The sequence below is a fragment of the Cnephaeus nilssonii genome (assembly GCF_951640355.1).
Source record: "Cnephaeus nilssonii genome assembly, chromosome: 5".
Taxonomy (NCBI): Eukaryota; Metazoa; Chordata; class Mammalia; order Chiroptera; family Vespertilionidae; genus Cnephaeus; species Cnephaeus nilssonii.
This window is the reverse complement of record NC_137076.1, coordinates 21,102,897-21,174,985: the sequence shown is the minus strand read 5'-3', so window position 1 is coordinate 21,174,985 and position 72,089 is coordinate 21,102,897. Positions and strand designations below refer to the sequence as shown.

General features: G+C 43.2%; 5 protein-coding genes and 1 pseudogene across 6 annotated transcripts; 2 read left to right on the top strand and 4 right to left on the bottom strand.

Moving 5' to 3' along the window:
• Positions 1 to 1,486: 1,486 nt before the first annotated feature.
• LOC307100009 (olfactory receptor 7A10-like) lies at positions 1,487 to 2,440 on the bottom strand (the record flags this gene model as incomplete). Its single annotated transcript, XM_079772274.1, has 1 exon — positions 1,487 to 2,440. One exon carries the CDS (start codon positions 2,438 to 2,440, stop codon positions 1,487 to 1,489), a length of 954 nt encoding a protein of 317 aa, XP_079628400.1.
• A 26,867-nt stretch (positions 2,441 to 29,307) lies between these two features.
• Positions 29,308 to 30,267, bottom strand: LOC307100517 (olfactory receptor 7A10-like; the record flags this gene model as incomplete). The annotated part of the gene is made up of 1 exon (XM_079772984.1): positions 29,308 to 30,267. Exon 1 carries the CDS (start codon positions 30,175 to 30,177, stop codon positions 29,308 to 29,310), a length of 870 nt encoding a protein of 289 aa, XP_079629110.1. The 5' UTR covers positions 30,178 to 30,267.
• A 3,226-nt stretch (positions 30,268 to 33,493) lies between these two features.
• On the top strand, positions 33,494 to 33,649 carry LOC307100010 (large ribosomal subunit protein eL39-like; the record flags this gene model as incomplete). Its single annotated transcript, XM_079772275.1, has 1 exon — positions 33,494 to 33,649. One exon carries the CDS (start codon positions 33,494 to 33,496, stop codon positions 33,647 to 33,649), a length of 156 nt encoding a protein of 51 aa, XP_079628401.1.
• A 5,608-nt stretch (positions 33,650 to 39,257) lies between these two features.
• On the bottom strand, positions 39,258 to 40,226 carry LOC307100008 (olfactory receptor 7A17-like; the record flags this gene model as incomplete). Its single annotated transcript, XM_079772273.1, has 1 exon — positions 39,258 to 40,226. The coding sequence occupies one exon, from the start codon at positions 40,224 to 40,226 to the stop codon at positions 39,258 to 39,260; it is 969 nt and encodes a 322-aa protein (XP_079628399.1).
• A 15,772-nt stretch (positions 40,227 to 55,998) lies between these two features.
• LOC307100515 (olfactory receptor 7A10-like) lies at positions 55,999 to 57,595 on the top strand (the record flags this gene model as incomplete). Its single annotated transcript, XM_079772981.1, has 2 exons — positions 55,999 to 56,571; positions 57,203 to 57,595. The coding sequence occupies 2 exons, from the start codon at positions 55,999 to 56,001 to the stop codon at positions 57,593 to 57,595; spliced, it is 966 nt and encodes a 321-aa protein (XP_079629107.1).
• Positions 57,596 to 65,185: 7,590 nt separating this feature from the next.
• On the bottom strand, positions 65,186 to 66,467 carry LOC307100514 (olfactory receptor 7A10-like; annotated as a pseudogene). The gene is made up of 2 exons: positions 66,443 to 66,467; positions 65,186 to 66,098 (listed from the first exon to the last, which is right to left on the bottom strand). The product of its transcript is annotated as an olfactory receptor 7A10-like (transcript).
• Positions 66,468 to 72,089: the final 5,622 nt, after the last annotated feature.

Here is a 72,089-nt window from a genome sequence, read left to right as displayed (position 1 = left end):
TCATTCACTTCCTCTATTATTCTTGTTGTTTCCCAGTCTGGGCGGTATTTCAGTTCAGCTTCGTTCCTCTGCTCCTCAGTGTTGTAGGCCAGTCCTGCTTTTTGAGCAGGCCGTGTCTTAATTTCTGGTATTTATTTTTGATTACACCAGAGACAATTAGCGTTTCAGCCCCTGGGTGGCAGTGTTTCTGAATTGACTTCCGGGCCTCTCTAGCTTTTTTTTTTTTTTTTCCCCTCTATGGCACTCACTACCGGTTTGTGGAGGTGTGTGCCTCACAGCTGCCTCTCCGATGGTCACACCCAGCTCTGTTCCCAGGTTCCGAAAAAACAACTTCCCCTGCAGTCTTTCAGGGTTTTTCCACCTGGGTTTTCCTATGCATTGGGCTTAGTAATCAGAGCCGGAAAGAGCCCAAGTGCGCGGACAGTGGGTCTGTGCGCCAGACTAAGAAGCCTGCACTCCTTTGAAAATTCTTAGTCTGATCCTCCTCGTCAGATTAAAATGAGTTGCTTTTAAGAGGTCACTTCAGTTAGCAGCTCAGAGGACCCCCTTCCACATTCACGGCTCACGGCAGCTCCTACTGCCGCCGATTTTTCTAGGCACAGACCTCCCGGTTCCCGCTGGTCCCGCGGCTCGCGCGCTTCCCTCCCACCGCGGGGATTAGAAACCACACCTTATTTCAGGCGAAATCTGACCTTTCCGTGGTTCAGTGAAGGGTTCCTTTGAATCCGAACGTTTGCGCCGATAGGGGACTGGTGTTCTGGTGCTCGCAGCTGTTCAGTGTTTTGGGGATAGGCTCTTTGACTCACGGAAATCTGCCAGGAAGTCTGGATTCTTGTTGTTTGTTGGTCAGAAGCTGTGATAGCAGTTCTCTGTCCCCAGTGGCTGCAGGGTCCTGGTTTGTGTCAGAAGCCAGGATCCGGGTCTCAGGCAGCTCTGTTTCCCAAGATGGCGTGGTCTCCGCGTCCACACCAGCCGCCGAGAAGTGTCCGCTTTGTGCGCGGGGATCCGCCGTCTAGGACTGCCCGGTTAGGCAGCCCCTTGGAAGACCTGCAGAATCTAACTGACCCTAGCTCATACACACACACACACCACACACGTCTACACTCTCCTCTATCAGATCAGTTAAGATATTGATGTACAAAGAATGAGGGAAACATGGTGAACACAGAACAAATTACATACAACGATATAAGTTATTTGAGAAGAAATTATTGTTAAGACATCAATGTTGCCAGTGAATTAAATGAAAACTTCCAAATATTTCTGATCAAGGTTGGAAAAAACGTTGTGAAGGTCAAAAAAGACAAAGGGGACTACTGTCCATATAACAGACAAAGCAGAAAGCTTACTAAAATGGTTACTTAAATTGCATAGAAGAATTGAAACAAAGAAAGGACATTCAAGGACAGAATATAAGGAACAAGTCTGAAAACTACAATCTGATGAAAGAATCTCAATTTCTGGTTTGGGGTCTTGGAGCACTTTTCTACCTCAGGATGATTGTCCCTTTTGTACCTGCCATCCCATAGAATCTTTTCAGGGCCCTCTTTATGTCTTTGTTTCTCAGACTGTAGATGAAGGGGTTCAGCATGGGTGTGACCGCAGCATACATCACTGAGGCTGCTGCACTTGAGTGTGAGCTGTGGGTAGCAGCAGAGCTGAGATACACTCCTAGGACTGTACCATAAAATAAGGAGACAACTGAGAGGTGAGACGCACAGGTAGAAAATGCTTTATACTTCCCCTGAGCTGATGGGATTCCACAAATGGAGGAAATTATTTTAGAGTAAGAGTAAATGATACCAGTGAGGGGACCAGCACCTAGTAGCATAGCTGCAAAATAAATCACCATGTTATTAAGAAAGGTGTCGGAAAAGGCAAGTTGGAAGACCTGTTGGATTTCACAGAAATAGTGGGCGATCTCAAAGTGTGTACAGAAGGACAGCTGCAATACCATTACGCTTTGTAAGAGGGAATTCAGGGCACTCATGATCCAGGACACCAGAACCAGCAGTCCACAGAGCCAGGGGTTCATGATGACCATGAAGTGCAGGGGGTGGCAGATGGCTACAAAGTGGTCATAGGCCATCACAGTCAAGAGGATGTCATCCAACCCTGCAAATAGTATGCAAAAATACATCTGGGTGATGCAGCCTGCATAGGTTATGACTCTGCTCTGTGTCAGGATGTTCCACAGCATCTTAGGGATGGTGGTGGAGGTGACACAGATGTCTACCAAGGACAGGTTGGAGAGGAAGAAGTAAATGGGCGTGTGGAGGTGGGAGTATGAGCTGAAGGCCAGGATGATGAGCAGGTTTCCCAACATAGTGATCAGGTACATGGAGAGGAAGAGCCCAAATATGAGGGCCTGCAGTGCTGGTTCCTCTGAAAATCCCAGGAGAATAAATTCTGAAATTGGGGTATCATTTCCTCGTCCCATGTGGTGTAGGTGACTTGTAGGAAAGAAAAAATAGCATGATCATTTTTTAAACAATTGGCTATTACTAACACAATTGAAATGCTGCAATTATATTTTGTAGCAAAGCAATCAATATCTATTTTTCCAACATATCCCCTTTAAAACACCCCACCCCAACCCATGACATCTCTCATTAGGAATTTCTGTTCGCCTCTGACCTTTTCCCCAAGGTGGCCATGGACTACACAGTTTTTTTTTGTTGTTGTTCATTTGTTTGCTTTAAAATCTTTATTATTAAGAGTATTACAGATGTCCTCCTTTTTCAACTCCATTACCCCCTTTACCTAGTTCCCATCCCACTGCAGGCCTTCACCATCCTATTGTCTGTGTCCATAGGTAATGAATATATGTGTATAATTATGTTCTTTGGTTAATCTCTTCCCTATTTGTCCCCTTCCCTCTGAGATTCGTCAGTCTGTTCCATGTTTCTATGCCTCTGGTTCTATTTCATTCATCAGTTTATTTTGTTCATTAGATTCCTTTTTCACTTACCTTGATTTTTAGTTTCAATTACTGAGATAAGTTTTTATTGCCATTCTATTCTTCATATTTTCTACCTTTTTTTTCTCCTTTTCTTCCTCCACCTCCTATTTCTCCCCTCCCTCCCCCTCATACTCATTCTTCTTTTCCTTCCTCCTCTTTTTATTCTTCTTTAGAATACCCTTCAACATTTCCTGTAATACTGTTTTGGTGGTGATGAACTGCTTTAGCTTTTTCTTGTATGTGAAGCTCTTTATTTGACCTTCAATTCTGAATGATTGCTTTCCTGGGTAGAGTAATCTTGGTTGTAGGTTCTTGCTATTCATCACTTTGAATATTTCTTGCCACTCCCTTCTGGCCTGCATAGTTTCTGTTGAGAAATCAGCTGACAATTGTATGGGTACTCCCTTGTAGGTAACTAACTCTTTTCTCTTGCAGCTTTTAATATTCTGTCTTTGTCTTTTGCACTTGGCATTTTAATTATGATGTGTCTTGGTGTGGTCCGCTTTGGATTCCTTTTGTTTGGGGTTCTCTGCGCTTGTTGGACTTGTAAGTCTATTTCTTTCACCAGGTGGGGGAAGTTTTCATTCATTATTTCTTCAAATCAGTTTTCAATATCTTGCTCTCTCTATTCTTCTGGCACCCCCATAATTCTGATGTTGGTATGCTTGACATTGTCCCAGAGGCTCCTTGTACTATCTTCATATTTTTGGATTCTTTTTTCTTTTCCGGTTGGGTGTTTTTTGCTTCTTTGTATTTCAAATCTTTGACTTGATTCTTGGGATCCTCTAATCTGCCGTTGGATCTCTGTATATTATTCTTTATTTCAGTCAGTGTACACTTAATTTCTAGTTGATTCTTTTTCATATCCTCGAGGGTCTCACTAAATTTATTTAGTTTAGGCGGTTTCTAGAAGATTCTTAAAAAACCTTGTAACTGTGGTTTTGAACTCTATATCCAGTAGTTTGCTTTCCTCCATTTCTGTCATTTGTGACCTGTTTCTTTTTCTCCGCATTTTGGCTGGTTCCCTGTGTTGCTAGAGTGGCTTTGTGTGCTAAGTGTCCTATAGCGCCCAGTGGCTCAGCTTCCCCAGTTACCTGAGGTGGACACCCTTGGTGCACCTCTTTGTGGGCTGTGTGCACAGTCTTGTTGTAGTTAAGCCTTGATTATTGTTGGTATCTTTGGGAGGAATTGACCTCCAGGCCATTTGGCTGTGAGGATCAGCTGTGTCTACGATGGGAGAATTTCTATGCTGGAGACACCTTTATGGGAGAAGACTTGCTTCAGTGGGGCTTTGGTGCTCACTGAGTCTGCCCCTTGAGTGTGTCCCTTATGGATCTGAGGAGTTGTAATCTGGATGGTCCCACTCTGACCACTGGGTACACTGGCTTTTGGATCTCCAAGGAGGTGCAAATTTAGCCTCTGCCTGAGGCCACCCAGCAGGAGCTACAGAGAGATCTGCAGATTCCTCTTCTTTGTTTGGGCTTTGAAGGTGCCCAGATGAGGCCCAGCTGTGAAGCAATGCAAGCTGCTATGGGGCCTTAGGCCTTCTTTTGGAAGTTCTGGAGCTCTCTGACCCAGCTGCAGTTTGTTAGGTAATTTTAGATTGCAAAGGGCCAGGCCATTCATTTGCAAAAGCCTCCTTGCACAGCTTGGGTGGGGTGGGGTCTCAGGGAATCAACAGGGGGCAGCAAACAGCTATGACTGATCCTCAGCCCTGCTCTAAGAGGCCCCCGGGTCTCTGTGTTCCTCGGTAATCCCTGAAAGCACCTCTAAGATAAAGCCTCCCTCGAGTTCCGCCCGAAGCCAGACAGTTCAGTTTCTCCTCGTATGAGTCTGGGTCCCCAGAGTCTCGCCCGGAACTGGAGTTCAGAGCAGTCAGGAGCTTGTGTCTCCCTCCCGATTGAAAAAGACAACCACGTCCTCAGTTGCCAGCCCCTTTCCACGCGCGCGACTCTCTACCTCCGCACTTTATTTCCGCACCTCCTCTGAGTCTCAGTGTCCTTTTCTCTTTCCTTCTATTTGTAGAATTTCTACTCAGCCAGCCTTCCTGTGGTTCTGGATGATGTCCGTTTTGTCTTTTAGTTGTAGTTTTGAAATGGTTGTGCGAGGCAGCAATTTCAGGTGTTTACCTATGCCGCCATCTTGGTTTCTCCTAAATGTGTGCTTTTATATGGAAAAAAGTTAAGGTATGGAATATTCATAATATAAAAATGGCAAGGAAAATAAACATGGTTAAATATTGTGTATTCAAATAATGGCATTAGTAAAATTGAATAAAATCATAAAACTAATTTCAAAAGAAAAGCAAAAAACAACAACAACAACCCAATAAAACTTTAATTACATCAGTATGGGTCTCCAATCCCAGATATATGGGCAAGGATGTGGAAAAAATATACTTTTAAAAGGCAGTGAAGAAAGCAGTATCTACAGTTATAATTTCTACCTATATAAACATAAATAGGTTATGCTTAGAAAATGTATAGAACAGATCATTAATTGAATGCAAAAGAAATGTTTTTGCCAAGGTAAAAAATGTAGAACTGTTTATGTTTAAAAATAATGGGTGAAGACAATATGACAGACTGATAGAATTGACCATACAAAATTAATACATTTTCATCCATTCCCCTAAATCCATCTATACATATATAAAGGAATTCTATGCCAAACAGCAATGTTCTTAGGAGAAAACTAATATAGCATAAATAATGTATTAACTATTTATTCGCCTACCTAGCAAGCAGATATGGCAGTCTCTCAGCTCTGAGCTGGCCTGGTTAGGCTCTCAGGCTACCTCAGGGAGAAATTCTGGGATGCATTCCTTGAAGCTTCCCACAGCATCTGCTGCACTCTCAGACTCACCTGGATGGGTTTCTGAAAGGAAGGGCTCCTTGTAGAAGTCTGAATTGCTCCCTGGATGGTTAATGTGGGAGACTGAAGCTCTGTTCTCAGACAAAAGAGCAGGAAGGAGTCAAGCACTAGTCTCAGAGTCAGACTTGAGACTCCAAAAGAAACAAATATGTTCTGTTCCAGCCTAACCTTGCACATGTTGTGAATCTGCTGCAGAGGAGATATTACTCATCCTTTAACAGCTGGTTAGATGCTGTTGGCATTGTTGCTCCCACCTCTGAGCACCCAGTTTCCCTGTGGGACATACTGGTCAGAACAGAATGGAAAATATTCCTGCCGATTCTTTGTTCCCAAAGTACCAGGTTAGAAGTTAGGTGAATCCTGTTTTTTTTTTTTTTTAAATTTCTTTATTGATTAAGGTGTCACATATTTGTCCTCATCCCCCCATTCCTATCCCACACCCCTCCCCACGGATGCCCCAACCCCCTGTTGAACTTAACCATTGGTTAGGCTCATATGCATGCACACACGTCCTTTGGTTGATCTCTCCCCCCTCCCCCCACCCTCCCCTATCCTCCCTCTGAGGCCTGATAGTCCGATCGATGCCTCCTTGTTTCTGGTTCTGTTCTTTTTCATCAGTGTATGTTGTTCATCATTTCCCCTAGATGAGCGAGATCATGTGTCACTAGAGATATAATTATATGAACTGAATGTGAGATGAGCAATAATAGTTATGCTGACAGGCAAATGAATCAGTCTGTAGTGAGTTTCTTTCTGGACCAACAGTTCTTTTGAGACCCAATATCAATGTCCACCAGTTCCTTATGTATACATGTCGGCACTGACCCCTCAGCTCTGGATGGTGGACAAATGGTGGTAATGCAGGTCCGACTCCCTCTGGTTTGGTCTCGGCCAGACCCAGGGGCATGGCTTCACCTGAATCCAGGGGCCCACAGCCTCACCCGGACCCGGGACCCAGCCTCACCCGGACCCAGGGGCATGGCCTCATCCGGACCCAGGGGGTGCGTGGCCTCACCTGGACCCAGGTGCACGCGGCTTCCCCCGGACCCGGGACCCAGCCTCACCCGGATCCAGGGGCACACGGCCTCACCCAGACCCAGGATCCAGCCTCACCCGGATCCAGGGGCACATGGCCTCACCTGGACCCGGGATCCAGCTTCACCCGGACCCAGGGGTGCGTGGCCTCACTTGGGATCGGGACCCAGCCTCACCCGGATCCAGGGGCACATGGTCTCACCTGGAGCTGGGATCCAGCTTTACCCGGACCCAGGGGTGCATGGCCTCTCCCAGACCCAGGGGCGCGTGGCCTAACCCGGATCCAGGGGCACATGGCCTTGCCCGGACCCGAGATCTAGCTTCACCCGGACCCAGGGGCGCGTGGCCTCACCCGGACCCAAGGGCGCATGGCCTCACCCAGACCTAGGTGTGTTCGGCCTCACCCGGACCCGGGACCCAGCCTCACCCGGATCCAGGGGCACACGGCCTCGCCCAGACCCAGGATTCAGCTTCACCCGGACCCAGGGGCGCATGGACTCACCCTGACCCAGGGGCGCGTGGCCTCTCCCGGGCCCGGGACCCAGCCTCACCCGGATCCAGGGGCACACGGCCTCGCCCGGACCCAGGGGCGTGTGGCCTCACCCGGACCCTAGTGCGCGAGGCCTCACCCGGACCCGGGACCCAGCCTCTCCCGGATCCAGGGGCATACGGCCTCACCCGGACCCGGGATACAGCTTCACCCAGACCCAGGGGCAGATGGCCTCACCCAGACCCAGTGGCGCGTGGCCTCTCCTGGGCCCGGGACCCAGCCTCACCTGGATCCTGGGGCACACGGCCTCGCCCGGACCCAGGATTTAGCTTCCCCCAGACCCAGGGGCGCGTGGCCTCACCCGGACCCAGGGTCGTGTGGCCTCACCCGGATCCAGGGGCCCACGGCCTCACCCGGACCCGGGACCCAGCCTCACCTGGATACAGGGGCACACGGGCTCACCCGGACCCGGGGTCCAGCTTCACCCGGACCCAGGGGCGCGTGGCCTCACCCGGGCCCGGGACCCAGCCTCACCCGGATCCAGGGGGATACGGCCTCACCCGGACCCGGGATCTAACTTCCCCTGGACCCAGGGGCGCGTGGCCTCACCCGGACCCAGGGGCACGTGGCCACTCCCAGACCCAGGGTCACGTGGCCTCACCCAGATCCAGGGGCCCACGGCCTCACCCGGACCCGGGACCCAGCCTCACCCGGATCCAGGGGCACACAGCCTCACCCAGACCCAGGATTCAGCTTCACCCGGACCCAGGGGCGCATGGTCTCATCCGGACCCAGGGGCGTGTGGCCTCTCCCGGGCCCGGGACCCAGCCTCACCCAGATCCAGGGGCACACGGCCTCGCCCGTACCCAGGGGCGTGTGGCCTCACCTGGACCCAGAGGCGCGTGGCCTCTCCCAGACCCTGGGGTGCGTGGCCTCACCCGGACCCTAGTGCGCGAGGCCTCACCTGGACCCGGGACCCAGCCTCTCCTGGATCCAGGGGCATACGGCCTCACCCGGACCCGGGATACAGTTTCACCTGGACCCTGGGGCGCGTGGCCTTACCCGGACCCAGGGGTGCGTGGCCTCTCCCAGACCCAGGGTCGCGTGGCCTCACCCGGACCCAGGTACCAGCCTCACCCGGACCTAGGGCCGCATAGCCTCACCCGGACCCTGGGGGGCGGCCCCACCCAGACCTGGGACCCAGCCTCACCCGGACCCAGGGGCGTGTGGCCTTATCCAGATCCAGGGGCATGTGGCCTCACCCGGACCCAGGACCCAGCCTCACCCTGACCCAGTTCCCAGCCTCACCCGGGCCCAGGGGCGCGTGGCTTCACCCGGATCCGGGACCCAGCGGGGTTTCGTCTTCTTGATCCCAATTCCTGTTGGTCAATTCCATCTCTGCAATTCCTTCAGCCATTTTCTCAGAGCTCCAGGGCAGCCGCCGCAGAACTCGTTGGGTGGCGGAGTCGGCGAAGCTCTGGTGTGCCTGGTGCGCGGCAGCGGGCTGGTCCGGGGTGGCTGCGTCGGCCCTTGGGTCTGCAGCGGTGGCCGGTCGCCGAGCGTGCGCACCTGGCCGCTTCCGGGGCGTTGAGATTCTTGAAGGATTCGGAGGTCAGCAAGCGCGTAGTCTCCTACCCCATGTCTCCCAGGGGCTCGTCTGTCTGTGCTCGGCAGCGAGTGGAGCCGTCCCCTCAGCCGGAGACCGCCGGGGGTACTGCGCCGAGCACGTTCCAGGCCGCCATTGTGTCGCCTGAGCCGTAGTTCTTAAAGTGTGATCTTTGGGTCACCGGCATCACCATCATCCCACGTACCCCTCTCTTTTATTCTAGTTGTAGAGCATCTGCTCAGCCAGTCCTCTGGTGGTTCTGGATGGTGTCTGCTCTGCTCTCCCGTCGTAGACTCAAAATTGTTGTGGTAGGCAACAATCAGGCTTCCGCCCTATGCCTCCATCTTGGTCCTCCTTTATATAGTTAAGTCTTGATTGTTGTTGGTGTCGCTGGGAGAAATTGTCCTCCAGGCCAATTGGCCGTGCAGACCCTCTGTGTCTATAAAGGAAGAGTTGCTGTGCAGGAGACACGTTTATGGGCCGGGTCTTGGTGCAGCAAGGCTTTGGCGCTCACTGTGTCTGCCTCCTGAATGTGTCCCTTATGGTAGTGGTTGAAATCTGGTGTCATCTCACACCGACCACTAGATGCCCTCGTTTCCGGGTCTCCAATGGAGTGTAGGTCAGCTACTGCCTGAGGCCACCCAGCAGGAATTACAGCAAAAACTGCAGTTTCCTCCTCCTATCTGAGCTGCCCTGGAGCAGTCCGACTAGAACCACAGTTTATCTGATCAAGCTGCCACAGGACAGGCCACCCACATGCAAAAGCCGTTGTTTGGAGCCCAGGTGGGCCTGCAAAACGTGCGGGGCGGGTCTGCAAATCGTGCGGGGCGGGTCCCAGGGCGGGGCGGGTCTCAGGGCGGGGCAGGGCCTCAGGGCGCCACCAGGCCAAGGCGTGGCGAACCGCAATGGGTTCAAGTCTGCTTTTTCTGCTTTCCACGTTTCCAAGCCCCCTTGTTCCGCACTCCAGCGCAGCAAACACTGATTGCTGGGCACACCTCCACAAGGAAGTTACTCCCACTCTCCGACACGAAGGCCGAGAGTCCAGCCTCTCCCTGCAGGCGTCTGGGGAGCTAATCTCCCCTAGGGTTGGAACAAAAGCCGCACGACCCTTCCCCCGCCATCAGCCCGACCCACGCGCCTCCGCACCTCAACCCCTCTGAGTTCGCTCTTTCCTCTTCCCTCTTAGCTGTAAATCCACCATTCAGCCAGCTCTCCTGTGGTTCTGGGTGGCAGACGCTCTGTCCTCCAGTTGTATCCCCGAAATTGCTGTGTGTGGTGAAGTTCCTTTGTCCAACTTTGCTGCCTTCTTGGTTCTCCTCTCTCAAAATGGCTAAAGGACTTGAATGTAAGACGGGAAGTCCTAAAAATCCTCGAAGTCGGTGTTGGCGGTCTCCGGGGCCCCGAGGGTCTCACTGGGTAGTTCGGCCAGGTCGGTGACGCGGATGGGCCCATCCTGCAGAAAGATGGTCTCTTCCTTCACCGAGAGCCGCTGCGCCGAGTCCGCGGCCGCTGCCACAGCAGCTGCCGCGGCCGCCCAGGAGCTCATGGCCCAGCTGCGGTGCTGACTGAGAGGAGCAGCTGCCCGGCCTGGGGAGACGCCAGCAGGAGTCGCCGCGCTGACCAGTCCATCTTTTAGTTGTATTTCCGAAACTGCCATGCGAGGCAACAGATCACCTCCGCCGCCATCTTGGCTCCGCCTTGAATCCTGTTTTTGTTACTCCTTTTCCATGACCCTCTTGTGGTCTCATCTCCAAGCACCTTACCCAACTTTGAATTAAATTTTCTCTAAAGTCCAAGATTGATGAGACTGGCTTGACTAGGAACCTTGGATTTTCAAAGTACTGACCTGTCGTGGGGCACAACCCATGATACATTCAGAAAATAGTTATTTCTCTCTTCAACAAGGGAGAGAACTGTGTGACTTTGATGTAAAGCTTGGGCACCACCCTCCTTGGCTTCATGACACATTTTCCAAATCAATGAGAAATTTCATACTTATATCAGAAGATAAGAGCTTCTATTTAATCCTACATTATAAGACCTTTGTTATTATGAGACATAATTATATAATTTAATGCTATATAATCTGAGTTTAGTACCTTATATGCATTGTTTGATTTAAATTTTATAAAAGTCCTTTTCTGATGTGATAAAATTATGACCTTCATTCTCCATTGCAGAAGTGGGGCTTGAAGAAGTTTAGTGACCAACCTAAAATTATAATCAGAGTAAGGAATAGATGTTGATTAGATGTCATGATGCTTTCAGTTCTCAAACTGTGCAGTGGTTCCCAATGAGAGAATAACTGAAGGTAGGCTGCTAAATACTTGCAATACCCAACACACATAATTATGTCACATTTAGAAGGTAAAAATTCCTAGTCTAGATGAGCCCTTCTCCAACTTCAGAGTGCATATTATTGACTTAAAAATATTATTGACTAGTTGTTTCAAAACCAAGAGGATTTATTCAGGAAAAAAGAAAGTATTGCAACTCATGAGAAGCCACATGCACACTTTAGCCTGTGTGCCAAGATGGAGGGGTACTTATGGAGGGCAAGGAAGAGGGAAGGGGAAGTTAAAATCATGGCGTTTTTATCAACATAGAGTTCTTCATGTAGGGCTTTCACGATTACATATAGTGCGAGAAATTCCATTAGTGCTAGCGCCTCCCATAGCCCCTCCTGACTGGTTATGTTTCCTTAAATTGCTGTTAGTCTTTATCAATATGAATCACCCACAATTCTAGTTCAAGTACAGATGCTGATTCAGCAGGTTCTGGTGGGCCCAGGGCATCTGCATTTCTCATATGTTCTAGGAAAATGCTGATTTTGCATGTCCTGGTCTGGGGACCACTCTTTGAGTAGCAAGTTTTGGTCCTGTTGTAGAGTAAGGGGCAAGTAGTTGTAGGCCATCTTCACCAAAAATTGTGTTTGCTTAACATTTTGAGTGAAAGATGTAGTCATGCATTGCTTAACAAACAGGGATATGTTCTGAGAAAAGCATCCATAGGTGATTTTGTCATAGAGTGTAAATCAGAAAGTACACTTGTGCAAACCTAGATGGTATAGCCTCCTATTCCCCTAGTCCAATGGTCGGCAAACTCATTAGTCAACAGAGCTAAATATCAACAGCACGATTAAAATTTCTTTTGAGAGCAAATTTTTTAAACTTAAACTTCTTCTAATGCCACTTCTTCAAAATAGACTCGCCCAGGCTGTGGTATTTTGTGGAAGAGCCACACTCAAGGGGCCAAAGAGCCGCATGTGGCTCGCGAGCCGCAGTTTGCCGACCATGGCCCTAGGCTATATGGTACAGCCTGTTGTTCTGTAGGGGAGGAAAAATAATTTAACCTATACCCTCTGGGTTCTTGGCTTACATGTCCTATACAATAAAAGTGTAATATGTAAATCGAACTAACAATAGAAGGACTGGTCGCTATGATGCACACTGACCAACAGGGGGCAGATGCTCAATGAAGGAGCTGCCTCCAGGTGTCAGCGCTCCCACAGGGGGAGCACTGCTCAGTCAAAAGCAAGGCTCATGGCTGGCTAGCACAGCAGTGGTTGCAGAAGCCTCTCCAGCCTCCATGGCAGCGCTAAGGATGTCTGACTGGGACACATCCCCGCCCACCCTCCCCCACCCCCCCCACACACACGAGGGCTCCAGGAATGTGAGAAGGTGCAGGCCGGGCTGAGGGACCCCCCCTTCCCGACTGCACGAATCTTGTGCACTGGGCCTCTAGTCTTTGTAATAAAAGACAGATTGACAGGACAAAAAACAACAAAAGTTTAATAACATGTATACCTCCTATATATGTGGGAGAGAACTAGGAAAACTAAGTAACTCCTGAAAATACCACCTTAATCACCATCATTAGCTGAAGACAGAAAAAGGTGTTGAGGGAGGGGAGTCAGATATGGGAGGTTACCAGGAAAAGCACAGTAAACAGGTAAGGTTGTTAAGCAGGTTAAAGTAATTGTCTTTTGCGTTGATATGAGTTTCTAGAAATAAGGTCACCGCCTCCTCATTCCTCGTACAGGCTCAGACAACACACTCCTTTGTGGACTGTGAGCTCAGATAGGATGGCAAGGGGGCCTGGAGCTTGGGGCTTGTGCAGTCCCCTAAGCTGATGCAGATTGGAGAGGAGTGCTTGTCCCAGGAAAGATGGCACTGGTCCCGATGTGGCTTCTTCTACAAATATTTGGTTGTAAGACTTCTGATCAGCTGTTTTCAGTTGGTTATTCAGGTTGATGATTGTATAATTTAGTTGTTATTCCAGTTCATGGCTGGGAAGAGGAGAGAGCAACTTCCACCAGCTCTGCCGCCATCTTCCTCAACTGCCCCGACCCGCGGGTTAAGTCAAAGTGGACCCTAGAGGGGGAGTGGGAATGAAAGGACAAGAGGCACAAGAGACGGAGACAAGACAGGCTTTCTGATCAAGTCTCGTTTATTGCAAGGTATATGGGGATAGATATAGTCAGGGAGAATGAGGGAGTTCCTCTAATGATGTCAGTGGGAGGGTAGCTAGGCTGTAAATATCAAGAATAGGTGATCTCAACAGAGAGGTCCTGTTGTGCCCCAGCCGCCAGGATGTCTAAGTAATAACTGTCAAGAGCATCCTGTTGTGCAAACAATGTTATCTTTGGTCATCCAGATGCAGTTCTGGGAGCACAGTTTCCCACAGGTCCCCCTTTTTTATATTATATTGGCTAGGGAACGCTCCTTGAGGGGGCTGTGCCTGTCTTAGGTCAGGAGATCACATATACCCGGCCTACACACCTTACCCGTCATGGGCTGACTGGGCAGCTTTTGGCCCAGTGCCTGTCTTAGGTGGTGTGGAGGTCCCATTTCAAATTTTGGGTATACTCTCCAGTTGCCCGTCTTTGGCTATCCAGCCCAGCTCACCAAGGGTAGGAAAGAGGAACATTTACCTTCAGACAGCGTCTGAGTAAGCTTTCCTATACGCGTTCCCGTCGGCCATTTCAAGTTTGTGGTAATGGACCTGTATGGGTTTCATTTGGATGGCTTCCATTTGTTGCTTAAGAAATGTCATGAGTTTGTTGAATAAGAAAGGACCTAGCGATAGTAGGATCAACAGGCCGAGCAGGGGTCCTAATAAGGGAAGGAAGTAGGGGAGGAATCCATTCAGCCCACTCCAAAGAGGGTTTTCGAACAGCTCCTTTCGCCTTTTCACCAGGTCTTCTTGCAATTTCTTTATCTTGTCTCGGACGATTCCGGATTTGTTGGCGTAGAAGCAACAGCGTTCCTGTAGGGCTAAGCATATTCCTCCCTGTTCTGCTGTGAGTAAGTCTAACCCCCTTCTGTTTTGTAGGACAACCTCAGCCAGTGAATCAATCTGGTCCTGGAGATCATTAATGGTACCAGAGAGAGCTTGGACATCGTCGATCAATTGGTTAGATAATTTTGTATAGGAATGTATTGCTACCCCTAGACCTGCTGTGCCAGAAGCCATAGCTCCAGAGACCCCTAGACCTACAAGTAAGGGGATGAGCTGGATAGCTCGCTTACTGCATCCAGCAATGTAGTCAAGGCTGGGTAGGGGAATAGGCTCGTTCCCCGGAATAATATCAATATCGGGGAGAACAATGGCCTGTACGCATAGTCCCGTCCAGTTTGTAGGTAGGGCCGTGAAGGCCATGTTTCCTCCACACACAAACACTTGCCCGGGAGCGGGACAGAGAGATGAGGTATAGTTGACAATAGAGGAGCAATTTGTAAAGGTAGTGAATCCTACGTCTAAATCATAGTTATCATTTTGGGGGTGGCTTTGTAAGCACAGGGATGTATTAAATCCTATAGGTTGGATCCTAAAAGGCAAGCCAACACTACAGTTCCCCTTAGGTTGTACATTGGTAGTATTTGCTGGGATGGCAAGGGGCATGGGTGTACCAAGGGTCATACACAACCAGCAGTCCTCCGCAAGGGTTGGGTTGGTAACATTCAGAGCTCTGAGTGTAGCCTCCAAGATGTTGGAGGTTTGGGTGTCAAGATCTATGCCCCGAGATTTGGGCAGAGCCAAAGGGTGGTACTGTAGGGGCGGATACATGTGCTTAATAATTTCTTCAATCTGTTTCTGAACCATGGCTTCCCTTACCCTGTCTGTTGGCCCACCTCCATCAGACACGTGGATCGGTGCTTGCGGTGGCCAGCAAATATCCTTGCCGACCGTGCCGCGGCAAGAGGCTTGGGCATATTTAGAGTGCCCCAGAGGGTGGCTATAATCATACTCGCCTCCAAAGGAACCACTATAAGTTCTTTGTAAGACGGCCGTTAGGTATATTTTGCCATCTGTGTGAGAACACTGCTGGACACTGTTATAACAGGTAGAGTGTAGCTCTAGGGCCTTTTGACAACCGCTGGGGCAGGGCCCTGGTTCGCCATTAACCATAGGTATGATTTTGGGCTTCCCAACACATTTCCAGCTTTGTTCGTATCCTCCCCCTATTTGGCTCTTATAAATTAAATAAGCTGTACTGCTGCCACAATCGGCTATCCGGGAGTAAGAAGTGGGAATCACCCCACTGTTACCTCCTCTGCAGTCGCAAGGGTTTCCAAACAGCTTCAAAAGTAACTCTTGCTTGCTTACTGGGGGTCCCAGTCCGCCGTTAGTCATAGGTATCAGGATCAACATTATTCCTTGTAGTAGGATCTGGGTAATTGTCTCCATGACCTGTAAATAAAGAAAAGCTTGTCTCAGGGAGAGTCTTCTTCCCTGGAGTCTGTTAACTCATTATCGTTCTCAATGCTCTTATCCACTTGTTTTACTAGGCATTCAGGGAGCCATCTGGCTGATTTCATTTCTTTGGAGTAAATGCATACTGACCCTCAGCCCCAGATGAGCACAGGGTCTGGCCCGTGCCATGAGTTGTTCAGGGGATCCTTCCATATTACTGAGGCGAATTGTTTCTTTGTTTCCGTTTGCCAAAAGCGAGTAGCCGTTGATGACCCATTGGCATCCAAGTTTAAAAAATTAAGAATAAAGAGTGCATGTGATATTAGATTTCTGGGGGACCCCTTGATGGGGTACCATTCCCCCTTTTTTATTTTATCTATAGTAATTTTGAGGGAAAGGTTAGCTCTTTCTACAATACCTTGGCCTTGAGGGTTATATGGGATGCCTGTTATGTGGGTAATATTCATTTGTTTGCAAAATTTAGAGAAGCCGGAGCTGGTGTAACCAGGACCATTATCAGTTTTAATTTGTTGAGGGCAGCCGAGAACTGAAAAGGTAGTCAAAAGGTGAGCTATTACATTTTTTGTAGCTTCTCCGGTTTGTAGAGTTGCAAATATAAATCCACTATAAGTGTCAATGCTGACATGTATATATTTGAGATTTACAAACTCAGGGAAGTGTGTGACGTCCATTTGCCATAGAGCATTAGGAATTAAGCCTCGTGGGTTTACCCCTAGATGAGGGGTAGGGAGATGTAGAGTGCAAATAGAGCAAGTTTTAACAATTTGTCTAGCTTGTTCTCTGGTTATTTTAAACATAAGCCGTAGGGTGCTAGCGTTAAGATGATGTAACTGATGGGCTTCTTGTGCTCAGGTTATTTGGGAGGGACTATCAACAATTAGTGAGTAGGCTGATGTGGAGGGACGAGTGGCCAGGTCTGCTAGCTGGTTACCTGTTGTCAGTGGCCCAGGTAGGTCAGAATGGGCATGGAGGTGTCCGATAAAGAAAGGGTCAGACCTTTTTCTGATCAAATCCTGTAATTGGCTAAATAATTTGCCAGTCTGAGAGCTATGTTTTATCTGTCCACATGTCTCTAATTGAGGTACAGCCTGGGCGATATAAGCACTGTCTGTGTATAGATTAAAGGCTTTCGTGGGGAAGGCTGAAAAAACTGCTATGACAGCATGTAGCTCGGTTATTTGGGCGGAGGAGCTGTTAGTCTGAAATTGGATAGTGCTGGAGTCCCAAACGTAGGCAGCCATGCCTGTGGAAGAACCGTCCGTGAAAACGGACAATGCTTTAGGAAGAGGTTTAGTGGAAGTGATCTTTGGAAAGATAAACTCATGTCTGTTGGCAAAATCAATAAGTTTGTTTGGAGGGTAGTGATTGTCTATAGAGCCCGTATAAGAGGCAAGAGCGACTGGCCAAAATTTGGTGGCTTGCATTAGCCAGTCAACTTGCTCTTTAGGGTAAGGTTGAATGATAATATCAGGTTCTTTTCCAAAGTAACGCTTGCCATGATCTCTACCTATCATGATTAAGTCAGAGACTGCTCTATAGTAAGGGTTTAAGACTCGTTTGGGAGATGCTGGGAGATGAACCCACATAAGAGGTGCTGTCTGCCAGAAAACTGCAGTGGGGGAGAGGGTGGTCCTACATATGATGTATTGTAACGGAGAATCGTAATCCATAAAGGTGATGGTTTGATTTTGGATAGCTTGCTCTACTATGGCAATGGCTTTGCGTCCCTCAGCAGTAAGTTCCCTCGGTGAGGTGGGACAGCTATCTCCTTGGAGGATGTCATAAAGAGGCTTAAGCTCATGTTTGGTGAGTCTTAAGTAAGGCATTAGCCAATTTATATCTCCCAATAGTTTTTGGAAGTCATTCAGAGTTTTTAAACTATCTAGTCTGAGGGTTAGTTTTTGAGAGGAGATAGTGGACCCTCTCATTTGGAATCCAAGGGTCTTTTAGCTGGACTTTATCAGGAGCAATTTGTAGGCCATGAGATTTTAATGCCTGCTGGAGATCAGTATAGCAGCTTAGAACTTCCTCTCCAATTTTGCCTGCTACCAAGATGTCATCCATATAATGAATGATATATAGATCAGGCCATCGGTCTCGAATAGATTGAATAGCCGAGGCTACAAAAGACTGACAGAGCGTAGGACTATTTGCCATGCCTTGAGGGAGAACTTGCCATTGGAATCTCTGCATAGGGGCACGGAAATTAATTGAGGGGAGGCTAAATGCAAACGTTTTTGGTTGTTAGGATGTAAAGGGATGGTGAAAAAACAATCTTTCAGGTCTATGATAATTTTGTAATATCCAAGAGGTATGGCCACAGGGGAGGGAAGGCCTGGCTGTAAAGTTCCCATTAAAACCATAGTTTTGTTAACTGCTCTAAGGTCTTGGAGAAGCCTCCATTTTCCTGATTTCTTTTTAATGACAAAAATAGGGGTATTCCACGGGGTATTGCTGGGGATAATATGGCCAGCTTGAAGCTGTTCCTGCACCAGCTGCTGGGCTGCTAATAATTTTTCATGGGATAGGGGCCATTGATCAACCCATACTGGATCATCTGAGAGCCAGGTGATCTTATCAGCATGGCCTGCAGGAGTGTCAATGACCCCTATGGAAAATGGCCAAGTCCTGCCTGAGGGGGTCGAGGAACTGGCTCAATGGGGTGAGTAATACCTGTGGAATTTTTCCCTAATCCCCTCCCGGGTATATATCCTTGTTTAAACATTTGAAGAGTGACAATTTCATTAGGGCTACAGATGATCATTCCTAGCTGAGCTAATAAATCCCTTCCCCATAAATTAATGGGGAGCCCAGTGATAATATAGGGCTGGATAGTACCTTGGTTGCCTTCCTGGTCCCTCCAAGTTAGTACTTTAGAACTTCTTTTTGGATTTCTACTTTGTCCTATACCTTTAAGATGCGTGAGGGTATCTTCTACTGGCCATGTTTGGGGCCAATCTTCCTCTTTTATAATGGTTACATCAGCGCCAGTGTCTACTAAACCAGAAAACTCCTTCCCGTCTACCCATAAAGTCATTAGAGGTTTTTGGGCTGAAAGTACTTCAGACCAGTAGACATCAGATGAACCAAATCCTTGAGCACCTCGGGCACCAATGAGTGCTTTGTTAGTGGTAGAGATAAGAGGAAGGAGTAATAACTGAGCGAATCTCTGACCCGAGGGGACAGTATTAATATTTTTTTGGGGAAGAGACCATCACTTTGATTTCTCCAGTATAGTCATTATCAATCACTCTGGGGTACACTAGAAGCCTGACCATAGTGTTACTACTTCTACCAACTATAAGCCCGAAAGTTTCTTTAGGTAAAGGCCCAAACACTCCCTTAGGAAGCGCCTGTACTCCCATCTCTGGAGTTAAGACTGCGTGGGTGGTGGAACTGAGGTCCAATCCGGCACTTCCTGCTGTTGCCCTGAGGAGGCTTGAAAGGGATTGTGTGTTGCTGGAACAAAGCTGACTGCCCCGTAAATTTGTTTGTGTTTGGGGGCCTGGGGCTGGCCCCCATTCCCGTTTCCCGGGCTCTGACTTTGTGGCAGAGGGAGGGGCTGGCCCTGGGCATCCCTTTTTGATTTGCATTCATTAGCCCAGTGTTTTCCCCTCCTACATCTAGGGCAGAGCCCTGGAGCGGGTGACTTGGAGGTAGTTGCTGTTTTACCTGCTTTGCAATCCTTTGCAAAGTGACCAGTTTCTCCACAACTAAAACACTTATTTTTATTTTGGTGAGACAAAAACTGCCTGACGGTGTAACCCTGCATAGCAGCAGCCATAGCAAGACCTTGCTGATAGGCGGCCCCTATATCTGAGCAAAGGCGAATGTAGCCAGATAAATCAGTTTTCTTTTTATAAGGGCGAATGGCTGCTTGACAAGCTGCGTTAGCATTCTCAAAAGCAAGTTGTTTAACGAAATCAGTCCCTGCCTCAGCGCTACCGAAAATTCTACCTGCAGCTGTAATGAGGCGGTGGACAAAGTCAGCAAATGGCTCATCGGGCCCTTGCTTGATACCAGTGAGTGAGGCGCTCACGTCCCCTTTGGAGGGGATATTTCTCCAGGCTTTAGTGGCTGCCGCCTGGATCTGAGCAAAAAGACCTGCATCAAACTGCATTTGTTGGTCGCTGGTAGTATAATTACCCTCTCCAGCTAACATGTCATATGTCCAGTTATTGCCAGCTTGCGCATTGCGTCTAGCAGTGTCACGGCAGTTTTCAACATGCTCTGATTTCCATAATAAGTAATCTCCGCCCGATAGGGTGGCGCGAGCCAAGGACCGCCAGTCTCCAGGGGTAAGCCAATTTTCTGCTACTGATTCTACAATAGCCATAGTATAGGGTGCAGTAGCACCATACTGGGCTACCGCTGTCTTAATTTCTTTTATAACTTTAAAGTCAAAACCATTATGGTGCCCCCAAACCTGTCCTTGAGCATCAGTGGTCTCTGTAATGGGGAAAGCCTCTAGATCCCCATGCTCTATGGAAGCTTCAGGTTTAGGTTGGATCTTAGGGGTTGCCCTCTAACGGGGGGGGGGGGGGGGGGGGTTTGGTTTAGGCTTGGGCTCTATATTATTACTCTCCTCAGTTTTACCTGTCTTTAATTCTTCGAGTTGCTGGATTAGTTCTTGATGTTCCTTTTCTAATTTTATTTGTTCCTTTAAAAATTGAATTTTATCTCGGAGTTGTTTTTGAGGGTCTATGGCAGGACTTGCCAAGGCAGGCGCACTGGGCGCAGGAGCATAAAGCGGAGGGTGCTGAGTGAGGGCTGGCCAGTCAGGATTATGGTATTTGGCTGCTTCCTCCTCAAGATCAGCCCAGTCATTATCTCCTAAGTCATCTGAAACCAGGAGGACTTGTTTAAGGGAGGGATAAAGTTTCTTTTCCTTAGGTCCAGCCTCCAGAGACCATTTACCACTAGAGGGAGACAGAGGCCTGAGGGTATGGCTAGGGGGGTTTTTCTGGCCGCTCAGCGATGGAGGCGTTTTGTTCCTGAGGTTTTATTTGCGAGTCTTTTTCTCTTTGGGGGTGAGGACTGTCGTCCTCGCTATCAAATGACATTAAGTCTTCCTCCTCCTTAGGTTTAGAATTTTTGAATTTTGGGGAAACTCTATCTCTTTTCCCTTCTGGTCTCAATAGCTCTTCTCCTGCCTCAATCGCTCCTGCTACGACAGGGTCTTTTTGTTTCTGAGATAAGATTTCATCCATAAGATTGCAATAGGAAAAAGCAGTAATGGGGACCTTCTCTGGCCCAAAGGTCTGATAATAGTCTTTAAGAGCGTCTCCTACCCGCTTCCATCTTTTTTCATCAATAGTACCTTCCTGTGGAAACCACAGACAAACATCCTTAACATACTCAAAATATTTTAACAATTGTTTTACAGAAACCTTTACCCCTCTTGCCTTTAAAGCCTTTTTTAGTCCCTCTACGAACATTTCATGTTGACTTATTTCTTGTCCCATAATCGCTGTTCACTTACCGAGGTTCAGAAGAAACGGCAGGTTCCCGTTTAATCTCGTCCTCCCTTTAGTTTCCTTTTTGCCGGCTCTCCGAACAGTGTTCCTCAGGGAGTCCCCGTGGTTGGCCACGTTGGGCGCCACTTGTCCTGACCCGCGGGTTAAGTCAACGCGGACCCTAGAGGGGGAGTGGGAATGAAAGGACAAGAGGCACAAGAGACGGAGACAAGACAGGCTTTCTGATCAAGTCTCCTTTATTGTAAGGTATATGGGGATAGATATAGTCAGGGAGAATGAGGGAGTTCCTATAATGATGTCAGCGGGTAGCTAGGCCGTAAATATCAAGAATAGGTTATCTCAACAGAGAGGTCCTGTTGTGCCCCAGCCGCCAGGATGTCTGCCGCCAGGATGTCTAAGTAATAACTGTCAAGAGCATCCTGTTGTGCGAACAATATTATCTTTGGTCATCCAGATGCAGTTCTGGGAGCACAGTTTCCCACAAGTTGGTAATTCCAGGTGTATATTTCCCACTTTAATTTTACTTCCAGTCTGGCCAGGAGACTGCATTTCTGACAAGCTCCCAGGTGATGTTGATGCTGCAGGTCCTCCCGATCTGTGGACCACACTTGGAGTAGGTGGGCTGTGGCTCTGTGTCGGAGTCAGGTGTAGGTAATTTTAGGTCTTCTCCACCAGGATTCTTCTGTGTACGTAATTTTGAAAGACAAGTTTTTCTTTCACTCTAAGGGAAGGATAAATTCTGTGTTTGATTCTTTTATATTATGGATCCTGGTGACATAAAATAATTTATACCTGGAAAAGGCTTTGTAGTTGGCAGAATAAGGGCCTCAAAAGAGGTCAGCATCCTAATTTGGAAAACTTTGAAATATGTTATCTCACAGAGCAGGGTAACTAAAGTAGAAATAAAATTATTAGCTAAGGAGATTAGCTCAGATTAGCCAGGTTGGACTAACGTCATCACAAGGGTCCTCTAAATGTGGAAGAGAGTGGAAGAAGAATTGGAGTCAGAGAGACATTTGAAGATGCTATGCTCCTGGTATTAAAGATGGAGGAAGGGCCATCGGCAAAGGAATGCAGGTGGCCTCTAGAATCTGAAATTGGAATTGAGAATAGGAAAGGAGTTGGAAATGGATTGGGAATAGGTTGGGAAAGGGATTACATTCTCCTCTGGATCACCCAGAAAAGTCCAAGCCCGGCAGTCATTTTGATCTAAGGCTTTTAAGACTTATTTCAGGCATTTAACCTCTAGAATTTTAAGATAGAAAGTTGTTTGTTTTTAAGCCACTAGAGTAGTAATTTGCTACAATAGCAATGGGAAACTGACACGACATTTATCCAGTAAGATATTGTTAGAAGAAACTTGAGTTTAAGCCTCTCAAATCATTCAGCTACCTTCCCTTGGGCAAAGGTATTTTGTGTTGAAATTCCACATCACATAGATAAAACTAGAGCTAATTTAGAGGTATTTGGTCTGATAGATGGTACAAAGAATTTCCCATCACGTAAATGTTAACATGGTTTTGAGTTTGAGGCATTAAGATAGAAAAATAATTTATTAAAATTAAGGTCACACGTTTTACTTTATATTTATTTATTTATTTATTTAATGTATTATTTTTTATGGATTTCAGAGAAGAAGGGAGAGAGATAGAGAGATAAAAACATCAATGATGAGAATCATTGATTGGCTGCCTACTGCACGCCCCCTACTGGGGGGATCGAGCCCACAATCTGGGCATGTGTCCTTGGCCAGATCGAACCTGGGAACCTTTAGTCCACAGGCTGACGCTCTACCCACTGAGTCAAACTGGCTCGGGCTACTTTAAATCTTTGTGTCAAAATTTCTACATTTTTATCTATTTCATGTTAATTCACACATTTCTTTTTTTAAAATTTCTATATTTTCCAAATTTCTCTGAAGGTTTCTTTCATCATAATAGATGGGATTATGAATGAGTCTATGTGCATGTGCATATATATGTGTGAGTGTGTTTATTTGAAAGTTGTATACAAGTGCATACATATATACACACTGCTCACTCTTGAACATTTTCTTTGGACTCAACAAAGTATATTTAACATTTTATTTAGGCCTTACAACATCCAGTTGAAGTAAGGTTTATTATTCCACATTATCTTCAGAAAGAAGAAAACTGAAGCCAAGTGGATTACATTTTTTTTAAAGCATGCCCACAGCAAAGGCACCAACAGCTCTCTACACACTTTTATTTATTTATTTTTTAAAACTATATTTTTATTGATTTCAGAGAGGAAGGGTGAGGCAGAGAGAAATAGAAACATCAATGATGAGAGAGAATCATCAATCGGCTGCCTCCTGCATGCCCCACACTAGGGACTGAGCCCACAACTCAGGTGTATGCCCTGACTGGAATTTAACTGTGATCTCCTGGTTCATAGGTCAATGCTCAACCACTGACCTACACTGGCTGGGCTAAACTATTAATTTATGTATGGCTTCTTTAATCCAGCACATTGTACATTTGAAATATGTGCAATTTATTGTATGTAATTATTATTATTTTAAAATTTATTTTAATTGTTGAAAGTATTATAGATGTCCCCTTTGTTATTTCTCCTGTTGAACTCCTCTACCCCACACCCACCCCTCCCAGCCTATTGTCTGTGTCCATAGGCTTTGCATATCCTATATAATAAAAGCCTAATATGGTAAGTGTCCGGTTGTCCCATCTTCTGGTTGGCCGTTCCACCAAAGGGTAATATGCTAATGATATGTTAAGGCCATTCAACTGCTCGCTATGACATGCACTGACCACCGGGGGGCAGATGCTCTGACTGGTACATTAGCTTGCTGCTGGGGTTTGGCAGATTGGAACTGAGTGAGACAGGCTGGACACGCCCTGGAGCTCTCCTGTGGTTCCACCCTGGTTGGCCAACCTCTCGAATCCCTCCCCGGCTCCAACTGTGCACAGGTGGGGTCTCTTGGTCTGGCCTGCGCCCTCTCACAATCTGGGACCCCTCGGGGGATGTTGGAGAGCTGGTTTCAGTCTGATCTGCAGGCCAGGCCGAGGGACTCCACTGGTGCACCAATCCGTGCACTGGGCCTCTAGTATGCATATAAATTCCTGGGTTAATCACTCCCCAATGCACTCCATCCCCCATATTCCCTCTAAAATTCATCAGTCTTTCCATGCTTCTATGCCTCTGGATCTATTTTGTTCATCAGTTTATTTTGTTCATTAGGTTCCTCATATGAATAAGATCATGTAATTATGCTCCAATAAATTAGTTAGAATTAAAAATTCTAGTGATGTATAACTCATGTCAGATCAAGAGCACAGGCAGCTGAGTCACATCAGATATTAGTGGGAAATATATCTTATAAATGGGAAGAAAGCAAGTTCTCATATATAAATATAGGAACTGTGATGTTAAGGTAATTCTCATTTGATAAACCATCCTCTCTAATAAAATGGTAATATGCAAATTAACCATCACTCCGCTAAATAAGCCACGCCCACCAGCCAATCAGGGCGAGTATGCAAATTAACCCCATCTAAGATGGCTACAGCCACAGAGAGCAAGGTTTCCCAGGTAACAGAGGAAGCCAAGCTTTCCAATAGCTGTTGCAGGCCTAAGCCTCCACTCAAGCTACAAAGTTTCAATTATGGAAGGTAAACAAATTCAAACAAATGGCGGCAGAATGGAGCTTGAGAGAACAGGCCAGGGTTGCTGGCGGCAACAGGGGAAGCAAAGCTTTCCGCACACCCTGGCCGGGCTCACCCGCTTAAGGCTACAAAGTTTCAATTGTAGAAGGTGAATTAACTGCCACAGAAATGGCTGCCGCCCCGGAGGGAGCAGCAGGCTTGGCTCTGCTCCAGGCTACAAAGTTTCAATTGTAGAAGGAAAATAAATTCCAGATACCAGGGCCTCCACTTGGGTTTCCAGGGGGAGTGGCTGGCCTGCAAACCACCACAGGCCCCTCGCTCAGGCCGCCCCACGCCCCAAAGGAACCCCCACCCTGATCAGGGACACCCTTCAGGGCAAACCAGCTGGCCCCCACCTGTGCACCAGGCCTCTATCCTATCTAATAAAAGAGTAATATACAGATTGATCATCACTGCAACACACAATATAGCTGCTCCCATGTGGTCAAAGATCCTGCCCCCATGTGGACACAAGATGGCCACTACAAGATGGTCAGCAGGAGAGGGCAGTTGGGAGGCACCCGGCCTGCAAGGGAGGGCAGTTGTGAGGGACCAGGCCTGCAAGGGAGGGCAGTTGAGAGGGACCAGGCTTGCAAGGGAGGGCAGTTGGAGGTGATCAACCCTGCAAGAGAGGGCAGTTAGGGGTGACCAGGCTGGCAGAGGAGGGAAGTTGGGGGCAAACAGGCTGGCAGGGGAGCAGTTAAGCATCAACCAGGCTGGCAGCGGAGTGGTTAGGGGGTGATCAGGCTGGCAGGCAGAAGCGGTTAGGGGCAATCAGGGAGACAGGCAGGCAAGCAGATGGGAGCCAGCAGTCCTGGATTGTGAGAGGGATGTCCGACTAAACGGGCAGTCGGACATCCCTCCAGGAGTCCCAGATTGGAGAGGGTACAGGCTGGGCCGAGGGACAACCCCCCGCCGTGCATGAATTTCGTGCACTGGGCTTCTAGTTTTTACATAAACTGTAAGATCAACACAAACACACACACACACACACACACACACACACACACACACACACACACTAAACATCACATATTGGTTGAAGAAACAAGTGTAATACAGATGCACAAAACATCATGAAAGAGCTTTAGAAACATAATATAGCAACTCATGATGGGCCCAGAATAGATCAGAACTACTTCCCACCATACAATCTGTTTTAATTAAAAAGCCACTATATTAAAACAAGTGCTTTCCTCAAAAAATTAAAAATGGAGCTCTCATTTGACCCAGTGATCACACTTCTAGGAATATATCCCAAGAATCTAGAAACACCAATCAGAAAGGATATTTGCACCCCTATGATCATTTACCATAGCTAAGATTTGGAAACAGGGTAATTGCCCATCAGCAGATGAGTGGATTAAAAAGCTGTGGTACATCAACACAATGGAATGCTATGCTGCGGTAAAAAAGAAGGAATTCTTACCATTTGCAACAGCATGGATGGAACTGGATAGCAATATGCTAAGTGAAATAAGCCCGTCAGAGAAAGATAAATATCACATGATCTCACTCATTTGTGGAATATAATGAACAACATAAATTGATGAAAAAAACAGATCCAGAGACAGAGAAACATTGATCAGACCATCAAACCTCAGAGGGAAGGTAGGGGAGGGTGAGGGTAAGGGGGAGAGATCAACCAAAGGACTTGTATGCATGCATATAAGCCTAACCAATGAACACAGACACCAGCAGGGGTGAGGGCATGAGTAGGGGGCGGGGGGCATTGGGGTGATAAAGACACATATGTAATACCTTAATCAATAAAGAAAAAAAAATAAAACAAGTGCTTTTAGGATGGCTTGTTATGCAGAAATAGGTAATTGCTACACTAATAACAGAAAAGAAAACTGAGATCACTTATAATAATATACTCTTTCCCATTCTCGGCATTTATACAGCTATTTGAAGATAGCATTCATAATTATTCTCTTATTAAAGTTTATTTCAGATAACTGCATTAAAAATGTCTCTATTTAGACTCTTATAGTTAACTGAAGAGGTTGAAAGAATATGCATGTTTGTGCAAACTGTATGACTCTGAATCACAGAACTGGACAGGAATTCAAGCTCTGTAGTAAGTCAACCTTTGGTCACTTTTGTACATACTAGAGACCCGGTGCATGAAATTCATGCACGGGGGAAGGTGTGTGCCCCTCAGCCCAGCCTGCACCCTCTCCAATCTGGGACGCCTCGAGGGATGTCCGACTGCCCATTTAGGCCTGATCCTGGTAGGGCAGTCGGAAATCGCTTTCACAATCCAGGACTGCTGGCTCCCAACCGCTTGCCTGCCTGCCTGCCTGATTGCCCCCTAATCACTCCCCTGACAGCCTGATCAATGCTTAACTGCTCCCCTGCTGGCCTGGTCACCCCTAACTGCCCTCCCCTGCCAGCCTGGTCACCCCTAACTGCCCTCCCCTGCCAGCCTGGTCGCCCCTAACTGTCCTCCGCTGCAGGTCTGGTCGCCCCCAACTGCCATCCCCTGCAGGCCTGGTTGCCCCTAACTGTCCTCTCCTGCAGGCTGGTCGCCCCTAACTGCCCTCACCCCACCAGCCTGGTTGCCCCTTAGTGTCCCACCCTGCTGGCCTGGTTGCCCCTCACTTCCCCCCCTGCCAGCCTGGTCACCCCCAACTGCCCCCTCCCCTCCGCCCCCCCCACCCCCCGCGGGCCTGGTCACCCCACATAGCCTGTTGCTCAGTCGTTTGGTCGCCCCTCACTAATCCCCGTGCTGGCCTGTTCACCTCACACAGCCTGCTGCTCAGTCGTTTGGTCACCCCTCACTAACCCCTGTGCTGGCCTGGTCGCCCCATGCAGGCTGCTGTTTGGTCACCCCTCACTAACCCCCCTGCCGGCCTGGTTGCCCCACACAGCCTGTTCAGTCATCAGTTCAGTTGTTTTGGATGCTACGGTCACTTAGCCATACACACACACACACACACACACACACACACACACACACACACATATATATACATATTGTGGGAAACGGGCTGTAAGCTGACACAGTCCTTGCACCTGTAGGGGCTAGCAAGGCTGGCACCCTACCCGCACAGATTTCCCAGGCCTGTTTGGATGGCAACTAATCAGTATAACGAGAGCAGCCCCTGCCTACAGAGCTTTCCCAGGGTTTGTTTATATGACTGCTATCAGTAGGATAAGAGCTACTTTCATGGCTTACCAAGAAATATGTATCCAACTAGTGAGATTTATTGTAACAAGAAACCTGTCCTTCAACTTATCCCTCCAGTAGTGATTTTAGAGAAACAAAGAATGTTTTCCTTGTGAGTGATTCCCTGCTTAGTGTCTTATGTATAAAAGCACTGTATTACTAATAAAAGTTGCCAGAGCTTCTCGAGAGCTGTGGACCTCCCGAATCCCGCTGTCCTGTCTTTCTTTCTCTTCTCAAATCCCACCTCCCTACCTCAGCCCGGTTCAATCGTCAGGCTGGATCTGACTATATATATATCTATAGATCACATATTAGTTTATATAATGGATGATAATAATATGGTTCATTCTTATACCTTTAGTGGTTATGACAACATTTAGAGTAGGGAGAGGTGCTTCATTTAAAACAGTAGAGGGAATCATATTTGTAGGCAGCAATGAAACTTCAAGTAGAAGAGGGCAATAGTTAATTGGAAACATAATTAAACCAAGCAGAACTCCACCCCAATGTGAAATCCCTTTACACATGGACACCAATCTTACATACATCAATAAGTAAACATACACCATAAGAACAGTTTGCATAGCAATAAATCCATGACTTAAAATTTTGCTTCCTCATACTCAAGATTATCTCTAAGGGCTTATTATGTCAAACAATTTATTGAAATTTTTGTTTCCATGTTATCTAGAATTGGAGACATGCATTTGATTGTCAGTTTGCTAGTGACTATGGTAGGAATGTGGACACCAAGCTAAATAAGATACAGGATCGTAATGAGAGAACACAACCCAATGACCTCTTATAACACACACTAAATGTCTTCAGAAAGAGCAGGTATGGTAGTGATATATGAAGATATGATGTAGAAAGAAGGTTAAACTGTGCTCTTATATTTTCCTTTCCTATGAAATGATGTAAATGGCTTTGGTTACCAAGTGCAGTTTATTTCCATAGGAGTAGTACAACTCATGATTGTTCTTTTAGTAAAATGAAAGAAATATTACTCAGTATGATAGATTTCATTAAAAAAATTGTTCTTAAGAAATCCATGCAGTCTCGTGAGATAAATGAGAATTTCCAAATATTTCACTGAAGGTTGGGATCAATTTGGGAGAGGAGAAAAATGACATAGGAAAAGCTGTTAGGTATCACAAAGTCAATAAATTAATAAAGTGATTCAATTAAACTGTGTAGAAATCATAGAAAAAGAAACTCCAGGAATGAACAGAGAGAGTAAATTCTACATCCACAACATCAGGCTCTGAGGCTTTGAGTCCAGCTATCATGTGTATTTCTTCAGCCCTAGAACAATTGGTACTTTTACAGCTGCCATCCCAACAAGTCTTTTCAGAGCCCTCTTTATGTCATTGTTCCTGAGACTGTAGATGAAGGGGTTCAGCATGGGTGTGACCACAGTGTACATCACTGAGGCTGTCCCGTTTGAGTATGAGCTCTGGGTAGCAGCAGAGCTGAGGTAAACCCCTAGGAATGTACCATAAAACAAGGAGACAACCGAGAGGTGAGACACACACGTAGAAAATGCCTTATACTTCCCCTGAGCTGATGGGATTCCACATATGGAGGACACTATCTTAGAGTAAGAGCAAATGATACCAACAAGGGGACCACCCCCCAGTAACACAGCTACAAAATACATCACCATGGTATTAAGAGAGGTGTCAGAACAGGCAAGTTGGACCATCTGTTTGATTTCACAGAAATAGTGGGGGATTTCAAAGTCCGTACAGAAGGACAGTTGCAACACTATTAAGGTTTGTACCAAGGAATTCAGGGCACTCATGATCCAGGACATTAGAACCAGCAGTCCACAGAGCCGGGAGTTCATGATGACCATATAGTGCAGGGGGTGACAGATGGCCACATATCTGTCATAGGCCATCACGGCTAGAAGGAAGTCATCCAGTCCTGCAAAGAATATGAAAAAATACATCTGTGTGATGCAGCCTTCATAGGTGATGACTTTGCTCTGTGTCTGGATGTTCCATAGCATCTTTGGGACGGTGGTGGAGGTGAAACAGATGTCTACCAAGGACAGGTTGGAGAGGAAGAAGTACATGGGTGTGTGGAGGTGGGAGTCTGAGCTGACAGCAAGGATAATGAGCATGTTTCCCAACACAGTGATCAGGTACATGGAGAGGAAAAGCCCAAATATGAGGGCCTGCAGTTCTGATTTTTCTGATAATCCCAGAAGAAGAAATCCTGAAAATCCTGTGAGGTTCCCTGGTCCATGTGGTGGAGGTAACTACCATAATATAGGAAAAGTGACATTACTAATTTTCACACAAGCAAGCATCAATAACCTAGCATAAAGGAAGTAATTTTCATATTTGGTCTATGGTCTGGTCTCCTTTGGGACATTCCTAGGGCCATTTCTCATTAGAATTTCCTTTTCCATGTGAAGACACATGAAGAATTCTTGTCTTAGTTCTTTCAGTACAAAAAATAAAAATAAAAAGCAATGAATGGGATGTAAAGCACAGCAGGTGTCTGTAGTTTATAATACTGTATTGTGTATTGGAAAGTAGCTAGAGGCTATATTTTAAAAGTCCGTATCACAAAAAAACAACAACCCTGTTAACTATGGTGGTAACAGACCTACTGTGGAGGTCGTATTGCAATATATACAAATACAAAATCATTATGTGGTACTCCTGAAACTAATATAATGTTTTATGTCAATTATACTTCAATGAAAAATGTTTAAAACAAATGGAGAAGGCACAGGAGGACTGATTGACAGATTGGACTACATAAAGTTTATGAACTTTATACATTCTTCACAAAACACTTATACATACATTAAAGAACTAAATGGAAAACTGTCACTTTGTGTGAAAGTCTCCATTTCTTTGTTAGAAAGAATCCAATAAAAAAATTGAACAAGATGATATTGTCAATAATATTGTGATAAGTCTGTATGGTAATAGGTGACTACTAGACTTGGTGTGGCAATCACATTGTAATGTATATAAATGTTGAATCAATATATTGTATACCTAAACTAATATCATATTGTATACAAACTATACTTAAACAAAAAAGGGATAAAAACACTTTGATAACACTATCCAAAAGCAAAGAACTTTCAGGTGTGTAATATAGTGAAAGTTACCTTGGATACCAACTATACTTTAATTTAAAATAAATTAATTAATAAACAAATAAAGGAAAAAACTTACACAGAGAAATTTTAACAGAGACTCTAAATGGCTTACAAACTTACAAATTTCATTACTCAGCCTCATAGATAATGAAATAATTACAAAGTGAATCTCATTAGCTTACTCATTTTCATCTACCAAATAAATTTTTAAAATGTGAATAGACAAGGTGAGGGAACATACTGTGAAATGTATGTCTCATGCACTGCTAGTGCAAGGGTGTATTTGCAGCCTTCCTTGGTCTGGACCTTTCTCATCCATATGGAAAGATAGTCTAATATGCCCCATCAGAAAATTTAAAAAATGCCCTCTCATCACTGTATATTCTTCCACTGCTAATTACCTTTTTGTCTATTTCTGTCAATAGATAAAGTCCTTGAACTTATGTTCTACTTCTACTGAAAGGACTTTACATTTCCAACGCCATTTCTTAATTTGTCTGCTACTAATACCATTTAATTGTTAACACTGGAACTTGCATTCTAAGTGCAATGTTCACTTTCCTTTGAGCATCATGAATAACACATTAATGTATTAGTAATGTATTGGTATCTGGGCTATGTTCGAATGGTTCTAAGGTGACTTCAGGGACAAGTTCTTGGCTTCCAGTGTCTCTGATCCTTTCCTGCAATGTCTGTTGGGCTCTGGGACTCACCTGCATGGGAAGTCTGAGAGGAAGGTTTTCCTGTGGAGGTCCAAATTCTTGCCTGGATAGTTGATGATGCAGACCAGAGCTCTGTCCCAGACAAGACAACAAGGACTCAAGCATTGGTCTTCCAGACAGATTTAGGTGATGTAACATTCAGCCAAAGGTTGCACATGCTGAGGGGTCTGCAGTAGAGCTGCTATTTACATGCTCTGTGTCTGCTCATTAGGCACATTTGCTGCTTGTTACTCTAACCTCTAAGCACATGGTTGCCCCTGGGGACACTGGTCTGGACAGACTGGAAAAGTTTCCTGATGATTCTCTGTTCCCATGAAACTATGTAATAAGCCAGGTGAATGCAGTTGTGATTAGTCCTTCATTAAATGCCCTGCTTCTTGATGTCTACACCTCTCAGCACCTTATCTCAACTGGAAGGTAAAGTTTCAGAATGGATGGACCTTGAGGGTATTATGCTCAGTGAAATAAGTCAGGGAAAGACTAATACCATAGGATTTCACTTATTTATGGATCTAAAGAGCAAAGTAAACAACCCCTCCCCACCCCCCCCAAAAATTGAAATGCACTCATGGACTGGTGGTTGCCAGAGAAGGACCTTGGGTGACTGGGAGAAGAGAGTGAAGGGATTAAGAAGTACAAATTGGAAGTTTCAAAATAGCCACAGATGTAAAGTACAGCATAGAGAATCTATCTATATAAAAGGCTAATATGCTAAGTGTCCTTCCCACCTTCCAATTGGTCGCTATGACGACTTGCTTTATAGCCAGGTAGAAACACTTTACACTGTAACCAAATGTCTGTGAAGCATTTTCCCATGCCTCATCTCATTTGATCCTCACAGAAGTCCTGGAGTAGGTAGAGAGGAGACTCAGTGTAATCCTATTTTCTTTTTATTAGCTGGAAAAGGGAGATTTAGAAAGCTTAGAAACTTGACCTGACTGAAAAGAAGTAAGAAATGCTGGACCTTAAAAATGACTTCAGGTTTTCTTACTGTGCATAATATAGTCAAACACTGCTGCAGTTAAATATTTTACCCTTTGTTCTCCCTGCATGATTTACAATAATAATCTGCTTCCTGTTGATATTTATTGCTATGTTGTTGACAATTACCTGAAAGAGAATTTGGGGTGCTTCACTGGGTTGGAAAAAGTTTAGCTACATCAGAAAGCAGGTATAATTAAGCAAGTTTATTCTATATCTATAAAAGGCTAATTTGACTCACACATGCGCAATGCATATAAAGCTCTTGTTGGTGCCAATTGCATGCATGTGTTTCCATCAGTCATTGTCTATCGTGAATTTGGTTGACACTTGTATTATAGAGAAAGGACAAATAGCAATATTAAAATATTTCTTCTAATTAATTTCCTTTCAGTGTACACCAATTCATGCACTGGGCCACTAGTATAGTCAATAATATTGTAATAATATTACAATGATATTGTAATAACTCTATTGGGTATTAGGGGTGAGGACTATGTAAAGTATATGATAGTCTAGCCACTATATTGTACACCTGAAACCAATACAAAATAATAGTGAAGTAAACTGTATTTGAAAAAAAAAGTCTAAAAGAACTCTTTCTCTGCCATCAAGGTGTGTGTGTTTGCTTCTTCTTCACCATGTCTTCCCACAAGACTTTCAGGATCAAGACATTCCTGGTCAAGAAACAAAAGCAGAATTGGCCCATTCCCCAATGGATTTGGATGAAAACTGGTAATGAAATCAGGTACAACTCGAAGAGGAGACATTGGAGGAGAACCAAACTGGGCCTATGAGAAATCACACATGAGAGATGACTCACATATTTATGCTGTATCCAGGTTGCCTACACCTTTAAAAGATTGAAAAGATGCTACTGTCTGGACAGTTGGGGCATTTTAATTGGAAAATTAATGGACTTGTGATTTTGCTCTTTTGATTTTTCCCCCCTGCAATAGTAGGTTGGTTCAGTAATAAATATGTAACACCTTTAAAAAAAATCTAAAAGAAATTTTTCTGACTGATCTTTGGGTTTTCAAAGCATTCATTTATGGTGGGGATACAACCCCCCATATCTCTAGAAAATGACTATTTCCCTCTTTAAGAAAGTGAAGATATTTGTTCCTTTAATATAAAGCCTTGGGCTCTATACTCCTTGGCTTCATTTAGCCAAAACAATGAGGAATTTCATAGTTATAGTACAAGTTAAGAGCTGTCATTTAGTTCCTCACTATAATATGTTTATTAAATATGAGATATATTTAGATTCTGTGCACCATAACCCAGCTTAGCACTTTATAACAATTGTCAAATGTATGTTTTACAAAAATTTATAAACTACCTTCTCCAATACAGAAATGGGGCACAGAGAGATTTTTAAAATATATATTTCTATTGATTTCAGAGGGGAAGGGAGAGGTAAAGAGAAATACCAATGATGATCCCCTACGAGGGATCTCCTGCACGTCTCCTACCGGGATTCTCTTGCACATCCACAGCGGGGATTGAGCCCACAACCTGGGTATGTGCCTTGACTGGGAATTGAACCATGACCTCCTGGGTCATAAGTCGAACTCAACCACTGAGCCACACCAGCTGGGCAACAGAAGGATTTAATGTGCTCAAAGGTATAAGCCACAAAACGGATGCAGTTCTGAGGACACTTCCAGTTCTGAGATTCTGGGGCAGTGGTTCTCAAATAGAGATGACTTTGCCCTTGGGGATATTGTAATGTCTGAGGGCGCCTGCTAAACTCCTACAATGCACAGGACAGCACCCAGCACAATTAGTTATCCAACTCTAAGTGTCACCAGTGAAAAGGTGAGAACACCTATTCTAGACCAGCACCTCTCCATTTCACTAGGCAAATAGATCACCAAACTTTGTAGTTCAAATGCAAATTCTGATGGATCAAGTCTTGAGGGGTCCAGAGACTGCATTTCTGACAAGCTCCCAGGTGATGTTGATGCTGCAGGTCCTCCCGATCTGTGGACCACACTTTGAGTAGGTGGGCTGTGGCTCTGTGTCAGAGTCTGGTGTAGGTAATTTTAGGTCTTCTCCACTAGGATTCTTCTGAGTATGTAATTTTGAAAGACAAGTTTTTCTCTCACTCTAAAGAGGAGGATAAATTCTGTGTTTGGTTCTTTTATATTAGGGCTCCACAGTGACATAAAATAATTTATACCTGGAAAATGCTTTGTAGTTGGCAGAATAAGGGCTTCAAAAGATGTCAACATCCTAATTTGGAAAACTTTGGAATGTTAGCTTACAGAGCAGAGTTACTAAAATAGATGAAATAAAATTATTAGCTAAAGAGATTAGCTCAGACTACCCAGGTTCCACTAATGTCATCACAAGGGTCCTCTAAATGTGGAAGAGAGCAGAAGAAGAATTGGAGTCAGACAGATGTTTGAAGATGCCATGCTGCTGGTATTGAGGATGGAGGGAGGGCCATGGCCAAGGAATGCAGGTGGCCTCTAGAATACAGAATAGGAATTGAGATTAGGAAAGAAGTTGGAAAGGGATTGGAAAGGGATTGCATTCTCTCCTGCATCAGCCAAAAAAAATCCAAGCCCTGGAATCATTTTGATCTAAGGCTTTTAAGGCTCATTTCAGTCATCTAGAACTTTAAGATAGAAAGTTGCTAATTTGCTACAACAGCAATGGGGAAGTGATGCAAACATTTATCCGGTAAGATATTGTTCAAGGGAATTGAGTTTAAGCCTCTCAAATCATTCAGCTAGCTTTCCTTGGGCAAAGGTATTTTGTGTTGAAATTCTACATCACATAGAAAAAATTAGAGCTAATTTAGAGGTATTTGGTCTGATGGATGGTACAAAGAATTTCCTATTGTGAAAATGTAAACATGGTTCTGACTTTGAGGCATCAAGAGAGAAAAATAATTCATTAAAATTAAGGTCACATGTTTTACTTTATGTCTTTGTGTAAAATTTTTTTACATTTTTATATATTTTATGTTAATTCAAACATTTCTTTTTAAAAAATTTCTTTATTTTCCAAATTTCTCTCAAGGTTTCTTTAATCATAATAGGTAGGATTATGAATGAGCATGTGTGCATGTGCATATATATGTGTGAGTGCGTACCTGAAATATGTATACAAGTGCACACACATACACACACTGCACACTCTTGAACATTTTCTTTGGACTCAACAAAGTATATTTAACATTTTACTTGTCCCTTACAACATTCAATTGAAGTAAGGTTTATTATTCCACATTATCTTCAGAAAGAAGAAAACTGAAGCCTACTTGAGTTTTTTTTTTTAACAATAACATAATGCAGTTAAAACTTATTGTACAGATCCAGTGTTCTCACTTCTGGGAACTTATCCTAAGAAACCCAAAACACCAATTAGAAAGAATGTATGCACCCCTATGTTCAATTTATAATAGTTAAGATCTGGAAACAGCCCAAGTGCCCATCAGTAGATGAGTGGATAAAAAACACGTGGTACATTTACACCATGGAATACTATGCAAAAAAGGAGGATCTCTTACCCTTTGAGACAGCATGGAGGGACTTGGAGAATATTATGGTAAGCAAAATAAGCCAGTCAGAGAAAGACAAGTATCACATGATCTCAGTCATATGTGGAATCTATTGAACAAAATAAACTGATGAACAAAATAGATCTAGAGACACAGAAGCAAGGAACAGACTGTGGAATCTCAAAGGGAAGGAGGAGGTGGATTGGTGGGTGGGAAGAGATCAACCAAAGAACTTGTATGCACATATGCATAACCCATAGGCACAGACAATAGGATGCTGAAGGCCTGGGGCAGTTGAAGGGATGGGCTAGAAAGGTTAAATGGGGGAAAAAAGGGGACAAATGTACTTTCAATGATAAAGTTTTAATTTAACAAAAAACTTACTGTGCATCACCTCAAGTTATATATAAATAGACCCATCAACCATGTACTCTTATGTATGGCTTCTTTAATTCAGCAAACTGTACATTTAAAATATGTGCAGTTTGTTGTATGTAATTACACTCTAATAAATTAGTTATGAAACTGAATTTTTGGACTGGAACCCAGATTCTTTGTCCGCCGGATTCAAAGAATGAATCCATGGACAGAAAGTGGTATAGCAAAGGTGGAGATTTATTGAAGAATAAGTACAGGTTCCCACATGGGGAGAGGGAAAGAGTCCCACAGAACACACTACCACGTAGGGAGGAGGAAAGGGTCCCATTGAGTTCCTTTCCCTATGGCTTATAAAGGCTGCAGATCCTGGTGCCTTGATATCTCCTCTGATTGGTCACCATTCCCTTAGACTGGTTACTATAGTAACTCCTAGGCTCAAAGGTCGAACCTCACGTGGGACATGTGAAGTTCCTCCCCCACCCCCCTCATTCCTTATTGTTTTCCAATTCCCTTTGGGCTTTCTTCTTCTCCTTCTGAATGAAGGGCTTCCTTCTCTTTATTTTGTAAATATAGACCTTTTGTTGTTCTCAGCTCTCTCATTCTATGGAAATGTACCTGTTGCAGCTTTTCAGCTTCCCTATTCTATGGAAATATACCTTCTGCTGCTCTGCAGCCCTGTGCTTCCTTCATGGTCCCCTTAATTTATAAAATTTCCTAAAACCTGTCTTTTTCACCCCCCAAAATTCCTGTTTCATTTAGATTAAAAAATCCTAGTGATGTATACTCTCAGATCAAAAGCACAGGGAGCTGAGACACACCAGATAATAGTGGGAAATAATTCTTATTACTGGGAAGAAATCAAGGTATCAGATATAAATATCATAACTGTAATATTAAATTATGGCAATTCATATTTGATAAGATATTTTTCCCCATAAATGATAAGATCAACACAGACATATATGAATTAAACACCACATATTGGTTGATGAAAGAAGTGCAATACGGATGCACAAAACATCATGAAAGAGCTTTAGAAACATAATGTAGTGACTCATGATGAGCCCAGAAGAGATCAAAACAACTTCCCACCATACAATCCCATTTGATTATAAATCTATTATATTAAAACAAGTGCCCTTAGGATGGCTTGTTATACAGCAATAGCTAACTGATACAATAATGAACTGAGATTGAAACATAGTAATCTCTATTTTATAAAACTGCTGTTAAATTCTCTGCTATTCTTAGATGGTCCCTTATTCAGTGAATTAACTCTGCTTATTAGCTTCTGTAAACATAGGCTTTTTAGCTTACTTGAATAAAAAGGGAAGATAAACTTAGCTGTCTGACCTTGTAGGCTAGGGACTGATACTCCCATACTTTCAGGCCAGGTGTTTTAGTTATCTGACTAGAACTGTGTCGTACTCAAGGTTACAGGCTTCCTGCAATATATCTACTAAGCATACATGGGGCTCTTTGAAAACTTGCAAAGGTCCGGAAACTCCATATTGGGAGACAAAGGGACTGGGCGGTGGGTATAAAGGGAAAACTTCCTCCATGTTGCGTTGCTCAGACTTCGGAAGCAGTCTGGGCCCGCTAGCATAATAAAAGACTCCAGATTAATTGGCTCACTAAGGCGTCTTCTGTTAAACTCACTGATTTACAATATAACAAGATCAAGTACAATAATATACCTCTTCCCATTCTAGGCATTTGTACGCATATTTGAAGATAGTATTCATGATTACTTTGTTAAAAGTAATTCCATTGAGGTTCACTTGCAGGTAACCAGGGAAGCTGGGAGGATATGCCCCTCTCCACAAAAGTTGGTACCTGAACCACATGAGTGGACAGGAACTCAAACTCTCTAATTGCTTATCCTTTCATCATACAATGAATAATATTGATCTTGTTATTCACTGCCCATTTTGTAGTTATGACAAAATTTAGAAAAGAGGAGATATTTCATTTAGAGCCTTGGAGTCATATCAGTACTCAGCACTGTCAGTTTTAAAGCAGAAACAGGAAGCTAAGTCAAGAGAGAAACCATAAACATGGTAACCAATCCTTCACCTCAATGAAAAAGAAAACAACCCTTATTTTTGTCTGGTATATTTCACTTAACATATTACCTTCTAATTCATCCATGTTGTTGCAAATTTCATTCTTTTCAAGGCTGAGTAATATTCCATTGTATATATGTACCACTTCTTCTTTATCCATTAATCTATTGGATAGAAATAGATTAATGGATAAATGTACATTTCCAAATATTCCTCAATCAAGGTGGGGAAACACTTGGGGAGGCTAGGAAAATAAAAATTAAAAAGTGGGAAACTATACAGATATCTCACAGAGCAGAAAGCTCAATCAAGGGAGTTACTAAATTGTATAGGGGATTTAAAATTAAATAAATGGAAATTTCAGGCATGAAATAGAGGGAGCAAGTGCTTTCTCCAATCTGATCAAATAATAGAAATTTCTGGCTCTTAATGTTTTCAGCCCTGCAGTCATGGGCACTTTTTAAGCCCCATGATAATTGGTCTTTTTATAACTACCATCCCAACGAATCTTTTCAGGGCCCTCTTTATGTCTTTGTTCCTGAGACTGTAGATAAAGGGGTTCAGCATGGGTGTGACCACCGTGTACATCACTGAGGCTGTTGCACTTGAGTGCGAGGTATGGGCAGCCGCAGAGCTAAAGTACACTCCTGCACTTGTACCATAAAATAAGGAGACAACTGAGAGGTGAGATGCACAGGTAGAAAATGCCTTATACTTCCCCTGAGCTGATGAGATTCCACGTATGGAGGACACTATCTTAGAGTAAGAGTAAAGGATACCGGCCAGGGGACAACCACCCATCAGCCCAACTCCAAAATACATCACCATGTTATTAAGAAAGGTGTCAGAACAGGCAAGTTGGACCACCTGTTTAAGTTCACAGAAAAAGTGGTGGATTTCCAAGTTTGGACAGAAAGACAGTCTCAATACCACTAAACTTTGTAACAAGGAATTCAGGATACACATGATCCAGGACACTAGGACCAGCAGTCTACAGAGCCGGGGGTTCATGATGACTGTGTAGTGCAGGGGGTGACAGATGGCCACAAAACGGTCATAGGCCATTACGGTCAAGAGGAAGACGTCCAACCCTGCAAAGAGTATGAAAAAATACATCTGTGTGATACAGCCTTCATAGGTGATGACTTTGCTCTGTGTCTGGATGTTCACCAGCATCTTTGGGATGGTGGTGGAGGTGAAACCGATGTCTATCAAGGACAGGTTGGAGAGGAAGAAGTACATGGGCGTGTGGAGGTGGGAGTCTGAGCTGACGGCCAGGATGATGAGCAGGTTTCCCAACACAGTGATCAGGTACATGGAGAGGAAAAGCCCAAATACGAGGGGCTGCAGTGCTGGTTCCTTTGAAAATCCTAGAAGAACAAATTCTGAAGTTCGTGTATCATTGCCTTGTCCCATGTGGTAGTGGTCATAACTAGAAAGAAAAACAATATGATTAATTTTACACATGTGGGTATTAACATAGTGAAATGCTAGAATTTTTGTATGTTTCTCAGTTAAAAAAATCGTATATTTATATTTATATTGATCATATCCCCTTTAAGGGATCTGCTGTGACAACAGTGATTAGGAATTCTTGTCCTACACTCAGCTTTCCCCCAAGAGGTCATATAATATACAGTCTTAATGGAAAATTCTTTTATGCATTTGAGGAATTTATGCTGAGTACTGACTATCTTCTAGGGCAGTACTCGGCAAACTCATCAGTCAACAGAGCCAAATATCAACAGTACAATGATTGAAATTTCTTTTGAGAGCCAAATTTTTTAAACTTCTTCTAACGCCACTTCTTCAAAATAGACTCACCCAGGCTGTGGTATTTTGTGGAAGAGCCACACTCAAGGGGCCAAAGAGCCGCAGTTTGCCAACCATGGTTCTAGGGTAAGAGTATAGAATGCTGAGGAATAGTTTTCTACAATCCAATGATGGAGAAAGGATATAAATTCCCAAATAGAAAAACATATGCTCTGTGAGATGGTGACAGATGCTATGAAAAAGAAAAGCAGGCATAAAATAGAGTGAATGGAGGTGTTGTATTTTACTGAGAGTTCTGAAAGACCCACAAAGTGACATTTTAGCAGTCCTAGAAGAAGACAAAGTGGGAGTCATGAAGTTATCTGGGGGAAGTGTGTGCTGGGCTGTGGGAAGAGTCAGTGCAAAGACCCAGAGGGTGGCCTTTGTTTCAGATATTCAAGGCTCTTGTTAAAAAAAAATTAAATTTATCGCAGCACATTGGTTAATAAATTATATGGGTTTCAAGTGCACAATTCTATGATCCATCATCTGTTTACTGCTTTGTGTGCCCACCACCCAAAGCCAAATCTTCTTTCATCACCATATATTTGACCCCATTTACCCTTTACTAGCCCCCCCACCCTATTCCCTCTGGTAACCACCACACTGTTGTCTGTGTCTATGAGTTGTCGTTTGTTTTTCCAGTTTGTCCATTTGTTGCTTTCAGTGTATATCCCACATATGAGTGAAATCACATGGTTCTTGGGAAGCCAGCGTGTGAAGGGGAATGAGCAAGAGGGAGAGTGATGAGAGAGAGCGTCAGAGAATGTGGGGGAAGAATGTGGCCTCACTGCTGCTGAAATCAAGACAGAGGAAGTCCCTCGCCTACATGTTGTTCATTTCATTTTTAACTTTTATTTCAAAGGATTCCTATGGATAGAAATGTTTTTTTTTCTTTATTTCCATCTGTTGGTTAAGATTGTAGTGTCTTTATTTTTAAAATATTTTATTTATTTATTTTTAAATCCTCACCCAAGGATGTGCTTTTTATTGATTTTTTTTTTAGAGAGAGAGAAAGGGAGAGAGAAACATTATCTGGTTGCCTCTCAATTGGTTGCCTCCTCAATGTGTCCTGACTGGGGATTGATCCTGCAAACTAGGTATGTGCCCTGACTAGGAATCGAAATTGCCACCTTTTGGTGCACAGGATGACACTCCAACCAACTGATCCACACTGGCCAGTGCTGTAGTGTCTGTTTTTAAAGGGTCATATTTGGAGTATATGAGCTTAGGTACCACTGCCCAGAGAACTGCTCATGCCTCACAAAATACACACACGTGCAGAGACACACACACACACACACACACACACACACACACACACACACACAGCACACTATGTCCTCCTCGGGCCATGATATGAAGCATAGTAATCCCTCCTTTGGAAAACTGCTGTTTGAAACTGCTGTTTGAACTACTCTGTTATTCTTAGTCTCTTATTCTGTAGGTCAACTCTGTTATTTTTGGACTGTAAAATAACTTTGTTTTTAGCTTGAATAATAGAAAAGATAAACTTAATAGTCTGACCTTGCAAGCTAGCCATCTAACTGATACGCTGGTATTGATGCCAGGTGTCTATATAGATATGATATGTAGTCAAAGTTACAAGTTGTCTGTATAGATATGACAGGTGTTTGTTAGATACGATATGTATTCAAGGTTACAAGCTGTTTTACACAAAGAACTAGAAGGATATAAAAAGGAAATACTCCCTCCTGTGTTGGTTCAGAATTTGACAGAGGTAATCTGCTCTGAACCTGCGTGAAATAAAGATGACACCTAACTAATTGGCTCATTAGGTGTCTTGTTCAGCTCGCCGATTTGTGATATAACAGTTACTCTCTGCTCTTCTTGCAACCACAGTAATTAGGAATGATTTAGGGCAGGTTGTTAAAATAAAATTATCTTTACCGTAAAGAGTGTATAAATAATCCCCCAATTCAAGTTGGTAAGCCTCCTATGAACATGGGACTCCATTATACCATTAAGATCATTTTATGTCCTGTATTAAACAAATTAAAATCCATTTGGAAAAAAGTGAGAGAGGAAAGAAGTAGACATGGAGAAAAAAAAAAAAAGATCTGACAAACTCAGAGGACCACTGAGAGACTGTGCTGAGGACAAAGCCCCTTGTTTCTGGCAGAATTCTAACCCCAGTTCTATCCCCTGATGCCCAGAATAACTAATAAAACAGCAAAAACCAATTTATGCAAAAGAGAAAGGAATTTATGCAAAAGAGAAAGAAGTGCTATCTTTTTGATGTCAAGATGTATTACCAGTTGAACATCCACTAGAAAACCAGGCAAAGGGAACAAACACACAAATTATAACAGCAAATATACGATGTACAACAAGCGATGAGGATTTTGAAAAGGTAAATGGTAAGACTTTTCTAAATTATTTTAGATGCAAATCTCTTTGAATCAGTAAACTGAATCTCGGTTTTCAATTTCGATCTGCCACATGTTAGCTGCTTGAACTTGGAGAGACAACAGATTTATTCTAAGTTAATCATTGTAAATTAATATTCTCCTCTAAAGCTTAGCATAGTTTCTCCCTGTGTGGAGTGATAAATGACTAGTTATCACTGGTGATAAGATTTGGCTGATTTTCCCCCCTACTTCACAAATGTCTCCATTGCTTTCCCACCTCTTGGTAATCAAGTATTGCACAACAATGCTCATTAGCATCTTAAATACAAATTTTCATGTGAATGCCCAACGTGTATGATGGTACTGTGAAATGTATGCCTCAAGAATTGCTATTGCAAGGTAATATTTACTCCCATGTTTCTGGACCTTTTTAAAAAATACAAAACGGGCTCAAATACATCCTATCTTAAATAGTTGAAAAAATGCTCTCTTTAACTCTATTTGCCTACTCCCCTTAACTGCAACACTCCTCTAATATGTTCTAATTTTATTAAAAGACTTCATGCCCCCAATTCCTTCCTCAGTCTCATCCAATAGGACTTCCATTCTTATCACTTAATTGTCAACAAGTACCCTTGTATTGCTGAGTCCAACAGAAACGTCTCTTTGTAACATTAAACAAATTATTTAAAAATTAATTAGCAACATAGCACACAAACATGGCAGTCTCTCAGCTATGGGTTAGGCTGGTATGGCTCTCAGGTGACTTCAAGTAGAAGTTCTCAGGTTCCAGTCTCTCTGAATCATTCCTGAAGCAACTCCTGGGCTCTCAGACTCACCTGGATAGGGCCTCTGAGTGGAAATTCTTCATGTGAAAGTCTGAAATCCTCCCCAGATCACTGATGATGGAGACTGAAGCTCTGTCCCAAGAAAAGACAGCAGGAAGGAGTGAAGCATTGCTCCCCAACCGGACTTAGGACTCCACCATGTTCTGTCCAGTTTAAGGTGCACACATCCTAATGGTGATAACAGAGGATGTATTTTCAGCTCCCTTCATCGGCTCATTAGGCGCTGTTTTCATTGTTACTCCCACCTCTGAGCACATTGTATCCCAAGAGACAATGGTCTGGAAGGAAAAGAAAATTTTCTACTGATTCATTGTTCCCAGGTGACCATATTAGTAGTCAGGTGAATCTAGTTTTTATTATTCCTTCATCATGAACTCACTTGCCTTCCAGAGGACTAACCTCCATGCACTTTATTGTAACCTTGAGTTAATATTTTCACCATATCTACAACTGAGGAACCTGTCTTGACACAGACTTCCACAGTATTGACTTATGGTGGGGAATAACTCCTGATATCTTCAGGAAATTGTAACCCCTCTTCAACAATAGAGAGAGAGAGTTGTATTCCTTTGCCACAAAACAAATCTTATCTAATAAATGAGTAATATACAGATTGATCATCACTGCAACACACAATATAGCTGCCCCCATGTAATCAAAGATCCTGCCCCCATGTGGACACAAGATGGCCACTACAAGATGGCCAGCAGGGGAGGGCAGTTGGGAGGCACCCGGTCTGCAAGGGAGGGCAGTTGAGAGGGACCAGGCCTGCAAGGGAGGGCAGTTGAGAGGGACCAGGCTTGCAAGGGAGGGCAGTTGGAGGTGATCAACCCTGCAGGAGAGGGCAGTTAGGGGTGACCAGGCTGGCAGAGGAGGGAAGTTGGGGGCAAACAGGCTGGCAGGGGAGCAGTTAAGTATCAACCAGGCTGGCAGCGCAGTGGTTAGGGGGTGATCAGGCTGGCAGGCAGAAGCGGTTAGGGGCAATCAGGAAGGCAGGCAGGCAAGCAGTTGGGAGCCAGCAGTCCTGGATTGTGAGAGGGATGTCCGACTGCCCGTTTAGGCCCGATCCTGGTAGGATCGGGCCTAAACGGGCAGTCGGACATCCCTCCAGGAGTCCCAGATTGGAGAGGGTACAGGCTGGGCTGAGGGACAACCCCCCAGCCGTGCACGAATTTCGTGCACCGTGCTTCTAGTTGTGCTATAATCCTTGATTGATATGACTTTAAAAAAATGTTCCCAAAAGGCTAAACATAGCAATGCTACCAACATAGCAGAAAGAAAACCTATTGGGAAAATGTTTTGTGGTCATGTTCACGGCAAATGAGAAACTGCATTCTAAAAGCCTTAGTAATGACCATGATATCACTTTTGACAAAACAATTAGGAGATGCCCTACTCTAATTTAGAGATATCATTTATTCCTTCACTTAAAAATGTTTAATTATAGCCAAAACAGAGTGGCTTAGTTGGTTGAATGTTGTCCTGTGCACCAAAAGGTTGCCAGTTCGATTCCTGGTCAAGGCACATGCCTGGACTGTGGGTTTGATCCCTGATTGGGATGCATGTGGAAGGCAACCTATTGATGTTTCTCTCTTACATTGATGCTTCTCTGTTTCTCCCTAAGTGTGTCCTCAGGTGAGATTTAAAAAAAAGTTTATTTATAAGATATATTTAGATTTTTTTCTCTGCACTGTGGATTGAGCTTAGAATCTTATATGAATTGTCTTATTTCATTTTTACAAGTCTATTGTATGTAGTCAGTACTATTATGAAACCCATTTTACATCTGCAGAAATGGGGCCAAGAGAGTGATACAATCTGCCTTAAGTTGTGAAATGAGAAAGGGATTGGCTTTGTTTGGAACTCCCTCAAGATGTTTCTAGTTCTTTACTCCAGGCCAGTGAGTCCCAACTGGGCTGATTTTCCCTCCAGGGAACACCTGGCAATGTCTGGATAAATTTTTAGTTGTCACAAGTAGGGAGATGCTACTGGCACCTAGTGGACTGAGGGCAGAGATGCCTCTTAACATCTTATAAGGCATTGGATGGCCCCACCACAAAGAATTACCCAGCAGAAATATCAACAGTGCAGAGATGAGGAATAACATTCTAGACCAGAACTTCTTTAACATCAATGTGTATATGAATTGGGATGTTGTTCAAATGCAGATTCTGATCTGTCAGGTCTCGGCTGACCCAGACATCCTGCATTTGTAACTAGCTCCTAATTAATATCAAAGTTGCAGGTCCTGGTCTGTGGACCACTCTGAGTATCAAGGCTGTAGTCCTGTGTTAGAGTCAGGGGTTATTAGCTGTTGGCCTTCTTCAATAAGAACCTTCTCACACACTGAGGTCTGGCTTTAGGCTGTCAGATGTTGGGCTCAGTAGCTCAGCTTATGAATACCAAATTCACATGTGCCTCTTGAGTATTTCTCTCATGACAGGAAATAAAAAGTTTAAGCCCTTGGTCCTTTATCTACAAACTAGAGACCTGGTGCATGAAATTCGTGCGCTCGCGGGGGGGGGCGGGGCGGGCATCCCTCCACCTGCCCTGTGCCCTCTCGCAGTCTGGGAGCCCTCGGGGGATGTCTGACTGATGGCTTAGGCCCACTCCCCAGTGGGCCTAAGCTGACAGTTGAACATCCTTAGCGCTTCTGCAGAGGCGGGAGAGGCTCCTGCTACCGCCACTGTGCTCTCCAGCTGTGGGTCTGGCTTCTGGCTGAGCGGTGCTCTCCCTGTGGGATAAGGCCAAAACTAGCTCTCTGACATCCCCTGAGGGGTCCCGGATTGCGAGAGGACACAGGCCAGGCCGAGGGACCCCACCAGTGCACAGTTAGAAGCCAGGGAGAGATGCGGGAGGTTGGCCAGCTGGGGATGGGCGGCGGGGGTGCTCCAGGGCATGTTTGGTCCTTCTCACTCAGTCCTGATTAGCTGGACCCAGCAGCAAGCTAACCTACCGGTTGGAGCATCTGCCCCCTGGTGGTCAGTGCACATCATAGCAACTGGTCGACCGGTTGACTGTTTGCCCCCTGGTGGTCAGTGCATGTCATAGCAAGCAGTTGAGTGACTTTAGCATATCATTAGCATATTACATTTTGATTGGTTGAATGGCCAACCTGTCGATCGCACACATAGCATATTAGGCTTTTATTTTATAGAACTAGAGGCCTGGAGCACAAAATTCGTGCAGGGGGGGATGTCCCTCAGCCCACCATGCACCCTCTCGCAATCTGGGACCGCTGGCTCCTAGCCACTCGCCTGCCTGCCTGCCTGATCACCCCTAACTGCCTCTGCCTGCCTGCCTGATCACCCCTAACCTCCTCTGCCTGCCTGCCTGATCGCCCCCTAACTGCCTCTGCCTGCTGGCCTAATCGCGGCCTAACCACTCCCCTGCTGGCCTGATCACCCCAACTGCCCTCCCCTGCCGGCCTGATTGCCCCCTAAGTGCTCTCTCCTGCTGGTCTGATCACCTCCAACTGCTCTCCTCTGCCGGCCTGATTGCCTCTAACTGCCTCTGCCTCAGCCCCTGCCACCATGGCTTTGTCCGGAAGGAAGTCGGTAGTCTGGAAGATGTCAGTTGACTCGGTCTAATTAGCATGTTACACTTTTATTACTATAGATGGGGAATTTCTATGTATGCTATGGAGTTGGTATGAGAATTTAGTAATATTTTAGAGCTGATGGGAAATTATTGGACAGAACAGATGCTCAATCTATAGCAGCGATTGTGACACTGTCCCAGTTCTGCAATTCTAAGCTCATTGTGACACCAGGGAATCTTTAGTGACAGAAGTGAGTCCAGCATTTCCCTGCTCCTGGGAGAGAGAGAGAGTTGTGATGTTGAAGGTGGACCTCCTCAGGGGACCCACATAAGGAGTGGAGTGTTTGAGAGGTCAATGATCCATGCTCTGATGTACTCAGTGACACAACCTCTGACCCATTCATGCTGATGCCAAATGGCCATGGTAAGAATTTGTAGAATCTTCAAGCTGTTCCACTCTTGGGAATATCTGCAAAGTTGCTATTTCTTGGTGAATCAAATTATTCCATCTCTTCTTATCTTCCTTCTTGCAAGTCTACAGCATGCATCTAGTAAACTTTTGGTGTCATCAGAAGTATAAAATGCCTGTGTGTCTGTTTTGTGCCCCAAGTAGAATTTGTTTCGTTTTTAAAAATTATAGATTTACCGCCTCGTTCACTCAGGTGGACTGTACATCCCCACCCACTGTTTTGAGCCTTGAATGAGATTCAAGAGGGAGGCCTGTGTATCCCTGCTGTTTGGCTTTGATTTGCACATGTGACATGTTTTGGTGGAGAGAATGTAGAGACAATGCCTAAGAAGAAGCTGGAAGAGGCAATGTGACATTCCACCCTTTCCCCTACTCATGTCATGTGAACGAACAGCTCTCACACAGGAGTTCCATCAGCCTGGGTCCCAGAATGAAGACTTACACCGAGCCAAGCACAGCTGAGGAAGAGCCACAAATACTCTGCAGTCTACCCACACTGTGATAAGGAGTAAACTATTGTCATTTGAAGCCACTGTGACGTTGAGAGTTGCTTGCTACCCAATCTGACTAATACACTCCTTTGTGTGATTCTTAATAATAACTTATTTTTAACTACAGCTGGATGGACACTGCAGGATACAGGTTTATTTAAGTTTGTATCTCCAGATGGAAGTTTAAAACTCCAAAATAAAAACAGAGCCTAAGGCTTTAAAGATATTTTTTACTGAAACCATGGCTATTTCATTTTAAAATGAAATATTAAATATTAAATCAGTTCCCACTGATTTGAATACAAAACCATAAGAATAACACTCCAAATATTTATATGTATACTTTGCTTTCTGGACTCAAACAGCTCTCACTTTCCAAAATTTGAGAATCAAGTAGTTTTGCATGTGAGGACTTACTTGTACTATATCTTCTACTAGACATGAAGAAAATCCTCTCCCTCTCTCTTTCTGTCCTTCCTTCTAAACCCCTGATAGAAAGTGCAAATTCCAGTTTCGTCTTAGAAGGTAGAAACTTGGGAAGCACATCTCTCCCACGTTACCAAGAAAAAGACAAATAATCTATGAAATAATAACTTTTATTGAGCCCTTGAGAGAGGTGAGTTCACAGAGCAGTCAAATAGCCTGAAATCTAAGGAAAATGAGATGACTCTAACAAGAGACATGGGTAGGAGAAAGAGCTTGCCTGGGAAAGAACATGAGAAGAACCCAGGGCCAACATACAAGTATACAATATTTCAGGTAAAATCTTAATTAATTTCTAAAGGCCAGGTGTGGACCAGCTACAGTGAGAACGAAATTCCTCTGCGGGGGGTATGGGTACCATCTCACTGCAACCCTCAGATAACCAGGCAGGTGGGCAGAGAGCGTTCTGTTGGTCAGATGAAGCTTCTAGGCAAAGAGATCCAGGAGCTGGCAGTTGGCAATTGAAATGAAAAACCTCAGAAATGATAGGAATCAAAGTGATATGGATGGGGCACAAATATCATGTAATATAGATACAGGTATTGTGGTTCCTCCCGTGGGGCTGTTGTTGGGAGTCTACCATCCTGGAGTTTGTTGGTTTGCTATGAGTGTGTTAGGGTGGTATGAACATATTGGTGTGGTATGAGCAAGTGATAGCCATTTTTGAATAATATTAGAGGGCTGTTTGTAAGGACAGAGAGGTCCGATTAGGGAGGCAAACAAAAGGGATGATAGGATCAATTAGCACATAGACATTTCATTAATCACAGTGAAAAACCATTGAAGGTATTTAATCACAAGAAGACCACATTTTTCATTTACATCTAAGATTCAGTTCAAGTAAATTTTTTATTTTTTTATTTTTTAAAGTATTACAAATAGTAGTACATATGTCTCCTTTTTCCCCCCAATTGACCTTCCCCCAGCCTTCCCTACCCACCACCCGCCCCCACGCCCGGCACATGCTCTCACCCCCCTCCCAGTGTCTTGCGTACATTGGTTATGCTTATATGCATGCATACAAGTCATTTGGTTGATCTCTTACCTCCCCCCATCCCCCAGCCCTCCCCAGTGTCCTGCCTCTGTATCTATGCTTCTCTGACTCTGTATCTATTTTTGTTCATCAGGTTAAAATGTTCATTATTATCCATAAATGAATGAGATCATGTGGTATTTTTCTTTCACTGACTGGCTCATTTCACTTAGCATAATGCTCTCCACTTCCATCCATGCTGTTGCGAATGGTAAGAATTCCTTCTTTTTTTATAGCAGCGTAGTATTCCATCGTGTGGATGTACCACAGTTTTCTAATCCACTCATCTGCTGATGGGCATTTAGGCTGTTTCCAAATCTTAGCTATTGTAAATTGTGCTGCTATGAACATAGGAGTGCATATATCTTTTCTGATTGGTGTTTGTAGTTTTCTTGGGATATATTCCTAGAAATGGTATTACTGGTTCAAATGGAAGTTCCATTTTTAAGTTTTTGAGGAAACTCCATACTGTTCTCCACAGTGGCTGCGCCAATCTGCATTCCCACCAGCAGTGAAGGAGGGTTCCTTTTCAACACATCCTCTCCATCACTTGTCATTTGTTGATTTGTTAATGATAGCCATTCTGACAGATGTGAGGTGGTACCTCATTGTTGTTTTGATTTGCATCTCTCCGATAATTAGTGACTTTGAGCATGTTTTCATATGTCTCTTGGCTTTCTGAATGTCCTCTTTAGAAAAGTGTCTATTTAGGTCATTTGCCCATTTTTTGATTGGGTTGTTTATCTTTCTTTTGTTAAGTTGTCTGAGTTCCCTGTAAATGTTGGAGATTAAACCCTTATTGGAGATAACATTGGCAAATGTGTTCGCCCATGCAGTGGGCTTTCTTGTTGTTTTGTTGATGGTATCCTGTGCTGTGCAGAAGCTTTTTATTTTGATGTAGTTTCATTTGGTTATTTTCTCCTTAGTTTCCATTGCCCTAAGGAGCTGAATTGTTAAATATATTGCTACGACAAATGTCTCCTTCTGCTCACTTCACTGGCACTTGCACATCGGAGGGACCTCACTCCTCACTTACTCACACATTTTACAAGCATTCACAGCCACCTTTAGCTGTCTCTGCAATGGGCACGCATGATAGCCGCTCACCCCACCTGTTTCTAGAGAGACTAAATGAGTCCATTCAGGAGAAGAGATAAACACAGTTCCTGCACTTGGTAAGTGCTAATATTAGTTACTATTTATATCATTTCCCGAGACCTTCAAGCCAGACTCTTTTCTGTGTATGCTACATTTTTATACAATTTGGGAAAGGATTTTTCCCTATTATGTATTAGTTTATTTTAGAACCAGACAGAGAGAGGAAGGGATAAGAAGAGAAAGATAGAAACATCAATGATGAGAGAGAATCATTGGTCAGCTGCCTCCTGGACACTCCCTACTGGGGATGGAGCCTGCAACCTAAACATATGCCTTGACCGAGAATCCAACCATGACTTCCTGGTTCATGGGTTGATACTCAACCACTAAGCAACACTGGCCGGGCAATACACAATTTTTGTTGTAGTTTTTAAATCTAGCCTGACCAAAATTACCTTTAATTGTAATAGCCTTCCAATTCATTTTAGGTAGCCAATTTTATCCTCTGAAAATGTGATTAAATTTACTTTTACCCAAGACATGAATCTATGATTGCTTTTTCTTCTTTGGTTGCATTGTTTGAAATTTCAGAACAGTGATGACATACATGACAGTAGCAGGCATATTTGTCCTCTGTATGAACTTCAAGCAGAGGTCTGAATTTGAATATTCCTCAAACATTTTCTTTGTCAGGTCTGATATTAGCTGATGATCAAGAAAACTATTTTATTTATTTATTTTTTCTTTTAATTTCTTTATTGATTAAGGTATCACATATTTGTCCTCATCCCCCCATTCCCATCCCTCACCCCTCCCCACACATGCCCCCCACCCCCCTGTTGTCCTTAACCACTGATTAGGCTCATATGCTTGCACACAAGTCCTTTGGTTGATCTCTCCCCTTACCTCCACCCTCCCCTACCCTCCCTTTGAGGCCCGACAGTCTGATCCATGCCTCCTTGTTTCTGGGTCTGTTCTTGTTCATCAGTCTATGTTGTTTATTATTTCCCCTAGATGAGTGAGATCATGTGCTACTAGAAATACACTTATAAGAACCGAAAATGAGACAAGCAATAATGGTTATGGTGACAGGCATATGAATCAGTCTGTAGTGAGTTTCTTTCTGGGCCAACAGTTCTTTTGAGACCCAATTTCAATGTCCAACAGTTCCTCATGTGTACATGTCAGCACTGACATTACAGTTCTGGATGGTGGACAAATGGTGGTAATGCAGGTCCGACTCTCTCTGGTTTGGTCCTGGGCAACCTGCAGTGATGCACAGCTGCTAACTGCTAGTATGGGAAGGCCACATCAGCGTCTTCCGTCTCTGGACTGCTTCTCCTCTGTCTTCATGGCTGGAGTAGTCCTGTCGATTCCCTTCTGTTGCTGGAATCCACATGGTCTCGGAGTTGTTTTCTGAAAATATACAAACATGTTCTCGACCAAAAGTTAATAAAGGAATATTTTCTATAAATTTGACTTGGGATCCTATTTCATTTTTTTGCCCAAATGATTTTCCTCTGGCTTGTTTTGTCACCTTGTGTGTTTTTCATGGGTGTCTTGCTTTTAGCCTTACAATTAATTTTCTAAGGTATTAATTTTCTAGATGTAATTTACTTACAGAAGGAAACTATTTTATGATAGGAAATAATCTTATATTTTATCAGAACTGTTTTTATACAGCATCATTGCATATTTTTTTAGATGACGCTATTATATTTAGATGATTTTTCTATTAATTTATTCTAAGAGAATTAATACATTCTCAGTATTAGAGGCTCCTGGCTTTCATGGTGGACTGCTCCTGTTCATAATTTAAATCAGGTAGTTTACACTCCTTACACTTTCCTATAGATTCGAAGGGTGCCTTAGTAAGATAATTGCTTGTCAGGTTACTGGAACCATCAGCAGAAACCAAGGACAGCTCCTGGGTGGGCATCCACTCAGCTAAGTTCTCCTAGAGCTAAGTTTTGAGGAACTTCAGGTTGACTTTAGTGGACACTGGCATAGGGAGAGTTATGTTGGGAGGAAAGTCAGGATGGTGGACGGGTCTGACAGCTACATCAGCCAGGGTCTGGGGAGACTGAGCAGAGCCTGTGTGATATAAATTTCCACTAGCAGAAAGGAAGCCAGATTTAACTCTTCTTTTAATTTTACAATTTGTATCTGATTTAGTTACTGCCCATGTCTGAATCTACACACTTAAATCAGGGGTCAGCAAAGTACTCCCCAAGAGCAAATCCCACCCACAGCCTGTTTTTGTAAAGAGGCTTTATTAGTAGGGTGATGGTAGCCCAGTAAAGATATGTCTACATTCTAACCCGCAGTACCTGCAAATATGACCTTATTTGAAAAATGGCTCTTTATAGATATAATTAAGGATCTCAAGATGAAATCATCCTGGATTAGCCAGTTGGACCCTAAAACCAATGACCAGGGTCCTTATAAGATATAGAGTGGAGAGGCACAGAGAAAAGGAGACCATATGTCTCCCAAGATTGGAGTGATGCAGCCACAAAGCCCAGGGATGCTAGGAGGCACTAATAGCAGGATGAGGCAAGGAGCACAGCCTCCCTTAGAGCCCCTATAGGGAATGCAGCCTTCCTGACATTCTGAGAAAAGACTTCTGGCATCAAGAACCTGATGAAATAAATTCCTGTTGTTTTAAGTGACCCAGTTTGGGCTTAGTTGCTACAGAATCCACAGAAAATAAATACCTACATCCAAGCCCATCCGTGTGGGTATTGCCTACAAGTGCTTTCACATAACAAAGGCAGAGTTAAGCAGCTGCAACAGAGCACTGATGGTCCAACAATAATCTTTATCTAGTTCTTTACAACTATGTTTTGCAGTGACAGCTCTAAGTCACTATCAGGTACTGGTTTTATATTCAAAGTACTCTTTCCCGATGTAAAGAAATGCTCCGAATAGCCTTGCGGGCCAGAAAAAAAAAAGTACCTATGTGAGTTTAAAGATGTGAATGCACTTACTCCAGATGAAAAAATTGAATAATTAAATTTGGAAAACTTGTACAAAGGAAACTACCTCTGCAGCCAAAATAATTTACCCCCCATCAAGCGCATCTTCAGAATTAATCTCTGGTTTTCAAAGTTGAGGTGAAGGGGAAGTTTCTGGCAGGTTCCTGTTTGGGATGGATGTGGTCAGGATATCACTAAATCTCTGGGTCAGACACTCCGTGTGACTCACAGCAGCTCAGAAGCTCATGATGTTCTCCTGTCCATGTGTCCTGCATGAGCGCTTACATACCCTGGGGAGGTGGACCCATCAGTAGGAAGGGAAATGCATCTGGCCCCCAAGGTGAACCCATGGAGACCAAACTGGCAGAAAAGTTGCCTTTTATTTATGGCCCTTTGGTTTCATGGGAGCTGAATTGGTTAGAGAACTGAGCAACAGTAACACAGTTCATTTAATGAGGAGCTCTGAGAATTCAGCCTCAGACCTCCCTCTGCAGACTCACCTGCAGCTCCTCAGCCACAGGGTAAAAGCATCCTCTCTGTGCCTCACTAAGATGTTCAACTGCTCTGGAAAACCAGTACTTGACCTGCATTTCTTGCCCTTTCCACATCAATTGTCCAAGGAAGGAAGGACCGGAAGAGCCAAATCCAGTGAGTGATGCCATTGGGGTGCCAGAGTGAACACTGTGGGAAAGCATCGTGGGGAGAAGTAAAGCTTTTAATAACTGTGTCTTCTGGGGGAACAGTCAGGCTGATGAAATAGTGAAAGGGATGGACTCAAGATCCTGCACATTTGGTGTCCTTAGCTCTGAAGGGCTTTCTTGCAACTTATTCCTTCTCAGCCGCTTTCTTCTCACCATCTCAGAGCACAATTCCATGGCCTCTCTCCTTCCACAGTAGGTACTGACTCTCCCTTCTATCTGCTCAGCTCTCAGGATTCTGCTTTATTTCAACCTTAGCATTTCCTTTTCTTTGTGAAGCATTGACAGAGTGAGGCAGCCTTGCAGAGTAGCAAAGCACTGACTTAGAGTCAGGGAGGTGTGAGTTCTAATTCACTCTTCTACAGCTAGTGCCGGAGGGACCTGGGCACTTTTCTTACATTCTGTGGGTCTTTCTCTCATCAGCACAAGAGTGAGTAGAAGGAGATCTCAGAGAATGCTCACGGAAGAACAGGTGCCATGCATCAAGTGCCCAGGACCAGTGCACCTAGTTCTCTGATGGGCTGTTCACTCTTATTATTTTCCCTCATTAGCAGGAACTGGCCTTTTAAACTGTTCTCCCATTTATTGCATTGAATTCCAGATTATTTTTACTGTGTCTCAAAACAAGACATGCCTTTTACATTGTGATCCAGCATCATTCGCACGCACACACACACACCCTGAACAAAGGAAACCATATACCCTAACTATGTATGATGCACTCTAATATTTTCTTTTGTGCCTCCTTGACTCTATTCTATTTCACCATTCTGTGTCCTTTTTGAGTCTTTAATACCTAAACAAGTGTCATCTCAGGGCTTTTGCACTGCCTCTTTTCCTACATGACCCCCACCCCAATTAACCACATGTCACCCCCTGTGTCTTCCTTGAGGTCTCTGTTCAATTGTCACCTTGTTGGAAGGGCTTCCCAAACTCCTAGTATAGAATAACACCCCATCCACTCTCTTTTATGCCTACTTTATTTTTTTTTTATTCACATGACACCATCTAACTTGGCATATGCCATATTTGTTGTATATATTCTTTCACTATCATTATATTCTAGGAATTTTGTTTTTGAGCATCCTGTACACTTTCCCTAGAGGTGGGAAATGTCAATAAATATTCCTCAAGTGCATGAACACATTTCTCATGAAGACAGTGTAATCCATGACCACCTTGGGAAAAAAATTTGAGGAGGTCAGGAATTCCTAATCAAAGATGTCATGGAAGATGATATGTACAAAAAATAAATATTGTTGCTTTGTTATGAAATATGATGTAGCATTTCAACCTTCTTTGTAATTGCTATTTGTGTAGTAACTAATCATGCTATTTTTTCTTTCCTATTAGTCACCTCTACCCCATGGGACCTGGGAATAATACCATTATTTCAGAATTTCTTCTCCTGGGATTTTCAGAGGAACCAGCACTGCAGCCCCTCATATTTGGGCTTTTCCTCTCCATGTACCTGGTCACTGTGTTGGGAAACCTGCTCATCATCCTGGCCGTCAGCTCAGACTCCCACCTCCACACACCCATGTACTTCTTCCTCTCCAACCTGTCCTTGGTAGACATCTGTTTCACCTCCACCACCATCCCAAAGATGCTGTGGAACATCCAGACACAGAGCAGAGTCATCACCTATGCAGGCTGCATCACACAGTTGTATTTTTTCTTACTCTTTGCAGGATTGGATGACTTCCTTCTAGCCGTGATGGCCTATGACAGGTATGTGGCCATCTGCCACCCCCTGCACTATATGGTCATCATGAACTCCCGTCTCTGTGGACTGCTGGTTCTGATGTCCTGGATCACGAGTGCCCTGAATTCCTTGTTACAAAGTTTAATAGTGTTATCATTGTCCTTCTGTATGGATTTGGAAATCCCGCACTACTTTTGTGAACTTAAAGAGGTGGTTCAACTTGCCTGTTCTGACACCTTTCTTTTTTTTTTTTTTTTTTTTTAAACTTTATACTTTATTTTATTTTATTTTTTTTATAATATTCCATTATACATATGTACCACTTCTTTTTTTTTTTTTTTTCAATTTTTTTATTAAGGTATTATATGTGTACATATCTTACCATTGCCCTCCCCTCACCCCCCTCCCATATATGCCCCCACCCCCCAGAGTTTTGCATCCATTGGTTATGCTTATATGCATGCATACAAGTCCTTTGATTGATCTCTTATCTCCCCCACCTATCCCTAACCTTCCCCTTGTAATTTGACAGTCTGTTTGATGCTTTACTGTCTCTGTATCTATCTTTTTGTTCAAGATTATAATGTTCTTTATTATCCATAAATGAGTGAGATCATGTGGTATTTTTCTTTCATTGACTGACTTATTTCACTTAACATAATGTTCTCCAATTCCTCCCAGGTTGCTGCAAATGATGAGAATTCCTTCTTTTTTATGGCAGCATAGTATTCCATTGTGTAGATGTACCACAGTTTTCTGATCCAGTCATCTGCTGACGGGCACCTAGGCTGTTTCCAAATCTTAGCTATGGTGAATTGTGCTGCTATGAACATAGGGGTGCATATATCCTTTCTAATTGGCTGACACCTTTCTTAATACCATGGTGATGTACTTTGTAGGTGTGCTATTGGCTGGTGGTCCCCTGGCCGGTATCATTTACTCTTACTCTAAGATAGTGTCCTCCATACGTGCAATCTCATCAGCTCAGGGGAAGTATAAGGCATTTTCTACCTGTGCATCTCACCTCTCAGTTGTCTCCTTATTTTATGTTACAATCCTAGGAGTGTATTTCAGCTCTGCTGCTGCCCATAACTCACAATTAGGTGCAGCAGCCTCAGTGTTGTACACTGTCGTCACACCCATGCTGAACCCCTTCATCTACAGTCTCAGGAACAAAGACATAAAGAGGGCCCTGAAAAGATTCTTTGGGATGGCAGGTACTAAGGGGACAATCATCTCAGGTCAAAAGTGCTCTTGATTTTGAGGCTACAGAACTAAAACCCAGAAATTGTGATTCTTTAATCACATTGTTTTGTTTTAGAATTGCTCCTTTTGTTTTTTTAAAACATATTTTTATTGATTTCAGAGAGGAAGGGAGAGGGAGAGAGAGAAACATCAATGATGAGAGTACAGTATTGATCAGCTGCCTCCTGCATACCTTCTCTTGGTGATCGAACCCACTACCCAGGCATGTGCTCTGACCAGAAATCTAATGGATCCCTCCTGGTTCATAGGTTGATGCTCAACCACTGATTAACACAGGCCGGGCCAGACTTGCTCCTTTTATTCTGTCCTTGAATTTCCTTTGCATGTTTCAACTTCTCTATACAATTTAAGCTTCCTGCTTTGTCTGTTATATAGACAGTTTTTCCCTTTGTCCTTTTTTAACCTTCACAAAGATTTTTCCAACCTTGATCAGAAATAGTGAGAAATTTTCATTTACTTCACTAGAAACATTGATGTCTTAAGAATAATTTCTTCTGAAATGACATATATCATTGTAAGTAATTTGTTCTTGTTTTGTAGGTAGAATAGTAATAAGTGGTATTACTTATGTAGAAAAACTGCACTTGGCTACCTAATCCATTGTATAATTTCATTCCATAAAATCTGAAACCTCAGTTTTCACCATGTATCTCTCATCCTCTGTACATTGGTACCTTAACTGCTCTTCCTGATATTATGGATTTTATCATTGTTCCCTATAAGTCTCAGTCTATTGATAGTGATGCAATAGGATAGGAATGCCTGGGAACTGGCCTCCTTCCAACTACTTGTTCCTCAGACCAGAGTCAATGTCCTGGGTGGATGGACTCTTGTGGTCCTTCTTATAATTACAACAACCATCATGGAACTAGGAAAACGTAAGGTTTATTACTCACAGGTCCTGTACGCCCAAAAGCCACACAGGAAGCTGTGTGTATGCATGTGTGTGTGTGAAAGAGAGAGGAATGGGCTTGGGCTGAAGGACTCTGCCTCTACTGGGGACCAAGGGCAGCATGGCTTGGTTTTGTGGGTTTGCATTTGTAAAATGTATCTTTATTATTGAAAGTATTACAGATGTCCTTTTCTCCCCCCATTGACCCCACTCCTCCCCTCTCCCAAACCGCCCCCTCCCGGGCCTTCACCCCACTATTATCTGTGTCCATGGGTTATTCACATATTCATATAAGTTCTTATTTAATTTTTCCCTCCTCCCCTTCCCTCTGAAGATCCACAGTCGGTTGCATGCTTCCATGTCTCTGGATCTATTTTGTTTGGCACTTTATTTTGTTCACGGACTTCACATAAAAGTGAGATCATGTGATACTCATCTTTCTCTGTCTGAATTATTTCACTTAGCATAATACTTTCCAGGCCCCTCCATGCCATTTCAAAGGGTACTAGATCCTTCTTTTTCACAACTGCATAGTATTCCATTGTGTACATGTACCACTGTTTTTTTATCCACTCTTTAACAGATCGGCACCGGGGATGTCTCCAGATCTTAGCTATTGTAAATAACACTGCTATGAACATAGAGGTACATATATTCTTTCTGATAAACATTTCAAACTTCTTAGGTTATATTCCTAAGAAGTGTGATCACTGGGTCCAATCGCAGTTCCATTTTTAATTTTTTTGAGGAAACTCCACACTGTTTTCCACCATGGCTGCACCAGTCTGCATTCCCACCAGCACTGCACTAGGGTTCCCTTTTCTCCACATCCTTACAAGCACTTGCTGTTAGTTGATTTATTGATAGCAGCCATTATGGCAGGTGTGAGCAGGCACCTCAGTGTGGTTTAATTTGCATCTCTCTGATGATTAGTGACCTTGAGGATTTATTCATGTGACTGTTAGCCATTTGTGTATCCTTCTTTGGAGAAGTGTCTATTTAAGTCTTCTGCCCATTTTCTGACTGGGCTGTTTGTCTTTCTTTTGCTGAGTTGTATGAGTACTTTATATATTTTGGGTTTGTTTTTTATTTAAAACCCAAGAGCAGAAATTAAGACAGGGGAAGGAAAAGCAGGGTCATTCATGTGGTCAGTTGTCTAGGTTACTCAGGGTTTTCCAAAGGGGAATTTTATAACATGTTAATTCTTGTGTAAATATCACAAAAATTCTGTGTCTGTTCCTGTGTGTAATTCCAAATGAACTTTGCTCCCTAGATATATCTATTGTCTAATGTGAACTTTCTCCCTTTGCTTGTTTTGAAAATGTTTGTAATTAAAAATAAAATTTCATATATTAATTATTCCAAAATGAAATCATTAAATTTAAAATAAAAGTGGAACTTCATGGGTGAAGGCAACATGAGTGATTAGGTAGTAGCTGTGTCACGCATCTGACAAAATGATTATTTGTGATGGATGTATTTGAAACAAAAGCTTAGTCAGACACACTACTGTATTTTATACCTAATTTCCAGGTTTCATTGTCTTATTTAGCTGAGCATCCAGAAAAGCTACCATATTTACTGGCAAAAATGGATTATTAAATATCCCTTTTCCAGTGGAGTCTACTTGGAACATACGTGAGCGGTTCAGAGACAGGAAGAACAGTGAGGTAGTGTATATATGACATTCTGAGCTAAATATGAGGTAAAGCTCCTGAGGCTTTAGAAGGGAGGAAGGAGATTGCAGGACAACGAGAAGAGCAGATGTTCAGTAACTAGAAATTTGCCCTGCCCTGTATACTGGTATAGGTCATAAATGTTATCTCTGATGATAACTCTTATTATGGGAAAGAGTTAAATTTAAATTCTTTATGGGAGAGGTAAAAGCTTCTCTTGGACTCCCAGGGTCTCAGTTGCCTTCAGCTCAAAAATAATGCAAGTACATGTCTTGAGGTGACTAATTCTGAATCCTTACAATAATGACCCAGCTTCATTCTTTTGCCTGTGGTTGTCCAGTTTTCCCAGCACAGTTTATTGGAGATACTGTCCTTTCCTCATTTAACATTCTTGGTTCCTTTCTCCTAAATTAATGACCTTATGTGTGTGGGTTTATTTCTTGGCTCTCTATTCTTTTCCATTCATCCATGTGTCTGTTTTTGTGCCAGTACCATACTGCTTTCATTACTATAGCTTTATAATATAGTTTGAAATCAGGGAATGGGTTGCCTCCAGCTTTGTTTTGTTTTCTCAGAATTGCTTTGGTTAATCAGGGTCTTATGCAGTTTCACAGAAATTTTAGGTTTGTTCTATTTTTGTGACAAAATGACTCTTCAGCCCTCAGGTGTTAAGACAGTGGAATTCTATTTCTAAAAGCATCTGACTTATAAATATGAAGTGCCTCACATCCAGCAAGGTTGAGATCTTGCTGGTCTCATAACTGGTCAAGGTGGCCATAGTAGGAGCCAATCAGTTGCCCCAGGTTGGGATCTGCATCTGAATGTGGTTACATAATTGGTGGAACGCTATCTTAGAACTAAGAACACTTTTTCATGCACTGTTATAGCAGCAGAAGAAGAACGAATACTGATAAGCAGAGCAGACTCTGGAGCTAAGTAGCCTGTCTTTGTGCCCCAGTTTCAGCACTTACTAGCTTTGTGACCTTGGGCAATTTGCTTAACCTTCAGGTTCCTCAGTTTTACTTAATAAAGTTATTGTGCCAGTTAGTGATTTTTGTGTATCAAATTGCCTTAGTACTCCATAACTTAAAGTGTATAAGTAGGGATCACTGGGTAGATTTGGACTTTCTTATACTTCTGGTCAGGGCAGCGGCTCAGCTGACCTTGGATGAGTCAATCACACAAGTTTTGGATTGACTGGTGGTAGGCTTGTCTAGTGGCTTCAGCTGGCACACTGGGGCTGGAGGCTTATTCCAGATGGTCTGGGCTTGTTTACACAGCCATGGCTGTATTCCAAGAGACAGATGTGTGCAAGGCTCAGAATTAGCACAACATCACTTCTACCACATTATTCTGGTCAAAGAAACCCATAAGATTCAAGTGGTGGGCAAAAAGAGTCAATCTGTTATGGGTGGTGAAAGTCATATTACAAAGTGAGAGAATACAAGGAGTCCATTGATAGGGGTCATTGATGTAATCAATCCCCATCATTGTTAATCAATTCTATTAGCTTTCTTTGGTAAAGTAATTTGCATAAAAAATTTCTCATTAAGTAAAAGAAAAAAAATCTAAAGTCAATTTGGTGATTCTGCTCCATTAAAGTTCTAGTGAATTCCCAATTTCATAAAATTGAAACTAAGCCAGAATCCCTTCTCAACCAAACCTCCTACCCCCAATGTCTCATTTGCAGGAAAACAGACCTGAGTACCTTTTCCTTATATTCACCAAAGTAACTTTTTCAGACATAAATCAGGGTCTTGTGGCACTAGTCCCCCTCTGGAATCTGTGATAACATAGTGACATATACCTTGAGTTGGTTTTATAAGAACTAAAATGTTCTACGAGGTAGAAAACCACTGATTCTCATGGACCACAGTCACATAAACCCCAGACTAGCTGACATTGGATGACTGATGGTCACAATTCCTAAAGTATATCATTGTAACACCTGCTCCAACCAATCAGAATATATACCTGAGCTGATCACCCATTGAAGATCCCTACCCCCAATTTCACCCATTAAAACCAACTGCCAGTAAAGGAACCAGGAGTTCAAGTTTTGAGCACTACCTTTTCCATTCTCCTTACACGGTGCACCCAATAAAGTGAATCTAATCTCTCCACTATAAATCTCACATTCAGTGTGTGTGACTTACCTGGTGCCTGGTGGACAAACTCTTCAGTTACAGAAGTAAATGTGGTTCTGACTTTGAGGTCTTTGTGCGTTAATATAGGAAATGTAATTCATTACTGAAATTAAGGTCAACCTTTTACGTTACATCGTTGTATGTAAATTTCTAAATTATTTTAGTTTCATATTAATTTAATCATTCATTCTTTAATTTCTGTTGTCACCAAATTTCTTTAAAATTTTTTTTAACATTAAAGGTGAGAATATTAGTTTGTCTGTGTTATGTCTTTGTGTGTTGTGTTTATTTGAAAGAAAATCAGGTACAAATGTACATACATGCATATGTACATACACTTCCTACCTATGGAAGAGTAATTAGACATACTCTATGTTTAAAAAACATTTTATTTCTACCAATATCTACCAGAACGAGGTTTATTATTCCACATCACCAGCAGAAATAAGGAAACAGAGGAAGAGGCTAATTACATATTTTACAATTATATAACAAAGATTAAAGCTTTTGTGTTTTTTTGAGTTATGTATATGAACCTGTGCAGTATGTACTCTTAATTTTGCATAACTCCTTTAACTCAGAAATATTGCTGTTAACTATGTTCAGTTTATTTTATGTTATTATACTCCAATAAATTATTTAAAATGTATTAGAATCAATAAATAGGTTCAACAATGATACAAAATAAATATATAATAATTGTTTGTATCTATATGAAGTTAGAAGAGATATTAAAAGAACAATTCCATTTCTTTTTTTTTTAAATTTTATTTTATTGTTTAAAGTATTACAAATAGTAGTACACATATCTCCTTTTTCCCCTATTGACCTTCCCCCAATTGCATCAAAAAGAATTAAATACCTAGAAGTAAACTATAAAACATTGCTAAAAAAAATTGAAAAAGGCACAAATAAATGGAAAGATATTCTGTGTTTAATATTGTTAATGTCCATACTACTGTTAAAGAGAAAACCACAGGCCCAAAATGGCATCACTCCAGTGACAAATCCATGATGCTAAATCTAGATTTCATATGGGATTTAATGGAAGTTTCAATCTCTACCAGAAGCTTAGTTTTAATCAACCAGCCTTGAATTTCTGGTCAAGCACCAGTAAGGTAATCTGTCACGTGGGCCCTCCTCATTCCTCACTGAAAGAAGAGGGAATCTGTCTGATAGAAATCCTTCCTCTCCTCCTCCCCAAATAAAAGATGTCATGGCCCCCAAATAATCCTTATTTTCTCTGTTTTTAATAGCTCCTTTGTCCCTCCCTCTTTCCTATACAAACCTTCTATTTTGTACACCCCCTCTGAGCTCCCCTTTAGTTGCCAGATAGGAACTTTTACCACTTTCTTAAAGAATTTAAATTTTGAGTCTTGGCAATAATGAGAGTTATCACCAGAGATAACATTTTGTGACCTATATCTAGGGCAGGGCAAGTTTCTAATTACTGAGCATCTTTTCTTCTTATTGTCCTACAATGTCCTTCCTCCCTTCTGTAGCTCCAGGTGCTTTACCTCATCTTTAGCTCAGAATGTCATATAAATGTTACCTCACTGTCTCTTTCTATCTCTGAACCTCTCATGTATGCTTCAATGTAGATTCCATTGGGGATAGCTATTTGATAATCAAGTTTTGCCAGTAACTATGGTAGTTCATGATTGTTCCCTATAAATCTCAGTCTATTGATAGTGATGCAATAAGGTAGGTATGCCTGGGCACTGGCTTGGGTCTTACTACGTTTTTCTGAGAGCAATCCCTATGTGACTAGATGGACACTTATGGTCCTTATTATATTTGCCACAATTGGACCCTCAGTTAAATAAGACAATAAAACCTGGAAATTATGTATGAAACACAGGAGCATTTTTGTAGCACAAGTACCTGACTAAGCTGTTTTTCAAAGACATCCATCTCAGATAATCATATTGCCAGATGTATGACACTGCTGCTACATAAGCACTCATGCTGCCGCCACCCACGAAGTTTTCCTTTTATTTTTAATTTAATTTGGAATTTGAAATATATGCAATTTTATTTTTATTTAGAAACAATTTCAATACAAACAAAGGAAGGAAGTTCACATTAAACAATGGATATATCTCAGAAACAAAGTTTATATGGAATTAAACACAGAATTTTTGTGCTTTTCACACAAGATTAACACATAAAATTCCGCTTGTAGAAAACCCTGCGTAACCTAGATAACTGACAACAGGGGTGAGCCTGCTTTTCCTTCCCCTGTCCTATTTCCAACTCTCCGGTGTGGTAGTTGGGCATGCTGGACCTGTGAGTAATAAAACTTACATGTTCATAGTTCCATGTTGGTTGTTGAAATCATCAAGACCATAAGGAACCATCTAGTCACAACATTGACTCTGATCTGAGGAACAAGTTGTAGGACCCAGGCCAGTGCCCAGGCATTCCTATCCTATTGCATCACTATCAATAGACTGAGACTTCTAGGGAACAATCATAAAGTCTACAGTATCAAGAAGATCAGTTAAGATATTGATGTACAAAGAATGAGGGAAACATGGTGAACACAGAACAAATTACATACAATGATATAAGTTATTTGAGAAGAAATTATTGTTAAGACATCAATGTTGCCAGTGAAGTAAATGAAAACTTCCAAATATTTCTGATCAAGGTTGGAAAAAACTTTGTGAAGGTAAAAAAGACAAAGGGAACAACTGTCTATATAACAGACAGAGCAGAGAGCTTAATAAAATGGTTACTTAAATTGTATAGGAGAGTTGAAACAAACAAAGGAAATTCAAAGACAGAATACAAGGTCCAAGTCTGAAAACTACCATCTGATGAAAGAATCTCAATTTCTGGTTTTGGATCTTGGAGCACTTTTTCTACCTCAGGATGATTGTCTCTTTTGTACCTGCCATCCCATAGATTCTTTTCAGGGCCCTCTTTATGTCTTTGTTTGTCAGACTGTAGATGAAGGGGTTCAGCATGGGTGTGACCACAGCATACATCACTGAGGCTGCTGCACTTGAGTGTGCATTATGGGTAGCAGCAGAGCTGAGATACACTCCTAGGCTTGTACCATAAAATAAGGAGACAACTGAGAGGTGAGATGCACACGTAGAAAATGCTTTATACTTCCCCTGAGCTGATGGGATTCCACAAATGGAGGAAATTATTTTAGAGTAAGAGTAAATGATACCAGCGAGGGGACCAGCATCTTGTAGCATAGTTGCAAAATAAATCACCATGTTATTAAGAAAGGTGTCGGAAAAGGCAAGTTGGAAGACCTGTTGGATTTCACAAAAATAGTGGGCGATCTCAAAGTGTGTACAGAAGGACAGCTGCAATACCATTATGCTTTGAAAGAGGGAATTCAGGGCACTCATGATCCAGGACACCAGAACCAGCAGTCCATAGAGTCGGGGGTTCATGATGACCATGTAGTGCAGGGGGTGGCAGATGGCTACAAAGCGGTCATAGGCCATTACAGTCAAGAGGAAGTCATCCAACCCTGAAAATAGTATGAAAAAATACATCTGGGTGATTCAGCCTGCATAGGTGATGGCTTTGCTCTGTGCTGGATGTTCCACAGCATCTTTGGGATGGTGATGGAGGTGAAACAGATGTCTATCAAGGACAGGTTGGAGAGGAAGAAGTACATGGGTGTGTGGAGGTGGGAGTCTGAGCTGACAGCCAGGATGATGAGCAGGTTTCCCAACACAGTGACCAGGTACATGGAGAGGAAAAGCCCAAATATGAGGGGCTGCAGTGCTGGTTCCTCTGAACATCCCAAAACTTCACAAAGTTTTTTCCAACCTTTCTAATTCTGAAATTGGGGTATCATTTCCTCATCCCATGTGGTGTAGGTGACATGTAGGAAAGAAAAAATAGCATGATCATTTTTTAAACAATTGGCTCTTACTAACACAATTGAAATGCTACAGTTATACTTTGTATCAAAGCAATCAATATCTATTTTTTTCAACATATCCCCTTTAAGACACACACCCCAACCCATGACATCTCTGATTAGGAATTTCTGTCAGCCTCCGACCTTTTCCCCAAGGTGGCCATGGACTCACAGTTTTCTTGTTTTGTTCGTTTGTTTGTTTTAAAATCTTTATTATTGAGAGTGTTACAGATGTCCTCCTTTTTCAACTCCATTACCCCCTTTACTCAGTTCCCATCCGCAGGCCTTCACCATCCTATTGTCTGTGTCCATAGATAATATGTGTATAAGTTCTTTGGTTAATCTCTTCCCTATTCTCCCCCTTCCCTCTGAGATTCGTCAGTCTGTTCCATGTTTCTATGCCTCTGGTTCTATTTTATTCATCTGTTTATTTTGTTAATTAATTTCATTTTTCATTTACCTTGATTTTTAATTTTAATTACTGGGATATGTTTTTATTGCCATTCTATTCTTCATATTTTCTATTTTTTCTTCTCCTTTTCTTCCTCCACCTCCTATTTCTCCCCTCCCTCCCCCTCATCCTCATTCTTCTTTTCCTTCCTCCTCTTTTTCTTCTTCTTTAGAATACCCTTCAACATTTCCTGTAACACTGTTTTGGTGGTGATGAACTCCTTTAGCTTTTTCTTGTATGTGAAGCTCTTTATTTGACCTTCAATTCTAAATGGTGGCTTGGCTGGGTAGAGTATTCTTGGTTGTAGGTCCTTGGTATTCATCACTGAATATTTCTTACCACTCCCTTTTGGCCTGCATGGTTTCTGTTGAGAAATCAGCTGAGAGTCGCATGGGTGCTCCCTGGAAGGTAACTAACTGCTTTTCTCTTACTGCTTTTCAGATTCTCTGTTTGTCTTTTTCTAAAATATATATTTTTATTGATTTCAGAGAGGAAGGGAGAAGGAGGGAGAGATAAGAACTTCATTGATTGTCTACCTTCTGCACACCCCTTACTGGGGATTGAGCCTGCATCCCAGATATGTGTCCTTGACCCTTCAGTCCTGGGTCCATGCCCTATCTACAGAGCCAAACTGGTTAGAGCTACAGCTTAATAATTGTTAATATCCTCACCTGATGATGAGGATTGTAGTATCCATCAGCCTATGATGGTGGACAGATAATCAATATTCTGTATGTAGAGAGCTTGGTGTACTTCCTTCTTCTTGGTAAATGAATGGTTACCACTATGATGGGATGAGGCTGATTATTTTCTTCTACCTCTGAAATGTATTTGTTGCTTCCCAACTTCTTGGTTTCCAATTCCACAGACATATTTCAGTTCCCTGTCATCTCTCCCATCTAACAGGTGGCCACCCCTCTAGCCAAATATTCACATTGACTCAGTGTGAACTTTAAAGCTGATCATTGAACTCTCTTATTAAATTCTTCCCCTAGTGATACCTCACTGGAGATAGAAGCCAAAATTCCATAGTTTCAAACATGAGGCTCAAGTGTCTATGAACTTTCGGCCAGCTCCACCCTCACAGAGCCCTGACCTCCCTCACACTGGTCTCCTACACATTGAACTTGACTCCAGGTTCACCTGACACCACAGCTGCAGGGCTCAGAGCCTTTATGGGCTTGCTTTCCTCTGCTTGGGGTCTCTCCACTGGCCTTTCTGGAATTTTTCACCCCCCTCCATCCTCCAAACTCCAACTCCTCTTTCAGACAGGCTGGATCATCTCCTTCATGAACCTTTTCTTTTTCTAACATTAGCACAGGAAAAGGTCCCTTTCTCATGCTCTTAATCTAAGTGTTAGGGCACCCATGTTGAGACATTTATTTAATCCCATGTCTTTGTTCCTTGTTAGACTGTGAGTACCTGAGGCATATAGCATGTTATACAAACTCATTCTCCCCCTTCAGATTTAGTTTAGTGTGGCTGAATAAACATGTATTCTATGACAGGATTCTATGAAGCTGGGTGTGGAGGACAAGCTTGAGGAGTGTTCTCCATATTCTGAGATCAGGACCCATTAGGGTGTGAGATTACAGTTGTAAGAATGAAATAGAATGGAATCAAGGAGGCACAAAAGAAAGTATTAGAGGGTTTCATACACAGTGAGGGTATTTACATAATCATTCATGGTTCCCTTTGTTCATTTTTGTGTGTGTGTGTGCGCGCGCGCGCGTGCGTGTGCATGCACAAAAATACTGGATAAAAATGTAAAAGGCATGTCTTATTTTGAGACACAGTAAAACAGATCTGGAATTCAACACAAGAAATGCAAGAACTGCTTAAAAGGCCATTTCCTGCTAATTAGGGAAAAGTAATAACAGTGAGGAGCCCAGCAGAGGGCCAGTGCAGAGAGAAGAGGGAGCCAGCATGGGTGCTGAAGTTACCTCAGACTCAAGGGACCACACATTGACTGGACCTTCCCTGCTCCACTGGCCTCATCACAGCGTCCTCCCCAGCCTCTGATCTAATTATGATTCCTGCACCTATGCCACGTTTATTAGATCACTCTGGTGTTTATATGGCTCAATAGCATCTTTCCTTTGCTATTTTTGGCTTTGAGTTTTGATCTCTTTTGTGACACAACTGATGGGTGGGCACTAATCCTGATTCTGTTCCTTGTCTATGTACAAATCATCCCCGGACATTTTTTATAAAATTCTGTATAATTGATCCCCTTTCTTCACATATTTACCCCTGAGATTGTGATATCATAGCATACTTATTTCATTGTACTGGGTCTTCTTTGTATAATGTGAGGTCAAATGAGCAGGGAGCTCACTGACTTTGTTCATTTATGTAGTTTTATAAATGTGTGCTTTTTTTTATAGAATGAATATTATTCAGATTATTACAGTTGTTTCTCTTTTTTTCCCCCATAGCTCCCCTCTACCCGGTTCCCACCCCACCCTCTGCCCTTAACCTCCCACCCGACTATCCTCATCCATAGGTGTACGATTTTTGTCCAGTCTCTTCCCGCACCTCTGACACTCTTTCCCCCTGAGAATTGTCAGTCCACTCCCTCTCTATGCCCCTGATTCTATTATATTCACCAGTTTATTCTGTTTGTCAAATTTTTTATTCACTTGATTTTTAGATTCACTTGTTGATAGATATATATTTGTTGTTCATAATTTTTATCTTTACCTTTTTCTTCTTCTTCCTCTTCTTAAAGAATACCTTTCAGAATTTCATATAATACTAGTTTGACAGTGATGAACTCCTTTAGCTTTTTCTTATCCGTGAAGCTCTTTATCTGACCTTCAATTCTGAATGAGAGCTTTGCTGGGTAAAGTAATCTTGGTTGTAGGTTCTTGCTGTTCATCACTTTGAATATTTCTTGCCACTCCCTTCTGGCCTGCATAGTTTCTGTTGAGAAATCAGCTGACAATCATATGGGTACTCCCTTGTAGATAACTAACTGTTTTCTCTTGCTGCTTTTAATATTCTCTCTTTGTCTTTTGCTCTTGGCATTTTAATTATGATGTGTCTTGGTGTGGTCCTCTTTGGATTCCTTTTGTTCAGGGTTCTCTGCGCTTGCTGGACTTGTAAGTCTATTTCTTTCACCAGGTGGGAGAAGTTTTCTGTCATTATTTCTTCAAATAGGTTTTCAATATCTTGCTCTCTCTCTTCTTCTGGCACCTCCATAATTCGGATGTTGGTATGTTTGACATTGTCCCAGAGGCTCCTTGTACTATCTTCATATTTTTAGATTCTTTTTTCTTTTTGCTTTTCTGGTTGGGTGGTTTTTGCTTCTTCGTATTTCAAATCTTTGACTTGATTCCTGGGATCCTCGAGCCTGCTGTTGGATCTCTGTATATTATTCTTTATTTCAGTCAGTGTATGCTTAATTTCTAGTTGATCCTTTTTCATATCCTCGAGGGTCTCACTAAATTTTTTGGGGGTTTCTAGAAGATTCTCGAAAAACCTTATAACCGTGGTTTTGAACTCTACATCCAGTAGTTTTCTTTCCTCCATTTTTGTCATTTGTGACCTGTTTCTTTGTCTCCGCATTTTGGCTGATTTTCTGTGTTGATAGAGTGGTTTTGTGTGCTAGGTGTCCTATAGGTCCCAGTGGCTCAGCCTCCCCAGTTACCTGAGGTGGACACTCTTGGTGCACCTCTTTGTGGGCTGTGTGCACAGTCTTGTTGTAGTTAAGCTTATTATTGTTGGTATCATTGGGAGGAATTGACCTCCAGGCCAATTGGCTGTGAGGATCAGCTGTGTCTACGATGGGAGAACTTCTGTGATGGAGACAACCTTATGGGGCAAGACTTGCTTCAGTGGGGCTTTGGTGCTCACTGAGTCTGCCCCTTGAGTGTGTCCCTTATGGATCTGAAGAGTTGTAATCTGGATGTTCCCACTCTGACCACTGGGTACACTGGCTTTTGGATCTCCAAAAAGGTGCAAATTTAGCCTCTGCCTGAGGCCACCCAGCAGGAGCTACAGAGAGATCTGCAGATTCACATTTTTTGTTTGGGGTTTTGAGGTGTCCAGATGAGGCCTAGCTGTGAAGCAATGCAAGCTGCTGTGGAGCCTTGGGCCTTCTTTTGGAAGTTCTGGGGCTCTCTGACCCAGCTGCAGTTTGTTAGGTAATTTTAGCTTGCAAAGGACCAGGCCATTCATATGCAAAAGCCTCTTTGCACAGCTTGGGTGGGGCGGGGTATCAGGGAAGCAACAGGGGGGAGCAAACAGGTATGGCTGATCCTCAGCCCTGCCCTAAGAGGCCCCCGGGTCTCAGTGTCCCTCGGTAATCCCTGAAAGCACCTCTAAGGTAAAGCTGCCCTCAAGTTCCGCCCAAAGCCAGACAGTCCAGTTTCTCCCAGTATGAGTCTGGGTCCCCAGAGTCTCGCCCAGAACTGGAGTTCAGAGCAGTCGGGAGCTTGTGTCTCTTTCCCGATTGAAAAAAAACAACCATGTCCTCAGTTGCCAGCCCCTTTCCATGCGTGCGCTTCCCTACCTCAGCACTTTACTTCTGCACCTCCTCTGAGTCTCATTGTGCTTTTCTCTTTCCTTCTATTTGTAGAATTTCCACTCAGCCAGCCTTCCTGTGGTTCTGAATGATGTCTGTTTTGTCTTTTAGTTGTAGTTTTGAAGTGGTTGTACGAGGCAGCAATTTCAGGTGTTTACCTATGCCGCCATCTTGGTTTCTCCCAAATGTGTGCTTTTATATGGAAAAAAGTTAAGGTATGGAATATTCATAATATAAAAATGGCAGGGAAAATAAACATGGTTAAATATTGTGTATTCAAATTATGGCATTAGTAAAATTAAATAAAATTATAAAAGCAATTTCAAAAGGAAAGCAAAAAACAACAACAACAACCCAATAAAACTTTAATTACATCAGTATGGGTCTCCAATACAAGTTATATGGGCAAGGATGTGGAAAAAATATACTTTTAAAAGGCAGTGAAGAAAGCAGTATCTACAGTTATAATTTCTACCTATATAAACATAAATAGATGATGCTTAGAAAATGTATAGAACAGATCATTAATTGAATGCAAAAAAATGTTTTTGCCAAGGTGAAACATGTAGAACTGTTTATGTTTAAAAGTAATAGGTGAAGACAATATGACAGACTGATAGAATTGACCATACAAAATTAATACATTATCAACCATTCCCCTAAATCCATCTATACATATATAAAGGAATTCTATGCCAAACAGCAATGTTTTTAGGAGAAAACTAATATAGCATAAATAATGTATTAACTATTTATTTGCCTACCTAGCAAGCAGATATGGCAGTCTCTCAGCTCTGAGCTGGCCTGGTTAGGCTCTCAGGCTACCTCAGGGAGAGATTCTGGGATGCATTCCTTGAATCTTCCCACAGCATCTGCTGCACTCTCAGACTCACCTGG